Source organism: Juglans microcarpa x Juglans regia, chromosome 5S, assembly GCF_004785595.1.
Source record: "Juglans microcarpa x Juglans regia isolate MS1-56 chromosome 5S, Jm3101_v1.0, whole genome shotgun sequence".
Lineage (NCBI taxonomy): Eukaryota > Viridiplantae > Streptophyta > Magnoliopsida > Fagales > Juglandaceae > Juglans > Juglans microcarpa x Juglans regia.
The window spans coordinates 13,416,361-13,488,449 of NC_054603.1; the positions used below are offsets into that span (position 1 = coordinate 13,416,361).

The 72,089-nt window shown below is 33.8% G+C and overlaps 4 protein-coding genes and 1 pseudogene across 4 annotated transcripts in view; 3 read left to right on the forward strand and 2 right to left on the reverse strand.

Annotated features, from left to right (window-relative positions):
- The first annotated feature begins 1,372 nt into the window (after nt 1-1,372).
- On the forward strand, nt 1,373-7,474 carry LOC121267119 (annotated as a pseudogene).
- A 9,835-nt stretch (nt 7,475-17,309) lies between these two features.
- On the forward strand, nt 17,310-17,756 carry LOC121267121. The gene has a single exon (XM_041170992.1). The coding sequence runs from the start codon at nt 17,310-17,312 to the stop codon at nt 17,754-17,756; it is 447 nt and encodes a 148-aa protein (XP_041026926.1).
- Nucleotides 17,757-22,152: 4,396 nt separating this feature from the next.
- Nucleotides 22,153-24,801, reverse strand: LOC121267512 (U-box domain-containing protein 17-like). The gene is given in 3 exon segments (XM_041171399.1): nt 22,153-22,658; nt 22,661-22,774; nt 22,777-24,801. Coding segments are annotated over 3 exon segments (2,154 nt in total). The 5' UTR covers nt 24,554-24,801; the 3' UTR covers nt 22,153-22,395.
- Nucleotides 24,802-37,796: 12,995 nt separating this feature from the next.
- LOC121267513 (protein STICHEL-like 3) lies at nt 37,797-51,832 on the reverse strand. The gene is made up of 6 exons (XM_041171400.1): nt 48,770-51,832; nt 44,010-44,229; nt 43,195-43,755; nt 40,231-40,792; nt 39,302-39,365; nt 37,797-38,151 (listed from the first exon to the last, which is right to left on the reverse strand). Exons 1-6 carry the CDS (start codon nt 50,849-50,851, stop codon nt 38,059-38,061), a joined length of 3,582 nt encoding a protein of 1,193 aa, XP_041027334.1. The 5' UTR covers nt 50,852-51,832; the 3' UTR covers nt 37,797-38,058.
- Nucleotides 51,833-68,803: 16,971 nt separating this feature from the next.
- Nucleotides 68,804-72,089, forward strand: part of LOC121267514 (ER lumen protein-retaining receptor A-like) — a 4,715-nt gene continuing 1,429 nt past the window's right edge. The window contains exons 1-3 of the mRNA XM_041171401.1: nt 68,804-69,111; nt 69,727-69,992; nt 71,440-71,555. Coding sequence (XP_041027335.1) covers nt 69,021-69,111; nt 69,727-69,992; nt 71,440-71,555 — 473 coding nt within the window. The 5' untranslated portion in view covers nt 68,804-69,020. The remainder of the gene's footprint in view (nt 69,112-69,726; nt 69,993-71,439; nt 71,556-72,089) is intronic.

A 72,089-nucleotide genomic window follows, 5' to 3' on the forward strand; every position in this document is an offset into this window, starting at 1 on the left:
GGTCTCCCTATTTGAGCATGATAATAGTAGCATCTTACTCGATCAAAATCGAATGGGATGGGGCAATGGGAAGCCTCATATGCTTCCTCAAGTCGAGTTTAAATCATAATCTAGACTTCAGTCTCACTAGAGAATTCATTGAATCTTAAACATCCAATACTAATAGTTAAGGAAATTGATATTGAGATTGGAATTTAAGATCTAGTGCATGTCAAATCATATGGAAGTAACCCATGGGTAATTAGACCATCACCTTTAGTGGTGAAAAAAGACTTCGGAATTGTATTTTTAAATTTTCGTGTTTTTACTAAAAGAAGATTACAATAATTAGAATATTTGCGAACGGCTTGTGGCCCTGATGGCACAAGATCCACATCTTCAAAATGGAGATCATAGGTTCGACCCCTCCCCCCAATGTATAAAAAAAAAATTAAAATATTCGAGATTGTCAGTTGATTACATCATCCACTATCTCAATGTTTTAACCACTCTCTCATTGCATCATTGATTCATTATCACATAAAAATAAATAATATGTAAAATTAATTTAAATTTATTAAATGAAAAATAATATAATATATAATAAAATCTATAACTTATATGAGTAAAACTAAACCTATTAATGTAAAATAATATATTTACCAATTTTTATCAAAAAGTAGTGGTCTTTTAAACTTTGAAATGCTCTCGTTTAAAAAACATAAACTTGAGAAAAAGTACACCGCCATGATTAATTAACCTCATCATCTAATGAAATATTGTAGAAAAAGTAGATTTACAAAGATGGGTTTCACGAAAAAAAAAAAAAAAATCTTGATCTTTGTCTCTAGCTATATATTAATAGAAGCATTTGAAATGTTTTATGCATGTTTTAAATATCTTAAATTATAAAAATAATTTTAATACAATCATATATATTATTTTTAATTAAAAGTCCTTATATATATATATATATATATATATATATATATATATATAGTATTTTCGCTCATCGTGTGGGCAGAGATTGAATCGGTTAGGTAAGAAAAATAAGGGACCATATCTTCTACGTTGGAAATATTTTCTGTTACCACTTTCTCTTACGTTTGAAACAAAACATGCACCAAACATACTGATATTTCAACTTAGAAAATGTTATCTATACTTACCATTTTGCTTATCGAATAGGTGCTGATGTGTCAACTACTTAAAATGATAAAAATCTTAGAATTCAAAATTCCATGCAATGGATGAGTTTCATGATCTAGCTAAGTTTAGTTTGCTTATAAATTGAGGATTAACGTAGAAACTTCAAGTTTTCCATTCAAGTTCATCACCCTTTTGAAAACCCATGCTTATATATATATATGTCAAGCTCTCTTGGTTGTCATTAATGGCTAAGTACTGCAACCAAAATCCTTGTGCCTTTATTCTAGTTGTGGTTTTTCTTTCATGGGTTTTGCTTGTGCATGGTGCTGAAATTGAGTATGTTTCAGCCGTGGGTGATCCGGGAATGAGAAGGGATGGCCTGCGGGTGGCGATAGAGTCATGGAACCAGTGCAATGAGGTTGGTCAAGAAGTTCCTTCCCTTGGCAGCCCAAGAGCTGCCGATTGCTTCGACATATACAATAATAGTACTTCTGCACCAGCACTCGCGCGGTTAGCTAGCTTGCCACTCTTCTGCTTTTATATTTCCTTTTGCATAAAACTTCTTCGCTATTTCTCAGCTTTCTTCCAAAGAAAAAAAATAATAATTCTATTATTTATTAGGATAATCCAACATTTGTTAATTCCAAGAAAATTCAGTTCCAACGTTGGCACGAGTAGTGTGGTTGTATATTTATAATATGTTTTGTCCTTTGAAAACCAATAGTTCCAGATTTTTTTTTTTTAGTTGTTAGTTATAGTTCGCATTTTTTTTCTGTGTGAGAATGAGGGATTATATCATAGAGAAAAATTCTATTTATAAGCCGGTGTAGATAACAAATCTAGTAAAGTACGGTTTACATGACATAATTTAATTTGAAAGATAAATTTTAAAATTTAAATTTTATAAATAAATTCTATCATTTAAATGATGTAGACGGTGTACTCCATACACAAACTTGATATATAATAGAATAAATTCTATATGACTTTGTTTATTTGGATGGGAAACAGTTATGGGTTAGTCCACAAAGTGACGGAGGAAGACAACAGACTAGGGGTAGGAGACCTCTTCCTCGGAGTGCAGCCAGAAGCCCTTTTCGATGTAAACCTTTATGTTGCACGTAAGGAACTGTATCTTGGATCAAAATGTCAAGTTGAAGACACCCCAAATCCATGGCAGTTTTGGATGATCATGTTCAAGAGTGGTAACATGGACACTTATAATAGTCCATGCCCTAAAAATGGCTATAAAGTTGGACCTTTAGGACCGGACAACAGGTTCCCTTGCTTTGGAGAAGGGTGCATGAACCAACCAAGGATAAATCATGACTATACCAATTCGGAAGGGCCTAATACTAATAGCATTACTCTTAAGGGAAGGTTTTATGGGTCATGGGACTTGGAGGCCGATTTGAGCAAAGGTTTGGTTGGGAATATATCTTACCATTCAGTAACTTGGGAAAAAGGAAATTGGCAAGGGAAGTTGGGTTTTTCATCATGTTTTGAGGACTTCAACGAAGTATCCTTGGTTGATGCTTTACTTGAGATCTGATGCCACCCAGGGATTATCTGGTGGTTACCATTACCCAGGTCGAGGGATGTCTAAAATTGTAAGTAACTAATTCTGTCTTCACTTTAAATTGGTCTGAGGTTACATTCACTTTAAATTACTCATTGGTAGGCAAGCATATTAGTAATTTCATTCTCATTCCACCTATTTTTCTATGAAAAATTATATTCTCAAACCGGTATGTAGAGCATATCTAGCTAATAAAATCTTACCATTATTAAATCTTACTATTTAAGTGATGTGGTTGGCCGTGTGCTAGCTCTACACATTGGTTTGAGAATAGAATAATTATTTCCCTATCAAGTCAAAGGTCATAACTATTAGCTTCATAGACTAGACATATGTATCATGCAGATACCCGAGTCACCAAACTTTAAAGTGAGGTTCACCCTGAATGTGATTAAAGGTGGTGGTCAAAGAAGCCAGTTCTATCTAATGGACATGGGAAGCTGTTGGAAGAATGATGGCCGATCTTGTGATGGAGATGTGGCTTCAGATGTCACAAGATATAGCGAAATAATCATAAATCCAGACATAAAAAGATATTGCCATTCAGACGACATCAGACATTGTCCACCTTACCACACATACCCTAATGGGACGCGCGTTTATCGTAACAACACTGCTCGCTTCCCATATGCAGCCTATCACATGCATTGCTCACCAGGGAACAGAGAGCAGCTTGAGATGCCTTACGCCATGTGTGATGCATTTAGCAATCCTCAACCTCAAGAGATACTGCAGATTTTGCCACACCCAATTTGGGGTGACTATGGTTACCCTACCAAGTTTCGAGAAAGTTGGGTTGGGGATCCAAGGACATGGGAACTTGATGTTGGGAGGTTGTCTCAATCACTTTACTTTTATCAGGTATGGATTCCTTCATGTTCATATTCGTTTTACTTTTGGGGACAAAGAAATGTGAAAATAACTTTGATTGAAACCAAAAGAAATGCAAAAATAACTTTGATGGAAACCAAATGTTTTGTCCAGTTAATTATGGAATTAGGGGAAGAATCATGAAAACGTTAGAAGAATAAATGTTGTTTAATCTTTAAATGATTATTAGTGTTTGATGCAATGTTTTGAATACTGTACCCGTGATCGTTTCGGTCAAGGCATTGAAAAGAGATATTTCGATACCGGTATCATTTCGGAATAGTCTATATATGAATAAATTATATATAAATTATATTCCAAAATAATAGTCTATATAGAAAAATTATAAATAGTCTGGTCTGAATTATGAGGTCAAAAAATGAGTTTGCAGTTTGAAGAAATGAAAAAGAAAAAGAAAAAAATAAAGGCTGAAATATCGGCCAGTACGGGTCGAAATATAGTCCGATACGGGCCGAAACGGTTGAAATTTTGACCGGTACGAAACTATACCCTTTTTTGTACCAGCTATGCCACAAAAACGATATATTTCGACTGTATCGGCCAGTACGGTATTGTAATACCCGAGTCATACTACGTAGGTCCTTACGTCATTTTATTAATTCTTTATGTTAAATATTTTGAGATAAAGATTTTTATTACTTTTAATTATTTTATTTTAAGATGAGTATGCTTTATTTTTAAAATATGATTTATTAAAATAACTCAAGAGTATTATTTTTTAGACTTTGAAATATTTTCTCTTAAGTCCTTTAATTTTATTCATTTAGGAAATGACTCAATTATTCTCTACTATTGGATTGGTAAGTGAAAAGTATCATTGAGGTAAATAGATCTCCACCCTCCATCTCTCTAGCTTATGGGATAAGTTTTGACGAAAGCAAAAAGTTCCACCCACCCTTTGAACCCGTAGGCTTCCAAGATAAGCAACAAAATATTTTTTTTCTTTCTTTGAACTTGAGCCCGTAGGTTTCCTAAGCAAGCCACAAAATTCTTTTCTTTTCCTTTCACCCATTGACTAATGCAACAAAAGAAAGAAGGAAAAAAAAAAACAAAAACTAATCTTAAGGTATATCTACTCCTACCCGTCGACCCTCACCCAAGGAAAAGAGAAAATTTCACTTCCTTTCCAATCAAGCTAAAGCCAACGCCACATTCATCCCTTTCCTTCCTCTTTCCTTTTCATCTTCAAGAAAGCAAGTTCCTCTCATCTCCTTCAAGCTTGTGACTTCATAGTAAGGGAAGAAAACATCTTCCTCTATCTCCAAGTCGTGTGTGCCTCATCTCTACCCATTTTCGGCTTTGCCTCAAAACTTGGAACTAAAACTTATTTTCATCTTCAAAAGGGAGAAATCTTGAAGGTAATAAACTTTTGGTTCACTCCCTAGTATGATTTACATGTGGGTTTCGAGTTTCACCATTTTTCTTACCCATAATGTTTTGGTTTTGGGGTTAAAACAGTTCTATCCTTTTGCTCTTCATCCACATGGCTATTTCACTATTTGGTCTTCCATTTGTGTTTTGAAAAGAGCAAAGAACTTAAGGTAAAAATCCTAATTTGACTCATTTAATTTTAGTGTGATTTTGGAAGCCAATTAAATTGTTTTAGCTTGTGTTTTGGTATAGTTAAATTCCTATATTGCAAATAAATATGTATACCCTATTTTTTGCCCAAACTGAATGGTATTATAGTTGTTTTGCTATGTATTTTCTTATATTTCGAAAATGCTATGTTTTTATTAAATTTAGTTTAATCATAGGTGATGATTAGAGTGATTTTAAATTATATATGTTGGCATCATATGCCTTGTGTTGAGGTTTGGTTGGTAATCTATTTTTAGGATGCTAGAGGTTTCGTTTAGAGGTTTTGCTTGGTTTTATAATTTTATATCTTGCTTTTTAAAGGTATTAAATGGGTAAAGCATAAACTTGAATGTTTAAATGTTTTAAAGTTTGCTTAATGAGTAACTTTGCTATACTTTATGCTATGTTTAATTTTAATGGGATATGCTAGTTAAATTAGAAAATATTGCTTATGTGAATAGATTATAGCTTAGTTAGCTTAAATATAAAAGATTAATTACGCATGATGTATTAGGATATGTAAAGATGTCCAAGTATTTTCTAAGTCCATGTCGTGTCATGTCTTGATGTAAAAATAGCCCATTTATATTCTCTCATTTGATTAAATTCTACCTAATCCAAGAGTCCAAAATAATAACAAGCTAACCTTTTTATAATGAGGGACTACAAGTTAATTTAAATGGCATGTTTTCTAAGCTTGTTTAACCTACTTGAAATGCTTAAATCTATTCTAAAGCCCATTGTTTAGAATTTCCAGACTTTATCTCCTAATGTCCACAACCCAAAGTAAGCTTGAACCAAAAAGATCTTACTTGAAGCTTATGAATTCTTAACTACTTTTTATGTAAGCTTTTAAAATAGTTTTTCCATGAACAGCTAGCATGTCTTAATATTTAAGTTATTTCTCTTGTAAGTTGAGGTGAGGAGTAGTCATTTGGGTTAATATCAAGCATAGAAAGGACGTTAGATTATAAGATTGTGGCTTTCTCTTTTACAGGGAGGGCTAAAGAATATTGCATGAGTATTAACACGCTTATGCTATTTATTGGAATAGGACCTATATTGAAGTTGGAAGTATCGTGGAGTATAGAGGTAAGTAGCTATGACCATGTTTCTTACACCAAGTTCTCTTATGAAAGGATGTCTCTCTTTCTGTCTCTCTTTTTTCAAATGTTTTTCTAAAGAAAGAGTAAATGTATATATTATGTACAAGCCCTTTCTTGATAACCTTTGTTAAGCACTCTATCAATTATAATTGTGTGTATGTGTATAAGGTAATGTATGCACGAAGGTCTTAAATCATGAGATTTTCATACATGCTCTTTCAAGAAACTTATTGATTGTTTCTATATGTAGTATAACATGAAAATGTATTTTGTTCATAAAAATGCATGTGCATCGAAGTAAGAAAGATGATGAAAATGTTTGATTACAAAGGAAAGGAAATGAATGTCTCATGCCTTATACTTTAAGCGATGCTTTAAATGCACTTATGAACTCATGCTTTAAATGACACAAAGAAAGTGTTTTAAAATGTCCCTATGAACTGATGTTTTATGGATGCCATGAAAGATGAAGTTAAGCTCGTGCTTTTAAATGATGTTCTTCCATGAATGAACTGTTAAATGAAAAGGACTGAAAAAAAGGACTGACATGAATGAAAGAAAGAAAGGACTGAATGAATGAATGTTTTATTGTATGAAAATACGTAACGGCCATATGAATGAAAATAGTACCAAAGGAATGGGCAGATTGCAATGCCGGGTAAGTAGTACTGGTAGTGCCCCAATGCTGCCCCCTGACTGAAAGGGATTCTCAACCTATGACTACGGGTAGAATCCAAGTCCAAATGAACATTCTATTCGACCTTATATGGATGATGGGTTATATTTGTGTATAGACGTTTTTATGTTGTTATGGACTCTGAGAGTCTCTTATGGATGAATGTTGAATAGAATGCCTATCAGGTGTTCCCCTTATTATATTAGAAATTTAGAGTATACGAATGTCATGTTTATGTTGATTGCATGTTATTAGAAAAAGAAAAGAAAGAAAAGGATAAGTATGTACATCGCGATCGCGCCCTTCCCGGGACGAGGTTGTGACAGGTATGAAATTCAAAATATTGGTTTGATGGAAGAAACATTCATTGCATGCATTAATGCAGGATCTAGGTACTCCACAGCTAGAAGGCAATGGACGTCGATTAATTTGGGAACAGAAATATATAAAGACCCTGACCAAATTGCTGAATGGACTGTTATCGACTTTGACATCCACTTACCTAAGCAATGAAGGCATTGAAAAGACGTACTAGCTTTAGCTCGAAATAACGAAGCTTATTATAACGGGGAAAAAGTGTAGCTTTTACTCATCAACTTGGTAAAATCACAGAGAATTTTCGTGGATTTTTTTGTTTTATCAGTTGTTTTGTTTTGCTAGTGAAAAAGATCTAGTCATAGGATTCTTTGTTTCTTATTTATTATGGGAGTTGGAAAATAAAAGATAGAGAGCTCAATTGCTCAAGTGATATGTGTATGTTCTTTTTTGGTGTCAATAATGAGCTAAATAATCTGTTGCAGTTAGTATAGATGAATGAAGGTGGGCCACTTGAACGGGACCTATTCTCTTAATAGGCGGTAAAACTGAATAGGACAAGGGCCGAGTTATCTGATGAGTGTCTTTCTAGCCTTTATAAAAAGGCTCTCATGTGAAGCTAATATGGATGGCTACATACAAGTATAGCCAAATCAAGATGAGGTCATGAGATGAGACAAATGGTCAGAGGCCGTAGCAGGATTACCATAGGAAAGCCCGTCTCCGCTAGTTAGCTAACATAGAAATCTATTCTCAAATAACAAGAGTCTCTATGCAATGAATCTCTTTTCGACCAGGCCAGGCCACCACTTGGGATGGGAATGGCTCCCCACATGTCTCATTTGATGAAAGCACTCCAGTCAAGTCGCCTCCTCGAAGTGGCTTGTCAACCATGCTTTGTAAGTTCGTTTACATTTTTTTTTTAATGAATTTCTCATTGATAATAACAAATCAATTACGGAATTTGTTAAACAAGACATTACCTGAGATAAACTCAGGACTCTCCTCAATCATTACAATCTCATTGCTATAATTAAAACTAAACTTAGCTAGTTGGTGTGCAACACCATTTCTTGCTCTTGGTACCCATTCAACCTTCCAATCTTGTATTCTCTTGAGTAGTTATTTGATATCATCCACTAATTACCCAAACCAAAGCCAATTCTCTTCTTTAATATTTACTGTCTTCACAACACTTTGTGCATCACCTTCAAATATTACATTGCAAAGGTTAAGTTCATGGCACAAAACCATTGCTCTATACAATGCCAAACATTTGATTTTGAATTAGAGATGTTAAAAATGATGAATCAATGTTAACTATAACCCCTAACCTTCCAAGCTAACAACCATAAGATTTATTCTAACACAAGCAATACGAGGAAGCCGGAACTTTTCTACTAATCAAAGGTATGTAAAATGGAAATAAAAAGTGATAGGAATAAGGATATGAACATAACTTATATATATATAAACATTGAACGTAAATTTAAAATACATTTGAACATAAACGCATCAAATGTCTGATAGGAAAATTACTCACGAAAGCATCTTTACTCATCTCGAATGATGATCTATTGAAAGTTAATCGTTTCTAACTATTGGAAAATATCATGACTAGTTTTGAAATCTAAGATTTAAGACCAGATCATTTCATGATGGAGGTTATGATCAATATTAAGTGGGCTCATTAATTATCATTACGAAGAACCTTCCAACGGTCATTACGTTACGGTCGCAATAACTTGGAACGCTATACTAAGTAGTGTCTTTTCATCCTAGAATTCTCATAAAATGGTGTTTCTTGAGTTGTTCCAAGAAGTGCTAACCGACGAATAACAAATAAAAGAGGTTCATGGTATCCTAGCAACAATTTTGTCAAACTCTATAGCACTAAAAGGGGACAATATATTCTAAAGAAATCATTGTTACGACCGAGCCTTTAAGCTTTTATTGATATTTAATTATTGCTTGCCTTTGCATTGTTGATACAATGTATATTTATATTCGAACATGAGTAAATGTGTGTAAAAAAAAAGCTTGTATTTTTAATTAAATTCAAGTTGGAACAGAGCTTCATACATATGAACTTAAAAGCATTCGATCAAAACTATAAATATTTGAACGTATGTTTAAATACATAGAACTCAAAAAACATAACTTAACATGTAATTGTAAGATTATGCTCAAGTTTTTAACAAAAAATGTATAATATTATTCAAACATTTATATTTACGTCTAATTCTTTTTATTTAAAATGATACACGAATTAGAGTTCAAACTCAAATGTTCAATTTCATGTTCGTTTGTGTGAATACAAGACACCTAATTACGTTCAAACGTCAAGTATAACATACGATCGATTGCATACGTAGTCCTAATTTATGTGAATTTTCACAAAATATTTGAACAAATACTTTAACATTCGAATGTTTTGATATATTTAATTATATATCTGAGTTGAAATGCAAGTAAATGCGGGCAAACACAAATGATTCAATTTTTCAAGTTGAATTAAAGTTTGAACCGATTTGTAAGTATATAATTGAACTAATTAAAGAAAAATTGAGTGTAACTATAAAAGTTTGACGTAGATTCAAAATACATGAAATTCGAATGTAAACACATCTGAGTGTCTAATTGATAAATTACTTTTGAATATTCAACCGATGTAAAACATCATTCACAAATGTATATTTACTTACAAATGTTTGTATTTGAAGTGACATGTGCATGACAGTTTACATCTGAATACTCAATATCATATTCGAATGTGTTGATACAAGTCAGTTTGCATTCATGAAACTATTGTTGGAACAGGTGATATTTTTACATTCTAATGTTTTGTCACATGATGTTTAATTAGTTTGAACATGAATGTGAGTAAATGCGGGTAATTAACCACAAATGATTCATTTTTTAAAATTAAATTGAAGTTGGAACATACGTTTATACACTTAATTACTTAAAAAAATCAAACATAAGTGTAATTAATGTTTGAATGTATATTTAAGATACATAACATTCAAAACATTAAGATCTCGTTTAAAAATAAACCTTAAATGAGTTATATAAAAAATTATAATTCTTCCTATAGAAATATGAAATTATTTAGAAGTATGAAAAGTTCAATCATAACCTAAAAAATTAAATTTCCAAAACCTATAAAAAAATAAACAAAAAATATGTAAAAATAGGTTGTAGAGAGCTAACTCCAACTCAAAAATTGGCTTATAGGGAAATAGAGTACGTAGTTTAATTTACTTGAAAGTGTCTAATGATCGAGCAGTATCTAAAGTCTCAATTTTGTTTGTTTTTAGTTCTTACAAGAGCTAGAAGGCAAACTATGCAAAGCTCGATTGCTCAATATATATTGATGCGTACATATCATTTTCTTGATTTCAATAGCAAATTAAACTTTCAGTTTATTCCACTAATCAAGGTAATTGAATGAAAAATAAGCATGATAGGAATAAAGATATAAATAGACATTGTATACATAATATTTAAGTCTCTTTCACACTAACTCACTCTAGTATATATTATAAATACATAGATTAAGAAGGGCTCTTTTTTTCTTAATTTTTGTCTCAGTTAATATTGTCTCACCCCTAATTATACTTCACAAAGTTATATTCATAAGGATGTAGAATTTTAACTACAATTATTCTTGTGAGATACCAGCTTGGAGATAATTCTAACATGATATTCTATACATTTTGTGGTATGTGATTTGAGAATGTTTAGGATTTAATAGACCCCAGAACCAACTTGCATGGGGTTAATCTAAGCAATAGTAACTAAGGACTAGGTCATGGATGCACAATCACTCTCCCAAACATTAAGGTCAAGGCTTAAAAAAGGCTTATGGTGGAAGAATGATTGTTTCCTTCATTCAAAGTCAATTGAAATGATATGACCATTCTCTACCTCTCACCTACTTTGCATAAAAGCTTCCTTTCGAGGAACAAGACCTAGAAGACAATCAAGATCATGCGTATCAATACTAACCCCTATCTCTCTTACCCATCATTAAGTAATTCTGCATAAATGAGTTTTTAATTTTGAGTTGTTATTGGTATCATTGCTCCATATGTAAATTTGGTGCATTTTGTGCGTTCATTAAACTAGCAATTTAATTTGGACATTCACCCAACCCATTTCGACCAACAACTTGTGTATATTTTGTGACTTTAGATTTGGGTTTATGGCTAGTGTTTCATCATGTAAAAAGACCTGAAAATGAGGATTGCACCAACACTTTTACTCACCAAATATAAAGAAACATAAACATACAATTAGTAAAAATTAGTTGGCTTATGCACTTTTTTTTAATACATGGGAGACGAAGATTCGATCATTGGTTCTTTTAGTGGAAAAACAAGGTGTTGCCAATTGATCTAAAAGACCTTGGCAGCTTGCACACTTTTGTGGTTTAGTTGTGGCTCTTTATTTATAATGCTCACTTAGTGTTTTTCTCAAATACGTTACATGCAGTTCTAAGTCTAGGCTAGAAGTACTTTTTGTTGAGTTCAATGACTACTCTGTTACTATAAAAAAGAAACAAAATAGTACTAGACCCGATTTTTTACTCTTCTTCTTGTGATGATTTCATCTTTTTTCCTTATGTTTATCCATAGGGCTGTAATCGAGCCGAGCCAAACCGAGCTTTGGCTTGCCGAGCTCGGCTCAACTCAAAATACTCGAGCTCGAGATTTTTTTTTATTCTGTGTTCGAGCTCGACTTGTTAAGCTTAACTCTCAACTCGAGCTTGAGCTTGAGCTCGTCCCACAAACGACTTCGAGTTGAGTCGAGCTTGAGCTCGAATTGTTTATTGTTTATTTTTTGAATAAGATTTAATAATTAATAAATTAAATAAATAAATAAATAATAAAAAATATAATATTGAATTTATACAACTAACAAGTAGAACCTCTATTGAATTATAAAATTTAAAAAAAAATTATAAATAATTAATATTTATCCAAAATAATAATATATTATATGCATGTATATATTATTAATATATATACTTAATATGATAGCATATATGTATTTCATATATAGTTTCCACATACTAGTATATGAAATTATTAAATTTTATCGACTAATTATTATACAAATTATAAAATATACCTATGAAGTATATTCACTATATAGACATAAGTAATTAGATTACATATTATATATTTAATTATAAAAGTGTTTTGCTTATATTATTAGCTAATACATATATATATGTATATATACATAGGTGTATATATATATTTATCAATATATGAATGAGTTTTAATAGAGTCGAGCTAACTAGTCGACTTGAGCATAAACGAGCGAGCCTTAACGAGCCTTAGCCGAGTCGAGTCGAGTTTTGTCGGGTATGTGTCATTTACAAATCGAGAGGGTATCTGTTTTCACGAACGAGCTTTTTTTTTTTCACGAGTCGAGTTCGATTCTAGTTTAACCAAGCGAGTACCGAGCAGGCTATCGAACAGACTGGTTCATTTACAGCCCTATTTATCCTTATCTCTTTGTCACTTTTCTTTGGTAGAGTTTGAGTTGGATTTTGTTTCAATACGCCCTCTCAAGCTCATTGGCACTATGATGAAATTGAGCTTATCTCTTAGTAAGGTGAATCATTTTGTTGGAAGAGGCTTAGTGAAGGAGTCGGCCTACTGATTTTTGCTATAAATTAACTTGACTTGAAATGCTCTGGAAGTAACTTTCTTCTAGACAAAATGAACATTGATTTCGATGTGTTTTGTGCATGCATGAAAGATCAAATTTGCAGTTAAATAAGTTACTCTGATATTATGGCACCACAAGACTAGTGGTTGTTGAAGGAAGATGTCGAGTTCATGCATAGAGAACAAAACTATGTTAGTACGGAAATGACATTTGCAATAGCTCTATACTCCGATTCGGTACTTTATCAAGAGACGGTTGTTTTCAAGAATTCATAGAGATGAGATTAGATTGAAGGAAGTGCAGTAACCACTTGTAGAATGTTGATCATATGAGCAACATGCTCAATCTGCAGCTGAGAATGAATGGAGAGTTAGGGAGGAGAGGTGCTTGAGGAGTCCAAAAGATGGAGTGTTGCAAAGATAGTGTAGAATGCACTCGACAACACTCCAATAGTGGACCGTCAGTTTGTGCATAAATTGACAAACTCGATTTACAGTACATGAGAGATTTGGGCAAGTAAGGGATAGATACTGTAGTGAGCCAACAACACTGTGATAAAGGCTAGAATCGTGAAAACTTCACTAGAAGATAGAGAGTTGGGCAGTGGTGGACATGAGTGTAGAGACTGGTTTTCCAGATTTCATATTAGTTCAGAGATGTATTTCTGTTGCGATAAGTCCTTTGGGATGAATAAATGCTTCAATGCCCAGAAAATAATGAAGTGGGGCCCATATCCTTTAACTCAAACTCAACCTATAACTTGTTAATAAGATGAGTGATGGAATGTGAATTAGGCCTAGTGACCAAAATCATCTAGGTAGACCAAAAGATAAATACGATCTATACCAAATCCATAAATAAACAGTGACGTGTCTGACTTTGAATTGAGAAAGCCCAACTGAAGTAAAGTTGGATGGAGTCGAGAAAACCAAGCTTATGGGGCCTGTTTTAGGCCATAAAGAGACTTTTTGAGGTGACAAATATGATTTGGAAATGATGGATGGATGAACCTAGGTGATTGTGACATTAACACATCTTCCTTCAAATCACCATGCAATAATTCATTTTCCACATCTAATTATTGAATGCTCCAGTTTTTTGTAACTACAAGAGAAAAAAAATATATGAATGGTGATAGGCTTTACAACTAGGTTGAAAGTTTCATTAAAATCAATTATAGGCTGTATGTGAAAGCCTTTGGCCACAAGACGGGCCTTGTAAAAATCAATTGTGCCATCTACCTTTCGTTTAATCTTGAAATCCCATTTGTACCCTACCTAGTTAATATTGGTATGTGGAGAAACCAAGGCCCATGTCCCATTTTTCTTCAAGGCTAAAAATTTGTCATTCATAGTTGGGCGCTATTCTAGATAACGTATAGCTATTTAATAACATGTGGGCTCAAAATCACATGAGGTAGAGTGTGTGAACAAGGCATGGAGTGATGGGCAGGGGATGAGGCTGAGAAATAGTTGTTTGTGTCAAATTATATTATTTCAGGCTTGTGCGATAATTGGAGTCAATACCTCTTTCAACAATTGGCATCAACGTCTTGGTCATCCTCAACTCGTATTCTTCGTCAACTTATTTCTAAATACAATTTTTTGGTACTCAATAGTCTTTAGAGTCCCTTTATATGCAATGCGTGTCAAATGGGCAAAAGTCATCTTTTTCACTCGGTCCGGTCTAACATGACCAAATTATACTCTTTGAAAATATCTTATCCCACGTTGTGTGCCTCTCCACCTCTCGAGATGTCTGGAAAATGCTTGAGACTGTATTCTCAACTCACTCCCAATCTCGAATTATTCATTATCGGTCCTAGCTTTCCACCATAAAAGGTGCAACATGTCCATCGCTGATTACTTTTAAAATATGAAACTCTTAGTTGATACACTTGTCACTGTCGGTCACCCTCTTCCGAATTTTGAAATTACCACCTATCTCCTAAGCGGTCTTAGTTTTGACTATGATCCTCTTGTCACCTTTGTGACCACACAAATTGAACCTATGACTCTTAACGAGTTATATGGCCATTTGTTGACCCAAGTCTTGACCAACAGACTATTATTGATAATCTTGGCAATTCTTCTGTGTAGGTTGCTACTCACACATCTTAAGGTTGTGGCATTACTTCTTGTGCCCCCTCTAGTAGTTCCAACTTTTCTTAACGATCCTCACAATCATCTGGTTGTGGCCAAGGCAGGGGTCGTGGTCGAGGAAAACCCATTAATTCTGGCTCTAGCCACCAATACATCTACCAATTGCCCACTTTGCCAGGTCTACAACGAATATTTCCACACTGCTATCAAATGCTACCATTGGTTTCATCACTCATATCAAAGTTGAGACCAATCTCTGATGTCCACCTATGTTGTAAACCCTTAGAACCCCGGTGACCTCTCTTGGTATCCCGTCAATAGTGGTACAAATCACATGACATTTGATTTAAATAACCTCAACATTCAGGCTAATCTCTATCGAAGACACAAAGGATATTATAACTAGGTGCATGTTTGAACATAATCTCAAAGGGAGATTTGAGATTTGTGATTTGTAATCGAGGAGGGCAATCAGTTTATGAGAAACGTGGTGGTGAGGAAAGCTTCATCCCAATGTTTGTGGGATATGGAGGAACCAACTAGAAGAGATAGTCTCATATCGACAATGTGAAGGTGCTTACGCTCCACGGTGCAATTCTGTTGATGGGTATAAGGCAGGCCAAACGAGGAGAGATTCTAAATTTGGAAAGAACAAGGGTAAGAGGAGCATTGGACTAGCCATTTGCCAATGCAAGTCCAAATTGAAAGTAAATGTGAAGAAAAACATCTACATTGGCCTAGCTAAACATTCCAAGTTTAACATTTATGTTACAGTAATTGTTAGCTACTCGCCAAGTCTGGCTAGCTACTGTATACAGACCAAATTTTTATTTTATTATTTTGTTGCCTCCCGCTCAGTCTTTCCCTCGGTTTTTATGTGTCTTCATCCCAAACCCTCCATTTCTTATTTCTTTTTCTTTCTTTCTCCCAAAACTCCTTCTCTTCTTTTCTTCTTCGTCGTTCTCTTTCTTTCTCCCGAAACTCCTTTCTCTTCTTCTCTTCTTCGGCCTTTTTCCTTTCTGCATCCCGAAACGTGCGAACACCCCGTCTCAAGTTCTTCATCTTCTTCAACCGCAAGCACCCACTGTTCCTGCGTCTTCTTCAACCGCAAGATGCCTTCTCTCCGTCGTGAGTCCACGTAGCCGTCATCTTCCAGCCCAAAAGGTAATTTCTCTTCCTTGCTCCTCTCTCCCTCTTCTCTGCTTAGATTTCCTCTCCCTTTTCTCTTTCTATTTTCTCCCATTTCATCAAGTGATTTTTCTGTGTTAGGGTTTGCAAGGACCACTCTGTCACAAGGTTGCATTACCAGTGAATCGTCGTCCTCCACAAACTGAACTTGAAAATCGCGAATTGAGTATTTCTGTGTAACCCATTTTTTCTCTATAATTTGCTTAAATTATCTTAGTTTTTTGGGTTTAGATTTTCTTATTTTCTTGACAAATTGATTTGCGATTATCCCCATACTATGCATTTTGCTATGGATTTGTTTGCTATGCATTTTTTTCTTGCTTGGAACTCTGTTGGAACTCTGTTTTTTGCTATGGATTTGTTTGCTATGCATTTGTTTCTTGCTTGGAACTCTGTTGGAATTCTGTTTTTTGCCATGCATTTGTTTCTTGATTTGCAATTATCCCCATACTATGCATTTGGTTCATTGTAAAGAATTGCAATGGCATTTTGCAAAACTAGGTACAATTATATGTATATGCAAGGTTTAGGAAATTAGGCAAGAGGTTGACATTGGATTTCTATGGGAATTGGATTTGGATTGAGAATGATAGTGAGTCATCTGGCCGTGTAATGACTCCTCTAATTATTTGTACATTCACATGTATAGGCCATCGTGAATTATGTCTATAGCTTTTTTTAAGCATCAATACTTCTTAAGTTGAACATCACAGGGGCCACAAAACAATTTTTATGGAGGGCATGTACCAACTCTCTTCCGACAAAAGCTTTGCAATGCACTGTTGTGAATGATGTATGGGCTAATAAGGAGAGTGGTGTGCAGAAATGGCAAAGGACTTCATGAGTCTATGGGATAGGCTATGTTTAAAGCTAAACTCTGGTTCACTAGAGGAGGTAGCAGTTATTTTCAAGGGTATTTGGCATAGGCGAAATAAATATGTCTTTTGAAAGTTTTTTTACTGGTCCTTCACAGGTTATTGTAGGGGCTATACAATCTTTAGATGACTTTAGAGAGGCAATGAAGAGTAAAGAAGCTACTTTTAGGTGGTGGGAGGATAATGTCTACTTTTAGAAATTGGAAGAAACCTGAGTATGGGTGGTTGAAAGCAAACTTTGATGCGGCATTAGATGAGCAAAACTGTGTGGTGGGACTTGGGATCATCATAAGAAACTGTGAAAGGGAGTTTGTGGCTGCATACAGTGAACCACAAAAAATGAAGGCCAAAGCAGTGGTAGCTGAAGCCATTGCACTGAGAAGAACTATTGAAATCTGTATAGAGATGTGTTTTAATAGAGTAGTTTTTGAAGGTGATGCACTTATAATAATCAATGATGTGAAGGATAATGTGGAGTGTTGGACGTGGTATGGTCAGGTAGTGGAAGATGTGAAGAGAAGCTTGGAAGAAATGTTGCACTGGGAGCTACAATTTGTTTGCAGAGAGGGCAATATGATTGCTCACAAACTGGCAAGATATGCTTTAAATTTAGAAAACTTTACATGTTGACAAGAAGAATGCCCTGTTTTTATTTCAAGTCTGATTCTTGATGAAATGGCTTGTAATGACTGATTCCAATGAATGAAAGAGGTATATTAAATAAAAAATAAAAAAAAAACTTCTTAAGCTTTTCTGTTTACACATGATTCTTACAAGATTGTTTTATTTCTTTGGTTATGTACATGGGCAGTATACCTGATTAGTTATGCAAATAATCCTGGACTATGTGGGAATTGTGAAGGGAGTAGTTTCATTTTTTTTTTCTTTTTCTGCCTTTGATCTCTCTCCCTCTGTCTCTCTCTCCACACACATGTATATATGTACATATTTTTAAATATAAAGACAGACACATACACACACAGAGGTTATATTGCTTTTAATTTTGAGAAGTTGCTCCTATTATTCTCAGTATGCATCAAACCTCAACTTTTGGATTAAATGTTGGTGGAAATATTGCTAAATTTGATCTGTGATAGGCATTTTGTGAAGATTAAATGTGTGTTTGCAAAATATTAAAAAATAAAAAATAAAAAAAAATTAATATTAAAAAATATAATATTTTATTATTATTTAGACTTTGGAATAGCTAGTCCAATGTGGACTAATTTAGCTAGAAGTCCATGTTATGGCTAAAAGATAACATTCTAGCTAAATTTTAGACTTGACAATGGCTAGTCCATTGTCAATGCTCTAAGAGGTCAAGATTTGCCACCCCAATCAGATTGCAACGATTTAATTTTACGATCAAAAAGACGTTTAACATGAGTTTTGAAGGTAGGGAGAGCCGATAAAACGTCATATTTATTTTGTAAGGAAAAAAGCTAGACAAATTTGCTAAAATCTAAGGATGGTAATATGTGACACGACTCGTTAACCCAACACGAACACGACACAAAATTAGTGGATTTGGTTTTGATGATAACGGGTTCCGGTAAAAAAAGATTGACCCGTTAAGACACAATTTATAAATGGGTCAACCTGCTTAACACAAAACCAACCCGTTCTAACCTGTTTAGAATTTATTTTAAAATTAAAATTGTATTTTTATTAAGTTGTAATAGTGGTATTTCTCAGTATGCCTATGTTTTTATTGTTTTATTGTTGTGATTGTAATTTTAGACCTATGATCATATTTGTTATTGCATGGTTTGTAATATTGATTTTATATTTTTTAAGATATTGTGGTTATTAATAAATATAGATTTAACTTTTATGTGAAATTATGTTAATCAAGTCAAATGAGTTATGTGTTTTAGTTCAACTCATTTACATGAAACAAACAGGTTTAAATGAGTCGTGTCGTGTTAATATATTTCTAATTAATTATTAAACGGGTCAAAACGGGTGATACGACACGACCCGTTATCTAAATGAGTTGGGTTAGGATTTGGAAGTTTGACGTGTTTAGCTTAAGGGGTTGGGTTCCGGTAAATATATATAGTCGAATATTCATGAGGTGACATAATACGAACACGACTGGAAAATATGATTTGCCACCCCTACTGAAATCATCAACGAATGAAACATAATATTTATTATTATTGGCTTATGTAACTCAAAAATCTAACCCTAAAAGATTTTTTAGAAAGCAAAACGAGACGTTGTTCCTCAAAGTTGGATTGCCGCTATTTAAAAAAAAAAAACAAAAGATAACTACTAATTACGAGTACATCATTCAAACTCAAACGAGAAGAGGAGTCCCCACATGAACAAAAAACGTGTAAAAAGAAAAGCCCTACTAATAATTGAGAAGCAAAACAATACACGTTTTAGATTGTTTCAACAACTGTCGACCAATTATGCTATTAGATCAATTCTTTAATATCGTTTCTCGACTAGATTTTTTTTAAATTTCTACGATATATTTAATGTATTAGAAAATTTGTTAAGATTACCATGCCCTTGTCATGTATTTCTTTTTTCTTACTAATAAAATGATCTTATCATGCAAAAAAAAAAAATGAGAAGCTGTTTATGATCTTGAGGATGAAAAGATTAACCAAATTAGTATCCAACAGTCTTAAGGCTTTTGAATCAATGGTTAAGTTATTAAATATTGATAGATGAGTGAAGCCGTCAAAAGAGAAATAGCTACCACCGGATCAGTGGATAGAGTGGGCCGTCATGGACATTGAATTCGGAAGCGTGGTAGGATCATATTAAAAGCTTAATCAAATTAGTATCTAACAACCCTAAGACTTTTAGATCAATGGTTGAGTCTTTAACCGAAACAAGAATAATGCAGTAAAAGGTAAGAAAAAGAAAATATTGAGTACAATTTCTCTCCGATGTCTCTTGGTTGACTTGCTCCAAACTGGTTGGCAAAGGCGGTGCTTTTGGTGCACTACACTCCAAGGAACATGTACTAAATGGCAAAAGGGACAGCTTAGCAGAGTCGAAAAATCTAAGTTGAACGCAAAGGGAAACCCAGCAACTTTGAAGGCAACGCCAATGTGTTCAATGCCAAGAAAAACCGGGATCAACTATCAAGACCTCGATTGTTGTTGACTTGTCACGAATGCTCTGTCTAGAATACATTAAAGGTTCGGATTGGATCGAGTCAATTCACACGATCTATTTAATTAAACAGATCAAATTTCAATTCTAGTATGCTAATTTTGTATTGGGTTTGCGCGTTGTGAATCAGAACCTTCAATTCTAATTTATTAATGTTGTAGGACGAGGCATTCGAGTAAAAAGGAAGGAAGAAAGAGATGAAGTAGAATAAACAAAGAAACTAATATCTGAAATGAGAACAAGAGATGCTTATTATCATCATTAGCAAATATCATATCTCCCAATGCCAGATTCCACTATTGATATGTTCAACTACCACCATGATTCTAATCTTATGTTTCCAGCAACCAGTCCCCAATTAATTTTCAAGTAAATGGCCTACTTGTACATCCACTCATTTTGGTCTAATAAAGACATGGCCAAGAAAGGCATGCCCCAACAATACCCTTCAATTACAACAAGGTTGAATTCCCCCAACAATTAGACTCGAATGGCCGTCTGAAACCACAAAATTTCTTCAACAAATGTCACCAGGCCAATAACAATTTGCTGGACTAGGGCAATTCAGGGAGCTCCAGTCAATTCCCAGAAAACGATAGGAGCACTTTCGCTTGCCTCTCTTGCAAACTCGTGGAAAATACCATATTAGTATCCTCTATCTAAGCGTAGTCATAATAACATATGAATAATTCTTCTCATCAGCCACTATTCACTACCCCACACTCCACACCAAAAAAATAAAAACTGTCAGGTGTTGGGTGTGAGAGTGAATAATGGCTGATGTATAGCAAAACCCATAACATATAATGTCCGGTTTCAATCGAGTAGGATGTTACTACAGTCACACACAGTTAGGAAAGACCTCCAATTGCCCCCTCGTACCGTTTTTGCTCGTAAAAATATATCCATTGTATATTGAGAAACCTCTCAAGAGAAGTCTAGATGACGGGGAGTCACGGATAGCAGATGCAGCATCAAGCCGGTCATTTTGCAGTGACATGCTTGACTGATAGGAATCTATTAGCAAAAAATCATAGGATTTGCCTTGATCTAACTTATGGTCCAACCATACATCACGTATAGAGACAACCACTAGTTTGAACTCAGGTAAAAGTTTCCATTGTTGAAGTATATTCTTGCCTCTCAGAATCTTTGTAAAGCAATTCATCAGAGCATAAAGGCAAAGATCCCTTATTCTTATGATTTAACAACCGCAACCTTCAGAAACGGCATATTTTGACTCTTCAAATTTGTCATGTGTGGAAAAACACAGAATATGCATTCTGACATTACCAAAAGTGGGTATTGATGATTTTAGGTGTAATATGCACTCTCAATACACACCTCTGTAGTTCTTTGATTCATCGCAAAAGATATTGGCTAAAGAAGAGTAAACAGTACCATAGTCCCAACATATATCAGTCAGTCCTGCACCTAATGCGGCATAAACTTTGAACATGGTGCAACAGTAACCCAAGAACAGCACCGAATCCACCATCTCACACTAGTTGCCACCATACCATAAATTATCTCAATCAAATTCCACACCTTATGTACTAGGCAGCTCCAATTATGAGGTTAACAAAAAAAGAATTGATAAGAGATTTTTTTTTTTTTTTTCTTTTGGTCGGAGTTTTGGTGCAATTTGTTGGATATGCATCCTCGTTGCCAGAGATTCTGAAAGACGGTATACATCCAATAACATGATTTGGTTCTCATACTCAATTCCAGCCATTGTAAATTTTATGGGAATAAGGCACGAAATACTTCAATGCACGGCTATAACAAAAAAGTCACCAAGCAAGTTCAGAAGGTTTGGCAAGAATCAATTCTTATGATTAAAAAATGAAAAAAAAATAGGCAAGAGCAAAAGAATTTGTGAGCCAACTGTATCAATCTGATAATTTTGGGAACATTCTCTACTCTTGCTTGAAATCATTGGACAATACATGTATTCAACTTAGGCTAATTGCTCAACACCACTCATCATTATTTCATAACACATCAGATATGGTATTTATATAATTTTTTTCGTCATTGTAAAGTTCAATGAAAGAATTTGTGAATATTTCCAACAAAAATGGAACATATATAAGCCAGGGTAGACAACAATATGAGGTGGATGTTACCACTACAAGACAGGCACTGAAATGGATACTGGCACTGAAACATCACCAGCAAAACTCGAATCCCGGTTTGTAGTTGAGTTGCCAGCAAATGCATACCCTACACCCAATCCACCAAAATGCAAGGATGTATTCTCACATCTCTGAAATACTCTAGCAAGTGAAGCTGCCTTTCTTCTTGCACGCTTTGTACCTGTAAATAACAGAGTCTGAAGTAAACCTGCCAACATTGGGGCCTTAAGTACCCTCTCAGTGGCAGCTGTTCCCCACTGCGGCATAACTCGAGCAATGCTGCCACTGCATTCTCTTTTCCCCTAGGCGTCCCACAACGCATCATTGCTATCAGTCCAGCCACCGCCATTTCCTCCTTCCCCACTGCTTCTGCCCAAATGGCTGTCGAACAATCAAGGCCAATGCACCAGCTGCTTCCTCAGCAACCCCTTCATTTCCCAAAGCCCCTATTAGTGCTGCTACCGCCCCTGCCTCTATCATTCTCAAACAATTTTCTGTGTGGGTTGACAAGTTAAATAAAGCAGTCACAGCATCCTTCTTTCCTCTAGGAGTCCCTTCTCTCAACAGCCCTGCCAGGGCTTCCACTGCACCTTCCTCATCTGCTATTCTCTTCTTATAGTCATGAACAGCAGAGAGACTGAACAATGTTGCTGCAGCATTTTCCCTTGCCTCTGTTGTGTGCCCAAATCTCAAAACTTCAACAATAGACTCCAAACACCCTTCCTCATCCATTATTCTGCTCTTGTTCTTCTCATATATTGATAGATTAAGCATTGCCGTCACAGAGTTCTCCTGTGCTACAGGGTTTGGAGAAGAAAGTAGCTTCCGGAGATGGGGAACAGCGCCAGCTTCTGCGATGAAAGCACGGTTTTCCTTCCCTGTTTTAGCCAACAAACGTATCTCACGAGCAGCAACAGTCTTTGCACCCTGCAAACCATTTGCTAATTGCTGAATGAGAAGTGCTGCTGTGGCTCTAGTGGCTTCAAGTGCAGCCCGGGTTGGGGAAGCAGCAGCAGCAAAGTTTTCACCAGAGCCATCTGTGCTCTCAGGAAGGTCATAAGGAACTCCATGGGCAGTGCACCACTGCATGATTAAATTCCTCAAAGCCCGATTGGGCACAAGCCGGTTATGTACAAGCATTTGCCCTGTCTTTGGGCAATTACAATGACCTTCTTCCATCCACCTTGCTATCGAACAGCGATCATATGTCTGTCCCGTGGAAATTATCACCGGGTCTCGCATCATATCCAACGATATTGGGCAACAAAAGTCCTTGGGGACCTTTGTAAACGTCTCGGCAATCTCCTGCATGATCAACCCCTTTCTCGGCCTCTTCACAGTCCCAGCAATTCCCAATCCCATCTCATCCTCCTCAAATCCAAATAACAGAAACCTACAAAACCGCGTAATTGCGACAAACCCATTAAGCACAGATACCGTAGGTTCCACATCCCCCTCATGATTCACAATCTGCTCCTCCAAGAACTCGATCTCAACCCTACAACTCTTTGCATCCTTAATCCTCAATCTATCAACAAAGAACGACCTCAATTCCTCCGAATTCGGAACCTTCCCGTTCTGAAACTCATCAAGGAAACCAAAAAATTGAATCCTAAGCAGCTCGTCGTTCTTATCGATGAACAACTTAGCTCGCCGAGCTTGTCTCTTCATAAGCTCAACCTGTTCCCTTATATCCTCGCTCAATTTTATGTCTTTCAGAGGGAATACATCCAAAAGGGTCGATATTTCTTGGTTCAGATCATGAAAATGGCCCGAAATGGAATGGGTTTGAAGCAAGAGCCATAACTTACTGGATTGGGCGCAGTGATCGAGGAGTATCTTGGACCGGTAGAGCAGCAGATAGAGCTCCTTGAAGCAGAGCACCGCCGTGGAAGGCATGGTAGAAGCAGAGCACGAGTCCTTGAGATAGTCCAGGAGCAAGAGAAAGACCTGAATTTTGCGAATGAGGGAGCGGGAGTTGTTGCGCTGGAAGAAGAAGGACTTTGGCGAGAAATTGGAGACGAGCCCGTCCGAGACCGATGCTAGGGTTTGCAACAAAGCAACGTCGGATAGGTCAACCGGAGCCAAGAACGCGTCCAAAGACGGCGATCTCCGCCTCCTCAGTGACGAGAAAATCGCCGCCGTCGCCATAAAACGGAGCAACCTCTTGTTTTCCGCACAAAGCGATCGAGGATAAGAAGAAGGATAAAAAATAAAATAAAATCCAAATCCGAGATCTGAGAAAACCGATTCTCCCTGAACCCAACAAGTGTTCGACGAAAAGCCAAAAACTAGAAAACGAAAAACAAAAATACTATGAAACAGTCTTACAGCCTGTGGCTGTGGTTGTTGTTGTTGTTGTAGGTGCTGAGGTTGAATCTTCAGAGGTTGGGGGGAGGAGAGAGGACTTTTTAATAATGTTTGGATTCCGCGTTTTTTTTTTCTTTTTTCTTTTTTCTTTTCTATTTTTCGAGAGATGGAAAAAAAAAAAAGGGTTCTCTGAATTTTCCAAAGGGTTTTAATTTAATTTTTAATTTTGTTGTTTTTAATAATGTTTTTAGGGATTAGATTAGTTTTCTAGTTGGAGGAATTTTCGCTCGGTTACGTATGGGGTCAGGCAGGGGTAGGGCTTTGCAAAGAGGTCAGAGCGTAAAAGCTGTCTCTGGATTTTTTGAGGATAAGTATGACCATGAATAGGTTGGTCTTCTCTTTGTGCTCTGCCAACATAATTTTCACACCGACTTAGTCAAATGAACCTAATGATTATGTTTTCTTTCTTTCTTTTTTTTTTTTTAAATTCCCTTTTTTCAAATATATCATGATTTACAAATTGATTAAAGTGTCTCCATATATGCTTATGGAAAATTTCTTAATATTATTTTTTATGTTAGTTTCTAGATAACATTAAAGGAAATGTTATATATCAGTTATTATTTATTTTCACACTCTATACCACACATTTTATATATTTTAAAATTATTTTTTATTTTATTTTATTCTTATTATATTAATTAAATTGTTCTACTTATCATCTACAACCACATATATATTTGTTAAAGGAAAAATGAAAAAAAAAATAAAATAAGTGTGGTATGTAAAGATGATAAATAAAATTATTTTTTTTATTGAGTGTGAGATGTGTAATAGTAAATAGTAACTGATGAGAATAATTTTTCTTTTAAAAAACATGTATTTAATGTCATTCTAAAGTTTTGAACATGTGGAGTTTACAATTTTTTTATAGGCAATATTATATATTGAGTGACAATCATATTTTATCAATATTTTCTTTTTACTTTGAATTTTAGATATTAAATTTTAGAATTTTTATCTTCTTTTAATAATTGATACAGTATTAAGATAATTATGTAAATAAAATTATAAATATATATTATATTTTCTTAACTTATTTATGGAAAAACAAAAGTCAAACTCAAAATGGAAACAAATTGTAATAAAGAGGATGTGCTATTAGTCTCCCTTTTACGTTTTACTTTTACCCACAAACCCAATTAAAAGTGAAAAAAAAAAAAAAAAGGTAAGGAGCATAATGGGATTGTGGGTCGAAGAGTTGACCAAACGAAAGGGGTTTGGTCCCACTCATCTTTTCAGGCACCGTATTAGATGGTTTCTTACCTTTGCTTTTTTTGTTTATTATTTTCTCTTTTTTAGGTGTAACTTGTAAAATGGGACCTATCTGCCTAATTTCCCAATTTGACTAATTAACTCCCCCTAAAATTAAATAAAACATTTAGGACCCAAGTGTCACTATCTTGTTAGAAGAAAGTTCTAGAAGGCCCACTTATTATGATCTCACAACTTAAAAGTCACACTTCAAATTTCAGAATTTGTTTTTTCCTTTTCTTAATTTTGAAGGACAGAGGGTTTTTGTAGGGTCTCTTTCAGATAAAAAGAATATATATATATATGTATGTATGTGTGAGAGAACTGCTATAAATATAAATAAATTATATCAAATAAATTTACAATCTGATGTAGATTCATAAAATTTATTAAATCTATTTTATAATAAAAATAAATTTACAATTTTTTTTTATCGGTAAACAAATTCTTATTGATCAAACGAGAGACATAGAGTGTCCAAGTACACGGGACATATACATGGGCACGGTCGGAATGTCTAGCTTAGAAGTAACTTTACAATCTATTAATGTATCATATCAAGTCACATCAGTTTGTGAGTTTATTTTTATGTAATTCTTTTGTGGCAAAAGTATTTTAATATATATATATAAGTTGTCATTTAGTCTCCAATTTAAAATCCAAACAGTAATTTATTATTTTTGTAATTATAATGAGAACATATGAAATTCTTAATTATGAAAGAGATAAGAAGAAATTATGTTCATAATATTATATATGTTGCTTGAATATTATTCTTGTTGTGTATATGTAAAGATATTAACAAACAAAATCCAAATTTGTTTGTTAAACTTGTACATGATAGAATTGTAAGATAGAGATAAATAATTATTATTGTTAAATGAAATAGTTTATGAACAAATTCAAATTCACTTGAATAATAAATAAGAGAAAAATGTTCTATTCATTGTCATATGCACACAAGGATATTTCCCAAGAGGAAAGCTATGCATGCCCATATCACAGTATTACTCCTTAGACGGAAGGTATCACCCAAAGGTTGGTACCAAACTCTAGAAACTTGGAACAAGCTGTTGTTGTTCCTAAAACTTTGCCTTAACTTCTACATAAAGCCATATTGTGCAAATTAGATGACTTTCAAGAAAGCGATTGTTTCGTTTAGTTCTTTAACTACTCTCAACTCATCATTACAACTTTTTCAAATTTCAATACAAAATATAATAAACAATTTAATTTTTTCAAATCTCAAAATAATAATAATATTAAAAAATAATATTCTAATAATATTTTATCATCTTAACTCAGCTCACTTCAACATCCAAACACACTTTAATGTTTAATCTTCCAATTAAGTAAGAGAAGTGTTATAATTATAAAAAGATTTAAGTGCAAAATGTTATTTTTTATTTTATGTGTTCCTTAATTTACAAACTCATTTCAAAATATTTACTTAATTATTAAATATAAAAAATAAAAAATAAAAGAATTTTTTTTATCTACATGCATCGTTTTCCTTTTTTAAAAGGAAGGGAAGAGGGAGCGAGCTACGTACGGCAAAGGGAAAGGCTGGCATAACAGTAAAATCATTGAATTAGAGGGAGGCATCCACCTGTCTTTTCCCCCTATCGCCTGGTGCTTGTTGAAGCACGCATCTCTGGTACATCTATGACCACTGATGTGATTTTCTCCGTCACGATCACGCCACGTAGGGTTCAGTCAACGCGTAACGTGCCTTGAATGGAAGAGGTCAAAGAAAAAGACAGCCCCACGTCAAAAAACTGCCATCGTGATACTGATACGTGCTATTTTTCAACCTAAATATTATTTTAATAAGAACTATAAACACTTATAACAGTTAAAATATAATGACTTTTGCTTCGACTTTTTAATCCGTTTTTTATCTTATTATTATAATTTTTTGAAATTTTTATTAAAAATATAATAGATAATTTAATTTTTTTAAATCTTTAAATAATAATATTAAAAAATAAAATTCTAACGATAGTTTATTAAACTTTTAACTTTCATCTTAATTAATATCATCTCGACTCAATTCACTATCTAAATGATTGGTTAGACGAGCACTCGTGCTTAAATTCTATGCGAATTTAGATTAATTTATTTTAAATAAAGCTTTAAAACAATTAATATATATTTAAATAACTAATATTTATAATTTTAAGTGCGTAAGTTTTATCCATCATTTTTTAAAAATTAAATAAATCTAAAATTCACATAAAAAAATATTTTTTAACAATAAATCTTACTTTTTTTTCTAATGATAATGAGAATACATAGAATTTGTATAGTTTAAAATTCTATCATTAGATTATCTATCACTTGAAAATCTTTAGATGACTGCCCAAAAAGAAAAAAAAAAAAAAAATTACATACAAAAGCTGATGACAGATAATGAATATCCTACAAATTTATCAGTCCTCAAATCTAATTAAAATAGACATCCAAGTCAAGATCGGTGCAGACTGCAGCGTGGCCGGTTTGAATTTTGAATCTGAATGTTCTCAAACCCTGAATATATTTAATTAAACTTCTTTTTTTATAAGTAGATTGCCGACTAATTCTAAAGAAACCCGTGTTTTATTTGGAAAAGTGTACTACGTGTTGCTGCAGGTCACACGCATGCATGCATGGCTCCTTTCCCCTCCCACCACCTCTTCTATGTCGATCAGCTTCAAAGTTTCAAACCCCAATTGCAAAGTTCCACGTGTATTTCGTCTATCATATTACTAGTTTTTTTTTTCTTTTTTTTTTATTATTATGATTAAGGTAATGCACGTTACACGTACAATTTAATTTATTAGATACGTACTCGTATAAATTATAAGATGCGTCCTGGTTTTGTCACCTCATTCTAATGATGAAAAAGAAATACTTAAAATAGTTTTTATTTTTTCATTTTAAAAAAATGCTTAATCCGTCTGGAATTTGAGGAGCCAGACCCTGAAGATTACAACAGATCTTATCCTTTCAAGTGATTGACCGATCACGTCAAGGATATATAAAAAAAAAAAAATTACATCATCATTAAAAAATATTTATTAAAAACAATATTGATAGGGATGCTCTACAAATAAACATTTCTTGATATGGAAAAATATTACTTTTACTATTGGTTTCTATCACTGTGAATTATTTATTTATTTTTATTATTATTTTTTACCTAATAATTAAATATTTTTTTAATAATATTATAAATTTTTTATTTTTTAAAATTTATTTAAATGTGTTAAAATAATATATATAAAATAAAATAACTCATTCCAAAACTACTTGCTAGAGCCTTAGCGGGAGCGTGGGAGCAGCACCGCTCATCTCTGTGTCTAATACCAAACTTTTTATCTTTTATTTATCTTATTTAATGTCGATCTAATCTGACGTAATATTATTTATTTAAAATTTAGATAATAATAAAATATTATTTACTTTCAATTTTTTATTAATTTTTTTCCTAATATCTTTCAGATTTACTAATGATATTTTATTTTTTAATCTAATAAAATATATATTTTTTTAAACTTGTTTCCAATAATACTATTTTTAAATCAAATAAATATATTTTCTTACCTAATTTTCCAAGAAATAAGAAAATTTAATGACTATATTTGTAATTTTACTTAACACACAAAATAGCATAAAGAAAATCAAAAGCATATTTAGTTCTTTATTTTTAGCGGGGTGAGAAAGTAAAGGTATTAAAATCTATTTGGCTATTTGTTCTATCGCCCATTCCATTGATGCGGGTCCAAATCACCATGGATGGGTTAGCTAAGATCAAAAGATATCTTACAAAAAAAACCTTTTTTATAATTTTTTAAGCAATTAATTCTTTGTAGAATCATATGTTAATATAAAGTTAGTTTTATAAAAGGATGATATTTTATAAGTTATTTATAAAAGCTCCCTTCATTTAAAACAAAAAAAAAAAAAAAATTGTGATAAAGGTTGCGTATTTATTTTTTCCATCGTATAAGAATAGTTGACGAAATGAATCGATCCACTTCTTGAATTCGGCAAAATCGGCCACTCTTAAAGCATTCGCATTCGCATTGAAGTTGGCATCCTACACTTTTACCCATTTTTTTTTTTTTTTTTTCTAATGTCAAATCTTTTACCTTGTATTAAATAATTTATATAAATATATTATATATAGATATATACAATTTGTTAAAAATTTGAAATTGAATTCAAGTTAATGAATTGCATTGATCTTTTAGACCAACTATTATTATATAAGAGATTAATGCAATACAATAGTCGCAACACTCACCACAATGTCAAGCGCTTTTGCTCAAGTGGTGCTCTCAGAAGCACCCAGGAGAGCAATCCTCGCTCCACTAAAAGAGCAAGCAGGCGAGAGCTCACCCACACAAGTGCTCACCCCCCAACGAGCATTGTGAGATTAAAGTTTTGTTTGATTACGCAGTTCAGATGAGATGAAATGATATGTTTTGTTAAAAATTGAATAAAATATTATTAAAATATAATTTTTATTTTAAAATTTAAAAAAAATTGAATTGTTTATTATATTTTATACGAAAATTTAAAAAAATTATAATAAGAAAATGAGATGTTTTACATATCCAAACTGGACCAAAAGGTGCTCTGCTCAGGTGAGCACGATGAGCTCCTAATCCTTGAGATTGCTTTCATCGTGAGACAATGGTTTCGCACGGTTTGATGATGGTGGCCGCGGTTGCCTTCTAAACAAGGGCAACAAATTTCAGTGGATATTAGATATGAAAAATATATAATATTTTATATAATAATATTTTAAAAAAAAGAGATATTTTTTATAAAATACCTTATAAAATTAATATTATTTTATAAAAATATCTTTATTTTGTAATGTATTATAAAAAATATTGTATAAAATATTGTACATTTATCAGTACTCGCTAGCTATTGGATTTGCTGGCCTAATTGGACTGTACATAACTGTTAGAAAAGTACCAAAAGCCGTCCATCTGACAATTATGAACTGCTCAAAAAGTAGAACAATTATCAACAAGAGAGGCACTACTGTGCCGCTTGCAGGTTAGAACATCATTTAGTCAAAATTAAATAATATTTTTTATAAATATAAAAGAAATTTAATTTTTAATTATTTCATTTATATAAATTTCTATATTAAAATAATTATTTTTTTATTATATAACAATAAAATAATATTAAATAAATTTGATTTTGACTATTCATATCAAATCTATATATTAGATTATCTATTTATTCATTATATAATAATGAGTAATTAATAATTTCAAAAATATTTATTTTTTAATTTTTAATTTAATTTAATTTATTATATTTTATCATTCTACTTATCATATATTAATTAGTAATCATATTCTAATTAAATTAAAATATCACTAACTCAAATTAATATATCAATGCATGAATCTAACCATTGTGATAAAAATATGTGATAGAAAGAATGAGAGAGAGAAATAATTGATAAAATATGTATTTGGTGTATATAAATTAACTTTTAAATTTGAAAATTCTTTTGAAAGTAACTGTAGCTAAATTCTAATTATTTGGAATTTGACTAATCTATTGTAATCACATTTTGTGCTCTAATAGCTAAATACTCAATAGATTTAAATTTTTGCTAATCTGTTAAAGATGCTCTTATTGTTGTAAGTGATCGCTAGTGTAAAAGTAATTTTTTTTAGTCACAATTTTTTATCATTTTTAAATATTTCAAATGGAGCGGTAACTATTGGGCAGCATAGTAATTTTTTTCTATCAACAATTGATTTCAAAGACGAAAATGTCATGTTAACCATGTGGTTAATAGTAGTAACTGGTCCCATAATAATAACACAAAGGTGAGGGCAAATTAGGGATAGAAATTTGAAAACTAGCATCTGTTTATACAGTGTCTTTATATATATATATATTCTCAATCCTGAAGAGAATATTTAATTAGCCCCACAGTCCACAGATTGATAAAATGTGAGGAAACTCATATTAAACAACATGCATGATGGCATAGTCACGCATGGTTGTAGGGTCAGCATATTCAAGTTCAACGAGCTTAAAACTCTGTTTTGATTTTTCTCTTTTGTCCACATTACAATGTAGTTTCCTACCTCCTTCCACGTAAACCCCATACATACATACACACACACACACACACGTATATATCATAATAATTCACGCATGAAAGGGCTTGAATGCATGAGATGCAGCATACATTACTGTTCATTGTCGTCGGTTTCAGGATTCAAAGCGATGAAATAGGCACGCAGGTTCCTACCAAATCGTGTTTATGCTTTCTTCTAACTTGACGACGAACAAGTCAAGTTGTTAGTAGTATTAATATAATATAATCATATTGATGTCAAGCGTGATGTCGACTCTGAGTCTGATCTCCTCTTCCTCTCGAGTTCACACTAGCTACTGATCTCATGTTTCTCAAACAGCTCTTGAATGCTTAATTCGGAGTGTCGTAGGGGTCTTCAATTCATTAGGATCTCTTTTCTTCATTTTACACTACCTTTTTTTTAAAAAAAAAAAAAAAAAAAAAAAAAAGAAATGTCAAGGTGCTTTTCGGATCCAACCTGATTAATAAAAATATTGTTGGGAATAAGTCCAAATGCACAAATTTTGTGCAAAATCTTTTGTAAAAAAAAGTGAATCCACCTAAAAAAAAAAGTGAACTTTTCGTATTTTTTATATTAGGGTTCGTTTTTTCTTATAAAAAATCTGTGCAAGATTTGTAAATTTTAAATTTGTATATGCCATTATTCGATTAATAAATTTGGAAAGTACAACTTCACTAAATTTGTAAATCAGGTACGTATAGGTTAATACAATAAAATTTTTAATGGGGAATGATTAATGATAGAATTACAACTCATTTATATTTTGTTTACAACTTATCAATAAAATAATGTTTTTTTTTAAATTTAAACACATCAAATCAAAACTAAAATTAAAATAAATATTTCAAAAAATATTATTTTATTTGAACATTGTGAAAAAATTGTAAAGAAGTTGTATCTCTATCCTTTATTATGTGGAATAGATCCCAAAACAGTTAGGTCCTGTTTAGATTTAGAGATAAGATGAGAAGAATTAAGATAGTTTGTAAATAATAGTGAGATTTATGAATTGAAATTTATGAATAGTAATGAGACAACTCATCTCTCAATCCAAACTGACTCTTAGTTTATAACTCATTATAGTTCTTTGATAACTAGAGTTGGTGAATCTATTAAAACCCAAGCCCTAAGGAGCATCCACGTGAGTTAAGACCATCGGTGGAAGAATATAAGAGTTTTGTTATTCATCATTTCACACACTATATAACATACTTATTTTAATTTTTTAATTTTGTTTGGTTTTATTCTTGTTAAACTAATTGAGTTCTCTAACTCATTATTCATACACCACACATTTGGTAAGAGAAAAAAATAAAATAAAAATTTAAAAATCATGTGTGACATGTTGTGTAGAGATGATGAATATAAATTTCTAAAATATAATTATCTTGATACTTTAAGCTTAGTTTGGATATTGAGTTAGATAGTTTGTGAATAATAGTGAAATATTTGAGTTGAGATAAGATGATTTGAAAATAGTTTGAGATAAAATGTTTTATGGGGTTTTGGGAGATTAGAGAGAAAAAATTGAATAAAAATATTATAAAGTTAAAAATATTATTAGAATATATATTTTTAATATTATTTTTATTTTTTTATTTGAAAAAGTTGAATTATTTTTTGTTGAGTAATGATACTCATCATCCCATGATGGTGTCATTAGATAATTAGAGTCTATTTATTATATTTTATTTATGGATCTATTATCTAATGCCACATCATGAGATAATGAAAGGATGATGAATAGATTTACTCTTTTTTGTATTTTGTTTGAAAGTTTGTGAAAGTTGTAACAATTACGTAATAATGAGATGAAAAAATTAAAGATTTAAAATTAAAAAATATTTATATTTCTAGTGTTTGGATGATGAGATGACATGAGTTAGAAGCATCTATTGATCCAAACCAAGCCTATACATCATTAAATTACACATCTCATCATCTATAATTACACATCATTAACTAATTTCTATTCAGTTAATCAACTATATATCCAGTAACAAACTAATTAAATTTAGAAGTTAATTAATCACTTGTCAGAAGACTCTTAAAAAAATGGAGTCTTGCGTTGCCTTTGTATTAGGGCAGGAAAGAAAGAAAATAACCTCTTGTCTCTCCACAATTTTCTTAGAACAATTATTTTTATAATTCGGAGTGATTTGAATGGTAAGTTGAAATAAAATGATATTAAAATTAAATAAAATAATATTAAAATAATATTGTTAATATTTTTTATTTTAAAATTTGAAAATATTGAATTGTTTATTATATTTTATTTGAAAATTTAAAAAAATTATAATTATTTGATGAGATGAGTTGAAATAAAATAAGTTGAGATTAACTCATTATTCAAATAAGGCCGTTTAAGAGTTTTGTTACATACAGTCACCTTACTTTTACGTACTTTTTACATATTTCATTAATGTAATTGATTAAAATAATTATTTTATATTAAAAATAATAATATAATCAATTATATTAATAGAATGTGAAAAAAAAAAAGCAAAAGTAGAATCTTCAAAAACGCGTCTCGACTAGGATCCATACCCTGACAGGTGATCCTACACAACAATCAAAGAAAATAATTTGTTGCACAATAAATTAATGCCATTTTCAAGTCGCACAATTTAAACTTCTAGCGGCAATTAATGTGTTTTCTTGACTCTTTGATTGTCGTTAAGGTGACAGAGAATATGTTGTGAGGGATAATCCGGTTTTGTAGCCTGATTTCATGACCATACTTTGTAACATTCAAAGCACCGAATCTGACTTCAAGTCCGGTCTGTTTTTCATATTATTTTATTTCATTTAATTATTATAATTTTTTAAATTTCTATATAAAATAAAATAAATAATTCAATTTTTTTAAATTTTAAAATAAAAATAATATTAAAAAAATATATTTTAATAATATTTTATTTAATTTTTAATTTTTTTTACAATTTATTTCAACTCATCTCATTTACAAAAACAAACCTTACTTTCCATAAAATTGATTCAAAATTCAGGGAATACTAAAATCAGCCCTCCTGATGGGCAAATATTAAAAACCATCAAAGGAATGACTTAGGTTCCATTTGGAATTTTGATTGGACTGATATCAATTTAATTCAATTTAATTTTAAGTTGAGTGTAATATTTAAATACTCAATTCTCAAATTACTAAATTTATCTCAATTTAAAATTTTTTTACACGTAAGACTCATAACTTTTTTCAATTCAATATCTCTTTACACGCATGACTCATAATCTTTTTTAATTTTTTATAAATATATCTAAATTTATCTTAATATTCAAATGCATTAACTTATTTTAGATAAATCCTATAAAATTTATTTTACTATTATTAATAAAAAAATTTAAATCATCTCAATTCAGTTAATCCTTAAACATTTAGGGTGTGTGTGGATGTTAAAGTAAGTTGAGTTGAATTGAGTTATGATGATAAAATATTGTTAGAATATTATTTTTTAATATTATTATTATTTTGAAATTTAAAAAAGTTAAATTATTTACTATATTTTATATTGAAATTTGAAAAAATTGTAATGATGAGTTAAGATGAATTGAGATGAATTTAATAACCAAACGCACCTTTATTATAATATTATGTAAAATAGTTTCTTGTCCAAAAAATTGAAACGGCAATTAATACAGAGAGACCCGGAAGTCTAGACTGCCCGTTTGGAAGGAGGGAAAGAGAAAGCAGACGAAGAAGCAGCATTTCTGTCTAGCAATAATGGTATTGGAATTTGGGTCGAGAACGGAGCAGGTGGCCAGCTATTACATGCATTAAACAAGAGCAGTGCTACATCTCCCGAGAGTCCACCGAACAGGTAAAAAATATTTTTTTATTTCTTTTATTTTATATATTTTTTTAATCATCATAAACATGTATAAAAAAAATAAAAAATTTATAATATTATTAAAAAATACTTACTTAATTATTAAGTAAAAAAAAAAAAAAAAATTTCGAGATACATCTTCGAAACACATCTTCAAAACATTTAGCATTTCTGATTAAACAATTTGCGTAGACATCACTGTTGGAAAAGAATACCCCAGAAAACTGGTACAGATCACACCACCTTGGTCAGAAATTATTTCAATTTTTTTTTTCTTTGGAATATCAATTTTTTTTTTCTTTAATTCCAAAGTTGAAAATTTGACATTCATAACTTGACTACAATCTTGGGCGTACTCCGACGCTTACAAAATGCCATACAGAGAATGACAAAGCTTACCGTATTTTACAACCAAACCTCTAAACCGAAAACAACGCAACGTTGTTGTCGATCGAAAACGATCAACTTTCAAGTATTTTATAACTCTTTTACGATTCCATATAAAATGAAGTCTAGTCGTGTAAACATACAAATTATTTTTTAATAAAGGGGCTTGATCACATTGGTTGATTATAGAATAAATTGTAGAATCTATTACTATATATAAAAACGGAATTGCATATAATTCTCACGTATCATTCTATCCATAAAAGTAGACATTCTATCTATTAAATTTGAAGTGTTATGTTTATAAAACGGTAAAGTTTTTAAAAACAATATTTCATTGTGAACTATTGTAACTTTTAAGTTCTATTTCTTTTCTTATATATAAAGATATAAACCGATTCAAATTTCTATCCAAAAGTATTATTTCAACTTTTATATTGTTTGGTCAAATAAACTGCCCTTTATACCGTTTCAAATTTCTCCACTATATAACCCGGTCTCTCTCTCTTATACACAACATACACAACAATTTGCAATTGAGCAGGTTATAGGCTCGTACTTGTAAAAGAGTGGTAGGCGTATCATTAATGATAAACTTACTACCCCTTCTACCACCCTTTTGACCAACTGATTAAGTGCCAAGCCAAGCTTATTTATTTCATACTCATAAAACAGAGTTTGGTCAAGAAACGTTCGAAATCATGTCAAAAGATTATTATTGCCATTTGGGGTAAAGAATTCAAAGCTACTGATGAAACATAGCTGGCAGAAAAGAGAGGTGGTCCTGGAAGCAACTCATTTTTTTCTTTAGATATCAGCAAAAAGTCCCATAAGGAGGGCTGAAATTCTTCAGATACAAGAGAAGAGGCTGCATAATCCAACTTTGTCCAAGAAGTGACGACAAATCAGTGACTTTTAGACATCGACAGCTCAAAAATATGTTTACATATACCCCTTCAAATAACATTAGTTTCTAAACTCAAGAGGTTTAACCAATGTGCAAACACCTCGTGAGGCCATTCTTCTGATGTGAACAAAATCAAAAGCCTCAGTCAACTTCTCTGCTAGAGTGCACAAAAACAACCCCATTTCTAGATGATCAGAATATTACCTATTGTTATTAATGGAAAATGACAATTACCAATGTGTAACCTTAGATTTGGGTCAGCATTGCTGTGCTGTTGTGAGTAATGACAGAGACAGAGGAACCAGCCACTTTGTAGTAACACTCTGAGCCAACCCCCTAGGGGGTTCTCTTCTCACAATTCTATAACACGGATTATTTACATTTCTCCATCCATTTTAGAAGTCAAGGTAGGTAATTGTAACGCAGATAGTTACAGAATAACGCATTTCCTATGCAGTGCCTTGCACAGGCTAATTATTATAAGCACAAGTGTCTAAAATGAATAGGAATGAAAACTGCAACCAATCAAACAAGGCTGCAATTGATTGAATGTAAGAAGGCCTAACAATATAATTAATAGGGCTGCATAATCTAATTTCTTTCCTACATATTCTCATCAGATATAAATCATATCTTTATTCCATGAAAAAGGATTTGACAAAGAAACTAACCTAGTAAACACCAGGAAACTCCCTAAAGATAAAGAATGCAAATGAGGTAGCACGATCACCCCTTCTGATCCATCCAATAATTCTATTCTTACCATTACCTTGGAGATTTAGTAGAGAGACACTTTCCACAGGATACAAGCTTCAGAAACGAATGCGGCTTTTGCGTCCTGATTTTCAGACGTGAAAGCTGCAGATGCCAACAAGAATAAGCATCATCCTCAAATCGATCACAAAAACATAATCATTATTTAACTGCTATTCATACTGGAATTAGAAATGAATAAGAGGGAAAAAAAAAAAAAAAAAACACTATTGGTCTTGCTGTGTAATTTAACCAACTAAACTAATTTAATAGTTTAACTTAGGGAAATCTTGTAAAGACAACAATCAGAAGTTTTATTAAAATGACCTCAGTAATGACTGGCAGTAGGTCCAACCAATTACTGAAAAAGCTAGACATATAAGAACATTCTTTTACATTAATGTGAGCTCTTGCCTAAGCTAATGCTTCTCTAAGAACAGTCAAATCCTAATATGGCCTCAAAGAAACATGAAGTATAGCTCTAGAAAGAAAACAATACCTTCCGTTTAGAAAAATTTGAATGAGGATGACAAGAAGTGATAAGCATAGCCATATTTCTTTTTTATAGGTAATTAACATAGACATTTTATTCATATAAGGATGTACTTTGTGTTGGTTGAAGTATTATCATAGGGTGATGGACTATGAACAAACCAATGAAGTGGGTTAAACAATAGTTTGCCCCCACTCAGGCTCATTTTATGAGTCTTGCCGTCTGAAATGATCCAAGGGGATGGCTTACAAAATATCAGCTTTTTGATAATTCACCTAGCCTGCCTGGTTGTAATTTATATGTACAGCAGAACACAAACTCTATGAGGTTCAGCATATCCATCATACAATAAATACCCAATTTGCCATTGATCAATCTACCTCTAGTGCTATTCTTCTTCAATCTATCCTGGTTTTTCCATTCTGTCGCTCTCAATCGAAACATTTAAAACCATTTATGCTCTATAAACAATCAAGCAAGATGAGCATTAGGTACTAGATAACAGGGTTAATAATGCAAGAGATAGTAAAGAACCCTTAGATGGGCCCATCCATCCTGCATTAAGTAGCCCTTAACAATATAACTGAAAACAAGCACACCAAGGTTCTCCCTTTTACAACCTATGACAGACAGATCCATGGTGTGCCTCCCCATACCATTCAAGGAAAAGATTATGCCTCTTCCAATACTGGAATTAACTTGTTGCAAGAAAACTGAACAAAGTTTATTGATAATATCTTCATGAATTCAATCAGGAATTACCTTCCGACGAGTAACTCTTGTTGCTTTCCAGCAAAGCAAGCTTCTTGATCTAGGTTCCAGTCTCCTGTAAGTTTAAGAATTTTTAGAACTAATTCAAACTCAGAAGGGAATATGCCTGTAAGCGTGCAAAATATTCTCAATACCAAGCTCCACACGAAATGGTTCTATTTTGGCTAAAGAAGAAAAAATGAATCCAGGTTATGGTTCTAGGAAACTTATCCATTTTTTACACAGCATGTATAATAAAACTAAAATAAACATGAAAGGATCTTCTGTTATTACATTCCAGAAAATGAGGAATCTCAAGATATAGAAAACAGGATCCACTGTTTTTAAAATATTAAACTAGCAAGTAAATATCTTCACCAGTGCATTTTTCAAACAACTTTGAATTCAAGTAGACAACTCTTCTGTTCAAGCAATTTCTATCTCGACTTGCAAGCCAAAATTACTTTTCTTACTTCCTTGTACTCTATATTTTTAAATATCTTCTGAGAATTTAAAAACTTCCGGCCTTTTTTCAAAAAATATTAGATTTAAGAATTGACTATTTCCTTCCTTTCAAACTACCCAATACAGTAAATTGCCAAGATTAGGCGTCGGGCGAATAACATCTAGCCACAGGATGACGCAACTACTGAATTGAGGGGACATTATTGAGCTTTTACAATAATTTCACATAACCCACATTCATTTCTATTACACCAAGATCTAAGGGTTTCACGTCTCTAACAAGTCATGATCCATCTCATTCTTATCGAGTGATGGATATAAGGTAGGTGGGACAAAGGAGTTCACAGCCAATGTTCCAGACATGTAAAGGTATCAAAGTCTTGTAGTCTAATTTAGTAGTTCGATAAGTCATTTGGCCGTTCCCTAAGGTAAAATGAAATAATATCGATAAAGAATAATAGAATTGCATTACGTACAAATTCTCTTGTTCAAGCTTTTCAGCAATAGAAACCGCTTTGCGTTTTGACCATCCACTTCGCTGGCTACATCCTTCTGCCTGCTGAATTACATGGGCAAGAGATACCTTGCTTCTAACAAGGCTCTGGCTCTGACTTTGTTCCCCAAATTTCCTCCTTCCTGGGGCTGAAGCCATGGTTGCTTCTCCAACACATGAACCTCCCAAACCTCTATTATCAGATGCTACAAGATTATGTATGTGTTCATTACTCTTGGATCCCCTGGGAGAAGCAGCTACTTCTACAATTTCACTCATTCCCATTTTAGAATTGTCAGATTGCAAGAGCTGAGCTTGAGTGCTGACCCTATTGATATCTCTAATTTGAGACGAGCTGACGTCAGAAGCTGGCAACATTAGAGGCACATGCACACCCAATGCTGAATCTTTCTTTGATTCACATCTTATTTCAATTGTCACTGGGGACCCAAGGACAGTCTCGAATGCTTCTAAGATATGCCCCCCAAGTTTCTCTGCCCTTGATTTTGTTTGGTATGAACTGAACATCAACTGCACAGTTGGGGCTGCAAGAATTTTGTGATTTAGTTGTACAGAAAGAAAATGTATAAGAGCTACTGTATATCATTAGAGTTTCTAAAATAAGATGTATCCAACAGTGAAAATCTGCAATGCCCAATTTGAAAGAAGAACGAACTTTAATATATACAGGAAAATCAGATATTAAAGCACTTGAGATATAATGAACTAGGTCTGCCACCCACAGGATCCAAAAATGATAATTTTCTGAAAACTAGGACCCAAAAGTTAATGATTAAACTCATGACCAATGCCAAATAAACACTATGTTTTGATAATTAGTTTGAGTACAGTTATAAATACAGCAGACAACATCTTATGATAAATTGACAATGAAAGAGTTCTTCAAATGGTAATTTAAAACTCACAAAGGCATATAAACAAACTTGGAAAACATTAATAGCATGTAAAAGTAAACTAAAAAAAAAAGAGCTTCATGCAAGTACTAAATCTAGACTCCAGATCATGCAGATTTAAGATAAACGGGTCATAATGCTAAAGTCAGCATGACAAAGAACAATTGGAATTGTATATTGGCGATAGAAGTGTATCAATTACTTTAATGGCTCTAAGGAAAGCAAGGGACTGTTTGCAAAAGAAAAGAATACAGCTTAAACCTTATGCTGGTAGTAAAAGAATCTGTACAGTAGTTGAAAATATCTGAAGCTTTGATGCTATCAGTCTACCTTCCAAATCAAAATAAAGATAGTTAACTGGACTGGAAATGTGTTTGGAATCAGCTCGACCTAATTAGAAAAATTTCCAAACTAATCCATGCTAACAAATCATGAGAGCAAGTTTTAATATTTTTTGAGTGGCAATAAGAGGTTGGGTATCCCAACTGGAGAGTGGATATATTTTGCTAAGTACACATCAAACCATTAAGATATTCAGTTGAGAGGCAAACAATGAGTCAAATCAAATGGTGTTTGTCAGTTACACAATGAGGATAGCCTTTCCCCAAGCATATCGCTTCCTTCCCATGGATTGGACGACAACCTCCTTTTATTTAAGAGGAAACACACTAGGCTACACCCACAAGCAAGAAGAAAAAATGTTGATCATCTTTCTTGTTTCATCAAATGGCAGCCAACACAATTTAGGGTGGTGTTCCTCTCCCAGATTCCTATCAATAATTTATCATCATCTATAAATGAAAGTTGATATCAACTAACTACCACAGAGGAATTTTACCATGTGAATTTTTTATGAGTAATGCTAGGTACAAGCCCCAAATGTACAAGCCTTTTGTAAAAATGTGGGCCCCATCAAGAAAAATTGAGTTTTTCACACTTTTCCATGGTGGGGTCATCTTTTTTATAAAGGGCTTGCGCGAGGCTTATGCATTTGGGGCTTATATAATTTTGAATTATATCCAAAGTGGGGTTTACATCATCACTCCATCACATAGTATTCATGATTTTGATCTCAGAAACAAACTAAGCACTCGAAGATGAGATCATCAATGTGCATATATGTACAATGACCAGAAGAAGCCTATCTCTCATGCAATGCACTCCATCCCCTTCATTAGTAGGAAGCCAATCTCTCGCGGAAGCCAATCTATTGACAGAAGAATGCACTGGGCAAAGCCTATAGGAGCAATCCTACAATTGAAAGTTTAGGACATGATAGACATGAAGGTTAAGTCAAATGGGTGATTTACATGATTATGACATTTTAAAGCACGAGTCAGAAAGAAAAAAATGGGATCAAAGAAATTGAATGGCTCCCTATAAATCTTCTGTAATGTAAAGCCTCTTTTGCCCTTAAGTATTTCAAGGCAAGTCTGCTTTTCAAATCTTGAAAATGGATGTAAAGTTCTTGTTAATAAAATTGGGTGAAAGATCTGGCAACAGAAAGAAACCATGTAGAGTATATGCACACGTGAATGTAGAAAAGGTTAAGTTCCCACATAGGAAATATACTACATATTTGAGTGGTTAATATAGCATAATAGGGCTCAAACTCATAGGCATACTCTTTTGGCTTTCGTGGAGTTCCCAAATATTATATTATCTTTTAACTAGATGACTCCCCAAGGCGTTTATTTTCACAATAAACCAATTTTCTTGAATGCTATAAGAACTTAGAGAATTTCAACTAATTGGAGAGTATGGCATATTTACAATCAGGGTTCACAAGCACCAAGAGTTTTCAGTTCTTTTTTTTTTTAATTAATTAAATTTCATAAAAAAATGCAAAAGGCTCAACCCAAGTACACGACAGATACAGTAGACACATATCTGGAATGAGAAAAAAAAAACACAAGAAAATCATGTAAAGAAGTGAAAACTATCTAGCAATGTGGAAAAGTGTATAGAAGCTGTGATGGTGGTGCATCAATCATGGCACTTGTAAATGATTCTTAATGCATGTTGGAGTGTACCTGCACCAAAACTGACTGAGATCAGCTTCCCTTCTTGATACAAAAATTCCTTTAAGCCATTGATTTGAGTTTTCCCAAGCACCTCCAGCCAGATATCTTCAATTCCTCTACGGCTTTTACCAGAAATCTGCCTGCCACTTACCCTAGACATGTCAGCAGCATATGCAGATGTCTGTTGATGAGCCACACCAGCGCCAACATGCCTTTTTCTCTCTAAACTAATACCCTTAAGCGTACCAATTTCACAGATATCAGCAGAACTTCCAGCAAGGAGATTTTCTACCCTGACATCTGTTGACAAGCCTCTCCCCTTTTTGGGCATCCTGGAATGTTCACCTATTCTCCTGGCTGAATCTCTTACACCAGCATCATCTAGGGCCATGGGACTATGATTAAAACTAGTGTCTGTAGAAGTAGGAAGCATGTACTGCTGATCAGGAGCAAGTTGAAGCAATGCTGCGGTTAGCCATGTTAACTTGCCATTTGACATCCTTAGTTGTTTTTCAGCCTCAGATAAAGTTTTCAAAGCTTGACGCAGTTTTTCCATATCTTCTTTGGATACTGCAACCAGTAAGAACAGATTGAGCATGAATCAGATGTGCCACAGATGAAAAGTTGGCATGCACAATTAATTACTAAAAAGGAAGGCTTAGGCTGATAACAAAACTGGGTTCAACAATCTTATAAATGAACAACACCTATACGTTTGCTCACATTAACAGACCTGCAGAGGTCTAATACAAACCACATCACCATAACTTGTAGATAAATGGATGAATTAGTAAATTTGTAATAATGGTAAAATTTATACTCACGGGGTTGTCGTCGAAAGAACTTCCTTCTAAGCCTTTCTTTTTTGAAGTCATAACTACCAGCAAGAATATCGGTAATCACTGTAGCAAGCTGTGACATCAACGCTAATGGTTCCACACCAGTTTCCATTATTACTCTCAAATTCTTCACCGTGTTAATTGTGTCAGCAGATAGTGCTAAATCAAGAAGATCTACTAATTTCTCATCTGAGATAAGCCCAACCTGAAAAAGAGAAGGAAAAAAAAATAATTCTCTGTTGTAATGCAGGTGGAAATCCTGTATACCATGGATACAATAATTATAGAGAATATTCAATACTAATAATATGTGAAGAAAGCGAGTGGGGTAGGAAAACAGATAGGACACAAAGTTGCCACAGTTGTGGGGATAACTGTCAGAATTATCCAAGCAAGGGTGAACTATACCAGCACAAGTACCAAAAAATGAGGACTTGAACTAAGCCAACAAACAGTGTTATTAGGAGTGCAGACTAAAGGGAGAGTATTTATAATTTTATACAACCTACAAAGTGGCAAAGATAAGGTAGTAAAAAGAGGATAGGACACTATGGTGGCAATATGTGACACAACCTGTGAACCTGACACTAAAATAAGCGGGTTTGGTGGGTAATTTTCTGTCCAGTTTTGTGGTGGGTAATGAGATAAGGAATAGTTTAAAGATTTCTCATTTGTTATTTGCTGATGATACCTTGCTTTTTAGTGAACCTGATTCGGATAATATACGTGCTTTAAGAGCACTTCTGCTGTGTTTTGAAGCTGCTTTGGGGTTAAGAGTTAATTTATCGAAGTCTGAAATTGTTCCTGTGGGTGATGTTCAGAATTTATCAGATTTGGCAAACTTACCGGGATGCAGAATCTCTTCATTGCCTTTGAGGTATCTTGGACTTCCTTTGGGGGCTTCTTTTAAAGCTGTAAACATATGGGTTGGGGTGATTGAAAAAATTGAAAGGAGGTTAGCTGGATGGAAGAGGATTTTCTTGTCCAAGAGGGGAAGACTGACTCTTATAAAAAGTACTTTGTCTAACTTGCCCACCTATTTCCTCTCTCTTTTTCCTCTTCCGGCAAGGGTTGAAAGGAGAATTGGGAGTTTATTTCGAAACTTCTTATGGGGAGGCATAGGTGAGGAAAAGAAGTATCATTTGGTTAGTTGGAAGAAGGTTTGTCAACCGTTGGATCGCGGTGGTTTGGGGATTAAAGATTTAAGGGTTTTTAATAGAGCTTTACTTGGGAAATGGCTTTGGAGATATCAACTGGAGAGTAAAGCTCTATGGAAAAATGTGATAGATGTGAAATAGGGAAGTTAGTGGGGAGGTTGGTGTTCTAAAGCATCTAGTGGAGCTTACAGGGTTAGTTTGTGGAAATTTATTAGAAAAGGTTGGGATTCCTTCTCCAATAATTTCAAATTGAAGATGGGAGATGGAAAGAGGATACTCTTTTGGCATGATATGTGGTGTGGGGAAAGAGGATACTCTTAAGCTGGAATTTCCTGCCCTTTTCAGAATTGCAAGGGATCAAAATGCAGCTGTTTGTGATTTGTATTGCAGTAGTAACAATAAGGTTGAATGAAATGTTATTTTTAAAAGGGATGTTAATGACTGGGAAGTGGATGAAGTTAAGGCTCTGCTGGTTAAACTTTACAGCTCAAAATGGGTGCAAGACAGAGAGGATTGCATGGTGTGGATTCCTGCTGGAAATGCTAAGTTTACAGTTTCATCTTATTACAGAATTTTGTCAAGCCATAGTAGTTGTGTATTCCGTTGGAAAAGTATTTGGAAAGTGAAAGTTCCTTCTAAGGTTGCTTTTTTCTGTTGGGTGGCTACTTTGGGCAAAGTATTGACTATAGATAATCTTAGAAGGAGAGGTTTGTTTATTGCTGATTGGTGTGTTTTGTGCAAAAGGGATGGAGAATCTGTAAATCACCTTTTCCTTCACTGCAAAGTGACAAGATTCTTGTGGAATGAGGTTTTAAGTTGGACAGGATTACATTGGGTAATGCCCAGGGAAGTGGTGGATTTATTTGTAGGGTGGAAGGGTGTGAAGGGCTGTAAGAAGGTCCGAGTGTTTGGAAAATGATTCCTCCTTGTCTTATGTGGTGCATTTGGCTCGAAAGAAATGGGAGATGCTTCGAAGATAGAGAACTTTCTTTGGGAGATCTTAGGGTTTTTTTCTTGAGTACTTTTAGTTCTTGGGCTAAAGCTTTTGTAATGGCGGATAATTTTCTGCATCGTTTTTAGCTTTGTGGTGTTAGTTTTCTTTTTGTTTCTGGAAGTTGTAGGTATTTCCTTTGTATACGTCCTGTGTACTTGGGCTTATGCCTATTTCTTTGAATAAAATTATTGCTTATAAAAAAAAAAAAAAAAGCGGGTTTGGGTTTGGGTTTGGTGTAATTGATTCAGGTCAAAACCTGCAACAATAGCTTGTTTTATGTCATGTCGGGTTTTGACACCCCTACGGACGCCATAGGGGGGGGTAAGAAAAGGAAGTCACACTTGCACATTTTAAAACAATAGCTGCAATCAAATGAAAGGTGTTTATCCATGCTAAAAGAAATTGGAAAACTGACCAGATCTTTGAAATCTAAGAAAAAGAATTAAATGGGAGACCAACAAGCACGAGGTACAGCAGATACACTAAACAACTAGAAGTAAAATATTTTATCCCCTAATGATATGTACAGCTAAAAGTAAATATAAATGTAAGGCCTAATAATTTAATTTTAGTTCTTGTACAATCCATCAAAGCTATACTCAATTATTTTGCCTACAACTTTTGTAGTGTGACAAACACCTATGACTATAAAACGATTTCATTCACACCATTGTACTACATCTATTAGGCCAAAAAAATGAATAGGGAAAATCACACATTACCCGCTTTGAACTTCCATTCTTCTTGCAATATGATCGTCAAACAACTAATGTTTTCATTTAGCTTAATTTGAAACATAACTTGTAATTTACCCCCTTGTTAAGATCTAAGCATTGAGATGGACAAAAAGGTGGCTCGGCACAATTTTAACAGTTAGATCTAAGAAGGGGCCAAAGTGAAAAGGGACTGGTAGTTTGGAGCATCAAGTGATAATTTTGCTAGCTTTGTAGTCGCATTGCAAAAGAGCGTTAGTTTAAGGGCGATAAAGAGTAATTTTCAATAAATATGTATCAATGATCCCATAATCAAAATTAAATCATAATGCCTATAAAAAATCTAAGCATTCTAGCCCCAAAACAACATTTTCTTATATTATATCCTCATGAGCATGTCATGATTTATAAAAAAACCAACATTCCATATATCTATGTCTCACCAATAGCTATTATCTGTTATCATTTTGCCTCACAATCCCTAGACATAAATCCAAAAACCCTTGATATATATATATATATATATATATTATATATATCAGACAACAAATGTCTATCTTTTACCCACAAAACCCTAGGGAACGAAAAAAAGCACCAAACACTTCCTCCAAAAGCTTGCATTAAAATATTGGAAAAGTCATCATATTTCTCTCTTTAGATAAGTTAAGTTTTATTGAAATAAAAAAGGATGTTATCCAGCTAACTAGAGTACAATATACCCACCTAAATAGAAAAAAGTAAACAGTAAAAAAATCCTAAAAAAAACAAAAGAACAGGTAGTGATCCAAGAGAAAGCGTTCTAGAGAAAACATCCTTCACTTTTGCCATTGCCACCATCTTCTCCTATTCCTCAAAATTCCTGTCATTCTTTTCCTTCCATATGCACCACATAACACGAGATCGAATCAGCTTCCAGAAAGTAACCCTCTTAGAGCTACAAAACCTGCCTCCTTAGAATTTTGGGGCTCAATTGGATTATGCCAAATAGACGGTCTGTCATCTCCCCACTCCTCTTCCATGTACAACACAAATCCACCACAATCATGTGTCTTTCTAAGCTTGTAGCACGTGAGGATCTCTAGAGTTGCTGTCCAACAAAGAAAGTCACTCTCATCGGAAACTTATTCCTCCAAATTTGCTTCCATGGGAAAGAGAAGCTACCCAAAGGAAGTTACCTTGGGTGATGGTTTGACTGGGTTAATGGGGTTGAAGAGTCCAAGAACTCTCCTGCCAACTTCCTTCTCAGATTTTGCAATCTGAAGTTCATTTGTTCAGATTTATTAATGGTTCTAATTCATCTGGTACCAAAGAGGGGGCTATTATTGTGTATATGTCTGGAGTTCAGGGGTTGGGAGATGTTTTAAAAGTTGATAGTGGCAAGTTTTGAAACTGTTATTGTTCAGGGGCTGTTGAAGGGTGCTACGATGTCATCATATAACTTAAAGAAACCTGACAGACACACTTTAATAATTAAATTTCTTAAGGGAAATCGGCACAGACGAGCACTACCAGATTTAGTGTTTCATGTTCTGCCACCATGGATATCTACAAGCATAGCTTTCAAGCTTATTTATATCTTTTGGTCCAAGATGAAGACATCATGTTAAGACATTGTGATTGAGGAAGTGAGCATGATAAAGAAGCCACCAGCTATAGGAACAAAGAGATCAAGATCCTCAGCTCTAGGATATATAATTTTTTTATAAGTGCTCTAGGATATAAAATTGCTCATTTGATATCAATAACATCCAACTTTCTTAGCAAGAAATGTTAGGTTGCAATTTTTTCGTATGTGATCAACATTAACAAGCATAAAGAGTATATATGAACATCACAGCATTCAAATTCTGATGGTGAAATCAAAAGTGAAAAGGAACGTACCAGTTCCTGAACCAGATGAACAGAAATTCTCTGACCAAGCAAACTCAGTTGCTCAAGAGTCATCTCAGCATCCCTCAATGATCCATCTGATCTTGATGCAATGAGTTTTAGTGCATCCTTATCAATATCCAGATCTTCTTTGGTTGCAATCCACTGCAAAGCATATATAATATCTGCATTCTTCAGCTTTGGAAAAAAGAACTTCTGGCACCTGGATATGATTATATGAGGCAAAACATCAATACTTGAACTGATGAGGACAACAACCACGCGTCTGAGAGCTCGATCAATGACCTTTGATATGGCACTCCAGCAATCAGGGGACAAAGAATCACAGTCATCAAAGATAAACACCCTATACTGTGATGGCAGCTGGGAGACAATCGTATTGTCGAGTAACTCTGTAATGTTCTCAAAGTCAAAATTACTAACTGGGCCAACTTCCCTTATGTTCCTACTCTTACCCATGTCATGTGCAATGCATGAATTGCAAAAGCCACAAGGTTTAGGATGTTCCGAAGATTGGCAATTCAATGCTCTGGCAAATATGCGGGCACAGGAGCTTTTACCAGTGCCATGAGGTCCATAAAACACATATAGCAATCCAACCTTCCTTTTCATCACAGCATTTAAAAGAGCCTGTGCGACCAAATTCTGTCCCACAAGATCCCTGAAGGTTCTTGGCATGTACTTTTGTGTCAAACTTCGGTGTCTACTGTTGCGATAGCCATTCAACTTGCGTTGATCCCCAGATCTGGCTTCAGAGGCAAGGTCAGAATCAACATCGTGTGTGTACAAATTATCAGAGAAGATACCAAGCTCACCGGAATATTCATGGATCCAACCAGCATTTTCAGTGCTTCCCTGAGATCCAGATGCCTCAACTAGAAGAGGCATTGCCTCTGTATCGGATCCTGTAGATAGGGTCGAGTAGTCGGATGGCATTGGTGTGTCAGACATTTCTCTCCCATGGGCAGTTGAACCTCCTTTCTTTAACCTTGAGTCCGACAGACCACAAGACAAACTTCTTCCAGCCATGTCAAGAATAGTTTTACCTCTGTGATGAATTATTGACCAATTCCAAGGAATCCCACACCCATTTCTTGGAGCCCTTGGGACATTTGAATCAACATATTCTTCTTCTCCCTCCTCCGTGGAATACTTAGGACGGCCTGAATTCTGAGCTAATGTATTAAATGCCACAGACAATCCCCGATCGAATTCATTCTGAGCAACAATATCTCTTGCACCTGTAGGAGCTTTAGTTCTTCTTGCACCTCGAAACTTGTGCCTTTTAACTCTACTTAACCCACTGCAGTACCCAGGAATGCTGGCTTCTGGTTCCCTGATAGTTTTCTCAGGTCGAGAATGTTTTCCATGAAGACGGATGATAGAAGATGCTACATCATCACTATCCATACGAACAGCATTCAACTGCTCAGAGAAACTCTTTAACTGGATATTTCCAATATGCTTCCCCCTTGGTTTACTTCTCCTATCTTTCAGGTCAGAGTTCTCCAAATCATAAGCCAAATCATTACCATCTTGATCAAGTGGAGACTCCTCATTGCCACCCAAAATATCAGTCTTACTAGTCTTCCGACTAGATTCCTCTCTCCTAACTCTTCTACCATTCCCAACTCCACTCTTGCTACTACATTCACTGATGGCCGCTATTCCATCATTACCCCCACCAACCTCACCAGGAGCAACTTTTGATGTGGCTAAATTTGCTAAGGGTGGCGAGCTTCCCGGCATTCTCCTAGCTTCTCTCCGGTGCTCAGTGGCTGTAGACCTTCTTGCCTCCCGAAGCATGGAATCATTTTCACCCTTCTTTGGGAGTAGATCAACAATTGAAGTTGAATGCCAAGAGGGAGGACTTGCAGAAGGGTCCCTGAGAGATCTTGACCTCTGAAGGGCGACAAGGTCCCTCACAATAGACCTATCGGCTGATATGGGGCTATGCTTCTGCATATGGTTCTTCAAATGAATACAATTTGTCAAATGGATGTGGTTGCGTAGATGATCATCGGTATCACCATTTGCATCCTTGAGAATCCTATCGTGGACAGCTCTGGTCATGATCAGACCATCAATGCACCCAATAACAGAAACAAATCAAAGTATATAGCTTTTATTATTGAATTAATGTCTCCAATCTTCGCAGTTATGGCGTTAAAGGAGCAACAAAATTCCTAAACAGTTAATACCCACCAAGTATATATCACTGATGGCTATTAATGCTGAAATTTAAGCAATTAGAGATCGCCCATCACTCGGTGAAAAATCCCTTAACCCCATTTCAACAATAACACCCAAACTTTAAAGGGGGGGAAAAACTACCCCCGAGTGCAACCAAGGTTTCAAATGGACCATTTCTCCCTCAAAGGCATGATATGATACCCACCAACAAAACCATAAAGTTAGCGCTGCAAGAACTTTCACCCACGAAGATGAATTCCAAAAGATCAAGCTTCAAGTAAACAATTCAAATGCCACTCCACAAGAAGCAGAACTTGCAACCACAAAACACCGCCTGAGGTCCAATGCATGAGATTACAAAGCACAAACCAAACTCTCGGCTTTCAACATGTAAAACTCAGGACAGAGCAAACCAAAGTTAAACCCATGTTTTTAAATCAGGGAAGTAATCAGAATCCGTAATCTCAACCCTCCTGCTCTAAAAACCTTAAAAGATTACGGATTTTGACAGAAGGGAGAGAATTAAATAAGGTGGTGAGATAGAAAAGGAACTAGATGTGACATCACATAAAGAGAACAAGAAAGAAGAGAAGGAACAAAAAAGCAAGAAGGGAAACGCTGCATTAATCACCGGAATCAGAAAAAGCAGAGGTAAGTCCCGGATCTTTCCCCAAGCTTCACATGCACTTCACGAGGCCTTAGTTCAAAGAAACGATAGTCTTCTATAGAGAAAGAGAGGGTTCTGTAAAAATAGTAACTTGAGAGAGAGAGAGAGAGAGAGAGAGGGGTATGGGATGAGATCCGTTACACATACAGACATTGAGAGGGCTCTGGGAAGAAGGGACAGTGTCACAGTGGTAAGTAACAGTGCAAGCAAAGTGGTTTGTCCGTTTATTTAAAATTGAAGATTTTAATTTTTTGTAATTTTCTTTTCAATTCTTGTAAATAATTCGTCCACTTTTGTTCAAAACGAAAATCTAAAATTGTATATTTTCTTTTCTTTTCTTTTTTTTTTTTTTTTTTTTTTTTTTTTATTCAAAACAAGAAGATTTTGAATTTGGTAGGGAGACCGGACGTGTTCGTTCCGTTGAATTTGCCGGCTTCTCATTCGCAATGGCGTGGACTTCCTTTTTAGCACCTAGATCTAGATGTTAAGAGCAATAAAACGTAAAGGGAGATGTTAGTGGAGGCTGTTCAAATTTATAATTTATGTATTTTAATTTTTTAATTAATTTATTTTTTATTTAATAGTTAAGAAAATGATTATTAATAAAATTATATTTTTTAATAATTAAGAATGTTTAAAAAATGAGAAATATTATACATTAGTCACTATTCATTCGCATACCCTACACTTATAATTTTTTTTATAGAATTTAAATGTGTTTTTCATAAGATGTGAGGTGCGGGATCGTGAATAATGACTAATAAAAAAAAATCTAAAAATATACTTAAAATAAAATCAAAATAAAAAGAATACAAAACTTATAAGTAACAGTACGAAGTAAACGCTGCCCGGCCACTAGCATGACCCAAACGTAAAAGTAAAAACAATACTTCGTTAGAGCACTCTCATTGAATTAGTTAAAATCTAAATTCATTGAGTATTTAACTATTATAGAATAAAATATGCTCACAATAAATTAGTTAAATTCTAACAAGTGAGTCAAGAGTGATAAGTTTTCCTTTTTGGTGTGCCAACAAGTGAGTTCGTAAATAGAATAACAACAGAAAATAAATATTAAAAAAATAAGCACAGAAAATAAATTTTAAATATTATTAAATATTTTATGTCGTTTAAGAATATTACAAAATAGTAATAATTACTGTAAAATTCACTGTATGTGTTAATTTGTGTTTTTATTTTCTTTTAATTGAATTGCAATATAGTTGTTAATTTTATCTTAGTTCTTTGAGTGCCTTTTTTTTTTTTTTTCTATAATTATATCAGTGTTCTTTCCCAATATAAAAGATATATAACCATATGCATATGTAATTCTTAGAATGAACTTTTTAATATGTGACACGAAGGCATTGGTGTGTGATGATAAAAGAAGGAAAACTCCAACCGTTCTAAATTATTAAGTAAATTCACTGATATAATAAGATTAATTAGTAAAATCCCTAAAGTAATTCGATTATTATTATTATTATTAGATAAAACAATTATCAACACCTGCAAACTTGGATTCTGTATATTTTTATTATAAAGTAGATCTAATAGACTACATGAAGTTACGTCAGTTTATAAGATTACTTTTATATAATCTCTTTGCAGCTATAGCAGTACTCGTTATTAATTATTTCCTCACAGTAGAATAATTAATTTCTTATTCAGATTGAGATTTATTAGAGTTTCTATCTGAATTTTAGAGCTAGGATAACAAATATAGCTGCAAAATGTGGACTCCATGTAATTTATTATTATTATCTTTGAGAGTATTCTAGATGTTATTAAATACTCAATAAATAATATAGAATCTATATCTTTTTACTCTCTCTATAATTCTTGTAAAATATTTTAAGAAATTGTGATCCATCTCATACTTCCATTTTGTAATTTCATACAAACCAAAACCCAAAACCACATAAAACTATATATATAGAACGAATAAACCAAACAAATAATAGCTTAAAAAGAGTAATAATTTATAAGACATTGGAAGTTGCATGCATGGATGTCCAACAAAGTTATTTTTTTTTTTTAATGAGTTAGTTTGTTATTGAGTTATTGTTGAATAAAACCAAATCAGCAATCAACATCTACTGTGAGTCTTGTGACATTAGGCATGGTCCCCATTGGATGATGCCACCATGCACCGACCTTTTTTATTTTTCACAAAAGAACATGTTATCTCAGTCTTAGACCAACTATCAATGTCACACTCACGTGTACCACTCATCTCATGAATGATGATAACTTATGTGAAAACAAAGACGTCTCTAATTCTTACCATACATGCTTTGTATTATAAATAAGAGGGTTGTATTCTCAAAAAGATTTTATAAAAATAAATTCATAAATTAACATGGTTTCATGTCATGTGTTAAATTTATTTTGTAATAAAAATAACTTTACAATCTGACGTATTACATAAAGTCACGTGATCAGTTTGTAAATTTATTTTTATAAAAAAAATTTTATGGCTAAAACATTTATCTTATATATTATTGATCACCAAATACCCATATGATAATAATATCATAGGATTTCTTTAGCAAAACAAGCAAGTTATTGTTGTAATCTATGTGTAGAATACATTCTTCAGAGTAGTGATCGACAAGATTTGATTTGCAAGAGAATTTAGTTTCTTATCAAGTCAAAACTAATATATTAACAAAGTTAATAATATCTCGATCATAGAATTTCTTTGACAAGGTTAATTTGTAAAAAGATCATAATTTATCTTACAAAGTGAATTCTGTCATCGCCATGCATGCACATCAACTTATAAATATAATTTTTTTTTTATAAATAATATTTATTATATATAAAAATCATGATATCTCGGTGAATAATTAATTTGGAATAGGAAGATGTATACCACTAGATAGTGACAATTATTCCTTTCATTAATTATATTAGTTAACAGAGAATTATCGTGAGAGAGAGAGAGAGAGAGAGAGAGAGAGAGAGAGAGAGAGAGAGAGAGAGAGCGTGCGTGTTCTATAGGATAGCATTAATCTCTACCTTAATAATCTTATCTGAAACATCCCATGATCTATTCCTGTTTTTTGCATGCACATCATGAGATCAAAGACATTCCAAACCACATGTATTGTTGGGCGCATGCGGAGGCATAGAACCAATCCAGTGATCGATCATGTACTTAGAAAAATAGTCTCCAGAGGGACCCAAATGCTTTTAAATTTTTTGTTTCTAACTTTTGTTGGTAATATGTTAATGAGGTACCTGTACTATTGTGTTTGGCACGTAGGTCTCATAGGTCGCTCTCATCATAAGGCAGAGCTCCTTTGTCGGATATGGTCCTCTCAATTTTTGAGGATCCTCATCAACAACTAATTATCAAAATTTATAAAATTTTAGATGAGATTATTTGAATTCATCTGTAAATAGTAGTGTTTTGTAGGTCCCTTACTAAGAACATTATTTATGAACCTTAAGAAAGATGAAAGCAATTGGCTCACCACCTTCTTCTTTGAGCTGCTTAACCCAATTGATCTTGTGTTACTTAAAAGGACATAAACATTATTCAATTTAAACTAAAACAAGAGAATTTTCTCTTCGAGAAAACATGTTCTTTAATTTACAATGACAGATCATCAAGATGTTCTAGTATGTTTTCAAGGAGCGCTATCTTGTGAAGTTGATTTTTTAGATATTAATATATTTAATTAAATATAACTTTATTGGGAAAGTGGCTATGGAGATATCAATCCAAAGAAGATTCGTTTTGGAGGGAGATCATTGATAAGAAGTAAGGAAGTACTTGAGAGTTGGTGTTCTAATGAAGTTTGAGGGGTTTATAGTAGGTCTGCAACCCAATCCACCGAAGCCAGTTTTGGGGCCGACCCGACTTGACCCGACCCGCAAATATTTATAATAAAGACTAAACCGATCCGACCCACATGTTTGCTGGTCAGATAAAAAATTCAGAACCGACATTTCACCTATTTCCTTGTTCCCTTCTTCCTTTTCTAACCACCGACACCCCACCACCAATAACTTGTCTGTGATGAAGCGAAGAAAAAGCCAGACCAACAATATCTACAGCGTCAAAAAATGCTGGTCAATGATGAAGCCAAGAAGAAAAAAATCTGCAGCATAAAAAATCGTTTTTCTATGATGAATCGACGAAGCTAGAGCGAAAACATCTTCAACGTCAAGAAATGCCAGTGGACAGAGTGGGGGATGGAAATCTTGAGTGGAATCACGAGATGCACTTTGATCTTAAAGGAATCTCGGTTCTTGATGATGACTACAAGTATAATTTTTTTTCTGAAGTTCAATCTTCGCTGTGAAGGTATCGTTCTGGGAAAGAAAACCATCAGTGAAGTGCAGGTTCCGATATTCAAGGACCTGATTGACGATGAGCTCAACGGATCTGTGAGGTTTATGATCTCAATATCACAATCTACATCAGCATAATATTAATTTGATGATCCAAAAAAAATCCATAAAAAAAATACTAAAGGAAAAGTTCAAATATTCAAGCCCATCAAATTACCATTAAAAACTAAAAAAATGATGGCTTTAAGGATGATTGGAACCGAAAAACCCCCGTAACCAAAAATATCACTTTCTTTTTTCTTAACTTTCTCAATAGCCAAACAAAGGGCAATTTTCTAACTTTTCATAATTCAAACAAATATATGCATGATTACTAAAAAAAAAAAAAAAACTAAATGATCAAATGCGAAACCACATAAAGAGGCATACATACTAAAAACTTCATTTTTCTTTCCATTCACTCTACTTTCTCACCAACCAAACAAAACCAAGGTTCCCACTCACTGAAAACAAAGTCTTCCAGAACTCAAAATGGGTCTTGGGTGCCTCGGCTATCCTAGTGGCCGATGAGATAGCATCATGAGAGAACCACAAGCAAGCAAATTCGGTCAAGTCCAAGGAATCAAGGATACCTACAGGTGGCTTAGAGCAAAGATGTGGAACAAGAGCAACGTTTGCAGCAAAACTTGGTGGATTTTTGCTTAATTCGGTATTACTCTTTTGATTTGTAGCTCTAGTTTCCGCCCATCGTAAGCCTCGCATTTGATTTGTAGCTTTCAAACTTAGATTCCGCAGTGGGAGAAGACTTTTGTTTTTCACTGCAATGGATTTCTACTTTCGAGTTCAAAGGTGTCGTCTGATATTAGTCGGATTGGATGGATGATGTAACTGACATTTATTCAACCCGACTTTAACGGGTTCGGCCCAATCGGGTTGTGCGGATTGTGCGGCCCAGCGGGCATTTTGCATAGGCCTAGTTTATAGTGTGAGTCTTTAGAAGTTTATTAGAAATGGTTGTGAGATTTTTGTTAGTCATGTTAGTTATGCTGTTGGAGAGGGATCTAAGATCCATTTCTAGATTGACATTTGGTGTGGTGATCGAGCCCTCAATAGTGTGTTTTTGGCCATCTTTCAATTGGCTCCAGATTGGTTTGCTGTTGTATCTGATTTGCCCTATCATTCTAATGGCTCAATTCAGTAGGATATTTGCTTAACTAGAGCTATTTAGGATTGGGAGATTGACTATGTTTAAGCTTTCTTAAGCTTTTTATACTCTTTGAGGCTTAGTGGTAATGATAAGGATATATAGGCTGTTGTGGAAGTCTGTAAAAAGTTCACTGTTTGTTTGTACTATAAGTTGTTGACTTTTCAGAATAGTCTTCTGATCCTTTCCTTGAAAGTGTATCTGGAGGTCTCACATGCCTTCCAAAGCTTCTTTTCTCATTTGGACTGTCTTTCTTGAAAAGATTTAAATGTTGGATAGTTGAAGGAAATAGTGTATTATAGTTATGAATTAGTGTTTCATGTGTAAAAATGACGGGTAAACCATGGATCATCTATTCTTGCATTGTGAGGTACTGACAAGGGCTTTGTGGGATGGTATTTTTTTTGTAGAATTGGCTTGGCTTGAGTGATGTTTTTGAGAGTGGTTGATCTTAATTCTTGCGTGTTGGAATGGTTTTCGTGGTTATTCTGAAGTGGATGCAACTTGGAAGATAGTTTCTTTGTATCTTATGTAGTGCATTTGGATAGAAAAGGATGAGGATTGTTTTAATGATAAGGAGCGGGACTTTGGAGCAATTTTAGAATTTCTTTATACACACTCTTTGTTGTTCTGGTTTTCTGCTTTAGTGATAGCTTCTGTTCATAATTTTCTAGAATCGCTTTTTATTTCCTAAAATGTAGTTAAGTATATATTTTCTGTTGTATAATTCCTACGTACGTGGACTTTGCCTATACATTCATTTCTATTAAAAATACTTCTTACTTATAAAAAAAGATATTAGTAATTAAGTTCATCTTAATTAATTGGTTTAGATCTTACAACCCTATGAACGATTTATCACATTAATTCATTACTAAATCATGATGTGTTATATCAATGTGCAGGTAAGTTTTGAGTATATAACTGCATGAAGTGTTTAAAATGTAAGTAACTCGATCGTCAAGATCGAATTCCGACGTGTAACCCATGATTCGATATGTACAAATGTCATAAAACTGGTTAAATAATTAGCTCATTTCTAGAAGTTGTTCCTTTAGGAAAAGGTCGTATATATGTATCTTCCACTTAATTAATATGGACCACCTACAAGTCTAAGGTCCATATTAAGTCTACAACCATAAGTTTTGTAGATCATTGAGCTGAAAATATTGAAATAGGATCATGATGTACGTGCATGAGATTAACAGCTCAATCCAAATGAGACTCGGAATTAAGGGCTAAGTGGCTAACATTCGACAGACATTATGAAATAGATCAGCAAATCTCGACTCAAATAAATATATAGGTAGACCATGCATTATAATTTCGAAACTTATTTGAAACAAAATTCGAACAGATGGATGTTAGTTGAGTTGAGTGTTGAAAGTTGAATAAAATATTGTTAGAATATAATTTTATAATATAATTTTTATTTTGAAATATGAAAAAGTTGAACTGTTTATTATATTTTATTTAAAAGTTTGAGAAAATTATAATGATCCACTACAACAAATATGCCCATTTGTCACCAGTTTTATTTCTAAGACTTAAAGCTTCTCGAAATTACTCGTTGTCGGAAATAATCAGCGACGATTACATGCTCGTCAAAGTTAATTATCATTACCCACAAATTCTGATTAACTGAAACTACAATTTTCCATGAATCTATATACTTTTTTCCACGAACGCAACCGCCAGTAATAGAAATCTTTGCCGACAACAAGTTCAATTTGTGAAAAATCTTACTTTTTTATGGAGAGTTGTTTTTGCGAGGACCGTCCGTGGCAAAATGCGGTTTTTGTTGTAGCATGATTAGATAAGATAAGAGATGAGATGAATTAAGATCAACTCATCATTATACAAACAAGGCCTTAGTTTGGACGTTTCAAATACTTGAGTTCTCTGACTATGTGTTTGGTCTGTATCCATTTTAGGATCGAAGTTAGGACCACACTAAAAAAGGGGGCAAGGAAACTTGCCATGAGTAGGTACGTACCTTATGTTCCTTTAAATCTGGAACCTAACAAAGGTTCACGTCAGTGGATCAAGATGAGCCAAATTTTGGGGACCAAGGTATATAGTTCACCGGCCAATGCCAAGTTTGGACCATATCCGTGCAGAAAAAGGACATGATCACATAGGTTTTGAGGTGGCTTGCCTCTTCTATGTTCTAGGGGCTGCGAGAAAATTAAAGGAGTACTCCTTCATAATAGCTAGCTAGAGCTTAATAAATTCATTTAAAAAAGATGTATTATTTTCACATATTGTCATGTGGTCCTTTTATGTTTGGCTGCAGGATGCTAACAATGTGACCCCAAAAAGAGATATATTTATGGCTAAAATGTGAATGATGGTCTGAATAATGGGTTTTGTTTGAAGTTTACGAATAATAATGTTGTTTGCTGAAATTTAAGATGAAAATTGGTTGATGTAGGGTAGGCTTGTGGGGTGGCTGCATGTTGGCATTAATGGTAGAAACTGAAGGAAATAAATGTAGCGGAAATAAAGTATTGGTGAGTGAATCCTATATATATATATATCAGAAGCAGTACTACTTGAAAGCTGCTAGATAGGCAACCGGCGGCCAACATGAAACTCATGATGTCCTTTTGGAGCTTTTGGTTAGGTGATTTTAAGACCAACTGGAGGTTAGTTTCTGCAGAACTGGTCCAACTACCTGCCCGTGAATTAAGCTAGCTACCATTTCAACCAAAATCTAAAGCAAAGCAAAGCAAAGAAATGAAAAGGGATCAAGATGATGAGAATTAGATGTTGAGTGTAGCCATTAAGTAAAAGAAATCTTTTGCTGCTGCTTTAGGACTATATAGGCACGTTATAGGTAAAGCAATCAATTACTTTTGATATATGAAATTTGTAAGGATGATGATGACGACCATGATAATAATTATATTTGATTCTACATGTGGTGTGGGTCAGACTTCTCCTTAATATGCGAATCTCAATTTGTAAAATATTTAATTAAATATAATAGAATGTAGACTAATCAGAACGAGCTCAAAATCGTTGCTCTAAACTAATTGGAATAGTAGATTTTATTGTTTATATATATATATATATATAAATATATGACCAAATGACTGGAGTTTGAAATAGGGACCATATAATTGGAGTGATAAGGCAGATGAATTAACAAAAGAAATGAAAGCAAGCCCAGATAATTAGAATTAATTAAAATAAAAAAGCAAGACTAGATAATTGAAATCAGATGGAGATAATATATATAAAGAGAAGATGAATGTGAGTAGAAATAACCGTTTATTCCAAATAACTTACAAAATATATATAATACTTTTAAAACCCTTAAAACTAGTGGTGTTTGCAAGGATAAAAAAACAAAACATGAGTTGAGCAGTGGAGCTCAATATAAATTGATTCTGCAGTGGCCCTAGCAACCACAAAAAGTGCAAAAATGAAAAATAAAAGAACCCCCTAAATCCTTGATTAGCATCATGCATGCCTGGCTCTTGAATGAATTATGATATTCAATTATATATATATATATATATATATATATATATATAGGTAGATAGAGTTGGTGGAGATAATGATGTAAATTCATTGGAATAAGCTGCTTTTTTGTCTAGTTCCTAAGGGACAATTTTATGGTTTTGTGTTCCAAACCCTAATCTTTTTATACACTTTCTAAGCTCTAATCTTTGAGAAAGGCATATTGATTACTTAATCACGTGCCAATGCGTGCCTTTGCGGCGGCGTGGCACCTCTAGCTTGCGATGCAATGCTACCATATATAGGGGTAATTAGGGGTAATTAGGGGCTGCAAAAGGAGGCAACTTTCGGCCCAAATGGCAAATAATGGGAATAAGTTTTAGCCAGTTGTACAAAATAAAATTTCTCATTTTTTTTCCCTCAAGTTTTAGATATGAGTGTTGTGGCTAAACTTTGGGCTAGGCCCATCAGATTCTTATAGAGACCCAGACCCAGTAGAGCCCAACAAATATTTTTTCTGTTGGAAGTTCTAAAACATACGAACAATTGCATTCTTCCCCTAACACTAAAAATTAATTTATTCAAAACCTGTAACATGATAAAATAGTAGTTCAAATTGGTTGCACAGCACATGGTATCGTGCTTCCATTGAAATACATACATATATTATTATTATATGGACTACTATAAGTTCAAATTTTGATTAAAATTTGAGATTTTGGTAACTAAAACTTTTGAAGAGATTAATCTACATTGAACTAGATATTTCAAAGTTAAAATAATAATATAATATTATATATTTTAATAATTTTTTTTAATTTTTTTTTTTATATTTTACAAATACACTCCAGATATTAGTTAATTTAATTTTTACTATCTAAACAAATTATTCAACATGAGAAGAAAAGAAGAGAAAGGAAGAAGAAATGAAGAGAAATGAAATACTTTTTAATAAAATATTCTTTTGGTTGGCTAGTAGTAACTCACTAAATATGACTTTTATTTTCTATTTACTGTATCTTATAACTTGATTTAAGTGATTTGGTTTATCCATTGCAGTTAATTTTGAGAAAATTTAGTCAAAATTTAGAGTTGGCTGACATTTGGCTAGTCCAATACCCGTGCTTGAACCGTGACAATATCCACTCCAACTTTTTTGTGCAACTTCATTATCAGCAATGCCCTAGTTAGCTTTGTAGTAATTAGATTCAGGCACACACCACTTGTTGTTTAAGGCTATATCAATCTGTTGCACTTGTTGTTACTTCAGTTGAGCTAATTCTTTGAAACACTCGTAGGACTGTTTGATTGACCGTGGTAGAACTTGTTAAGCTGACAAGTCCTCCCCATGTACAAGTACATTCCTCAACCATATAGATCTCGCCACAGCTAATGCTAATTCAAACTCCTTGTGATCAAGGCTCTACACCATCCACTCTTTTCATTATATGCTCATCAAAAGGATTGACCCTAACAGTACTGAGTACACATTCTTTCTTGAAAATGATATGTACTCCTAACTGCAAACTTGCCATTACTTGTGGAAATTTGCTAAGTACAAGCGATTTGGTGTATTAAATTATGTACTAAAGCTGACATGATTTTTTTATTGAAAAGAAAAATACCAAAAATTTTTTTTTGAGAGAATAAAAGGTTCTCTGTCTCATAAAAATTATTTTCACACCAATAAAAAATTATTTTTATGAGACAGAGAACCTTTTATTCTCACATTTTTTTTTTATAATTTTCCTTTTAATAAAAACAAATCATGTCATTGTTAGTATGCAATTTAGTATACCAAATCGTTTGTACCTAGCAAATCTCCTCTTCATATAATCCCTATACCACTTTGTAGCCATTTATTTTTCTATATATTGACACTCTTCTCCACGAGGAAAGTACTTGGGCTTTAAAAATCATACAACAAGGGAATTTGATTCTCATTTCACCCATTTATTCCTGATTTCTTATCTAGTATGTCCATCAAAATTTAAGACATCATATTTTTACTGTTAATTAACTGAGATATCAATCAATAATTAATTGAAAATGTAAAATTTAAAATAAGGAAAACATTTTAAACTTACAAATTGATGTGATTTGATTTGATACGTTATATTGTAAAATTATTTTTATTCTACGGAAAATCTAGCCTCTTTTGGATACAAAAAGTATTTTATATCATCTCATCTCATCTCATCATTATAATTTTTCTAAATTTATACAAAATATAATAAAAATTTAATTTTTTCAAATCTTAATAATAATAATAATATTTAAAAAAAGATACTTTAAAAAAATCGTACGAAGGCACGTCAAGTCTTGAATTTATTTGAAGTAATGGGGACAGAGTTTTCCTCTCGACTCTAGTGCTTTATAGCGAGGAGGAAGAAAATCCTTCACCCTAGTGGAAGGTTTTTTTGCCTAGGGCAAGGTTTGAGATCAAAGGTGCAGTGTCTGAGTCTTAAGTTACATACTTGAACTGACCAATAGAGACGGTTTCCAAGATGACTGAGGAATTAGCTGAGTTATGGAATAAACTTTCATTGACAAAGGAAGAAAAGGATGAAATAGTTATAGCTGGAAACAATATCAAGAATACCATGGAAAGAGGTAAGCTGTGTTTAGTGGGAAAACTCATAGCAGATAAAAAAATTAATCGAGAGGCCTTCAAGAATACTATGAGTAAGATATGGAAATTCTGTATTGATATTAAGATCATAGAAGTGGGCGAGAATTTGTATATATTTTTGAATTCCAATATGAAACTGACTTAAACAGAATATGGGATGGTCAGCCATGGATGTTTGATTTGAACCTACTCTGCTTGAGAAAATTTGATGGCTACACACCACCTATTGAACTATCCTTCACTCATACTAATCTATGGGTCCAATTACACAATTTACCTTTGAGATGCATGAACAAAGAAGTTGGAAGTAGAATTGGATCTTCGATTGGTACTGTTTTAAAGTTGGATTTTGATTTAAATGAGAATTGTTGGGGAAGATGATTAAGGGTTTTAGTTGAAGTGGACTTAGGTTGCGTTTAGATGTTGAATTGAGTTGAGTTGAGATAATAAAATATTATTAGAATATTATTTTTTAATATTATTATTATTTTAGGATTTGAAAAAGTTGAATTGTTTATTATATTTTGTATTGAAATTTAAAAAATTTATAATAATGAGTTGAGATGAATTGAAGTGAGTTGAGTAACTAAACGGAGCCTTAATGAGGCCTTTGGAAAGAGGGAAAATGATGGACTTGCTAGGTCACAAGGGTTATGTGCAGTTTAAATATGAAATACTTCCTAAGTTCTGTTTCATTTGTGGTGTTATTAAGCATGACTCGAGTGGTTGTGTAGGTCAGAATATTCAAAGAGATACTTCTAAGATGTCTGGTACTAATCAATATGGAGTTTGGCTCAGAGCTACTAATTCTGAAACAAGCCCTACTAATTCTGGAACCAGTTCAAGTTATGGTAGTAGCTTAGGCAGACAACTTATTAGTGTTAATCAATCCAGGTCTGAAGAGCAGGATAAAGGGGAACAGATGTTGACTCTGTCTAAGGCCAATATTGACAAGGATGGTGAGAAGTTTGAGATGCAAATAATAGCAAATGAAGATAATCAAGAAAGCAGAACAGAATCTCAACCACAACATGGTACATCTAAGCTGGCTTTGGAGATGGATAATAATCTGATGAACAAATCTGTTATGGAATTCACACCAAACTTGACATCTAGCCAGTTGGAGACCACGTCTGTTTCAGAAATGATTTTTAGTAATCCTAGTAATTCATGTCAGTTGGCTGAGGTGATTGTTAATAAGTGGAAAAGGAGGGCTAGGGGACAGATTAACAGTGAAATGGGGACTATGACTCCTTATGCTACACGGAAAAGAAAAACAGACAGTGAGAACACTCTTTTTGCCTTGGATTCTAATCAAGAGGCTAGGGGCAAAAAATCAGCTTTGACAGCTATTGTTAATGAATTGGCAGAGGCTGTTAATCAGCCCCGCCAGGAGCAATGAGGCTTCTTAGTTGGAATTGCCAAGGGCTTGGCAACCCTCGGATAGTTTGGGACCTTAGCCTTATGGTTAAGGCTCATAAGCCTAGCATCTTGTTTCTCATAAAAATAAGTTAGAGGCTGTCAGAATCAAGTTGGGTTTTAAGAATGTTTTCTTTGTTGAGAGGATAGGCAAAAGTGGTTTGGCTTTGTTTTGGGAGGAGGATATAAAACTCAGGATTCAAAATTACACCCAAAGACATATCAATTCCTGGGTTGATGAAAAGGAATTCTCTTGGATGCTAACATACTTCTATGGCCATCCTAAAACAGAAAACATGCAAATAGGATAGAGTATTTGAGACATCTTAAAAGGTAGCATCCCAGAAGATGGCTTTGCATAGGAGATTTTAATGAAATCCTCTTTCAAGGTGAAAAATTTGGAGGGGCAAGAAGAGATGAAAAACAGATGGAGGCTTTTCGAACAGTGCTGCAAGATTGTATGCTTACTGATCTAGGCTCGACAAAAGGTAAGTATACATGGAATAATAATAGATCAGATCATACCTTTACTAAAGAAAGGCTGGATAGAGCAACTGCAACTGCTGGATGGTGTGCAACATTTGGGGGTGGAGAGGTGCAAGTGTTAGCTAATTCCACCTCAGACCATAGTCCTATCATTATGACAATTGGTCAGAAAAATAATAAGATCAACAAAATCTCACAAGTGCGAAGATATGAAGATAGTTGGTCCACCTTTCCAAATTGTGAACATGTGATTAAAAGGGCAAGGCAGAATGGAAGAGGCAATTCTTGTGACCTGCAGAAAATCAAAGATAAATTAGAAAGGTGTATGAGAGAGTTAAGGTGGTGGAGCTGTAGAAAAGACTATGAAGCAAATGAATGCTTAGTGCAGAAGACCCATAGGCTGCAACAACTGCAACAATTTCTTACTGCAGATACAATTCAACAGACTAAACAACTTCAACAAGAAAGAAATGAGATGCTGGAGAGAGACCACCTGAAATGAAAACAAAGAGCTAAGGTGACATGGCTTCAACATGGGGATCGAAATACAAGATATTACCATCTGTGTGCAAGTCAAAAGAAGAAGAGAAATACAATTGAGCAAGTTATGAATGGCAATGGTGTTTGTATAACAGAATCTGACCAAATTGGGAAGGCATTTACTCAGTTTTATAAAGAATTGTTCTCATCCTCAATGCCTACCAACATTGACAACTTTCTTAGTGCAACAGAAAATAGAGTCACTCAACAAATGAATGATAGGTTGCTATTACCTTTCAACAAAGAGGAAATACAAGAGGCTGTTTTTCAAATGGGTCCCTATAAGGCTCCTAGTCTAGATGGCTATTGTGCTTGTTTTTATCAAAAGTTTTGGCCAGTGGTGGGGGATGAGGTATGTGAGGCAATCTTAGCTTGTTTGAATTCTGAGCAAGATATGTCTAGCATAAACCATACTTACTTAGTGATGATTCCTAAGCATAACAGTCCAAAAAGTATCACAGAATACAGACTCATAAGCCTTTGTAATGTGATTTACAAGATGATTACAAAGATGTTGGCCAATCGTATGAAGGATATTTTGCCTGCTATTATTTATCAAAATCACTGTGCTTTTGTCACTGGGAGATTAATTATAGATAACATATTGGCAGCTTATGAGACTCTTCACACAATGAAAACAAAATTGCATAGACAAATTGGTTATATGGCATTGAAACTAGATATGAGCAAGGCTTATGATAGAGTTGAGAGGTGCTTTCTTAAGGAGGAAATGCTCAAGATGGGGTTTAATACAAAATGGACTGATTTGATTCAAAGATGTATTTCTTCTTCTACTTTCTCAGTTCTAATCAATGGAGTAGCTCAAGAAGTGTTTAAACCCTCTAGAGTGTTAAGACAAGGTTGCCCTTTATCCCCTTTTCTTTTTATTATTTGTCCTGAGGCTTTGACAGCTAAGTTATACCAAGCAGAACAGATGAGACTTATTCAGGAGTTCCAATAGCTAGAGGAAAAATTAAAATGAACCATGTTTTCTTTGCTGATGATAGTCTACTGTTTTGCAAGGCTTCTATGCAAGAATGGACTATAATAAATCAAATCCTCCATGGTTTTGGGCAAGCATCTAGACAACTATTAAGTAGAGAGAAAACCTCACTGTTCTTCAGCAAAAACACCAAGCAAATTACTAGAGACTATATCATGACAATAGCAGGTTTAAGAGCTTCTTCTAACCTGGAAAAATACTTGGGTTTTCCATCCCTAATTGGAAGATCAAAAGTAAGGGAATTTCATGGTATAGTGGAAAGGGTCAGCAGAAGATTAGAAAACTGGAAAAATAAGTTTCTTTCATAAGCTGGCAAAGAGATTTTGATCAAGGCAGTTGTTCAAGCTATCCCAACTTATAGTATGAGTGTGTTCTCTTTACCAAAAACTTAGTGCAACAAGCTCAATGCTTTAATGGCAAATTTCTGGTAGGGAGCTCAAGAGAACCAGTTGAAGATTCATTGGAAAAATTGGAGTAGTTTGAGTCTGAGCAAAATAGATGGGGGAATGGGTTTCAGAAATTTGGTTAGTTTCAACTTAGCTCTTCTAGCAAAACAAGTTTGGAGAATTCTTAAGTCTCCATCATCTCTGGCAGCTACGATTTTGAAAGCCATTTATTTCCTCAATTCTTCAATTTTACAGGCCAAGAAAGGTTCAAGACCCTCTTTTGCTTGGAGGAGCATACATTCAGCTATTGATCTAGTAAAGGAAGGTAGTATGTGGAGAGTGGGAAATGGGGAACATATTAATGTGTGGAAAGATAAGTGGATCCCAAGATTTGGACTGAGTAATATTCAATCACCAATACAAGTTTTACCAGAAAATGCAAAGGTGGCAGATTTGATAGATCAGTCCAGTGGATGGTTGAATGCACAATTGCTCAAAAATACCTTTTTTCAGGAAGATGTTAAACAAATTTTGAATATTCCTGTTTTACAGTGTTCTACTGAGGATAAGATAGTGTGGAAAGGCACATCAAATGGAGACTTTTCAGTCAGAAGTGCATACCATCTGCATAATCAATAACAAAGAAGTAGTATGGGGGAGTGCTCATCAATAGAGGATCAAAGCAAACTGTGGAAAGTGGTATGGAATTTGCAAACAAAGAATTCTGTTAAAGTGTTTATTTGGAGAGCTTGTAATGATGCATTACCTACAAAACATAATCTGTTCAAGAGGAGGGTCACTGCAGATTCACTTTGTCCCATTTGTCAAAGATCGTGTGAAATCCCAACTCATATTTTTTGGTCTTGTCTATCTGCACAGGATGTATGGAATTATGAAAATATAAAAATTTAGAAAGCAGTAAGAACAGAGGATGATTTTGGCTCTATATTTCTCTCTATGTATAACAAAATTGGCAAGGAGGAAATAAGTTTTTTTGCAGAAACAACAAGGGCATTGTGGCTTAGAAGAAACCATTTGGTTTTTGAAGGAGATCTTTTATCACCAGCAAGTGTATTCACTAGATCCCAACAGTCACAACAAGAATTCATTCAAGGACAACTGTTGAATCGAGCCCCACAAAGACCACAACAACAACAGGTTAGCACATCATGGAAAGCTCCTCCTTCAGATTGGTTAAAAATAAACTGGGATGTAGCAGTCAGAGAAGTTGATCATAGAATTGGTATTGGAGTGGTGATCCGAGACAATGAAGGGATGTTCTATTCACTCTAAGGCAACCGCTTTATTTTTGTTCTCAACCATCTATTGCAGAAGCAAGGGGCTTAGTAACTACTGCATTGTTGTGTATGGAGTTGGAACTGAAACAAGTCATCTTAGAGGGGGACTCAAGTTAGGTTGTTAATGCTATGAGACAAGTAAGGATCACAATGAGATGCTGAGTTGCTTGGTGGAGGATGCTAAGGCTGTCTTGATGAAAACAAATTGGAAAATTCAACATGTCAAAAGAGAAGCAAATCAGGTGGCACATTACTTGGCTCAAGAAGCAGTCTCATTGGATTGGGAAATGCTTGATATTGATTATGTAATTCCAAACATTTTGTCTCTTGTAATGGCTGATGGCCAACAAATGATGAAATGGAATTCGAATGTTGAGTTCAAAAAAAAAAAAAAAAAAAAAGTCTTGAATTTATTTTGTGTAATAAAAGCTTTATGTCTGTTCTCGTAAAATAACCGCGATGTGTAACATTCCTCCGTCGCGTTTCCGCTTACCACGTCATCTCCTCCCCTCGCTCGCACCTCTTTTACGAAAACCAAAACCCCCGCATTCAATTCCTCGGATTCCTTCTTCAACACCTTCGCTTCTTGTCGCTCGCCAGAAATCTAGGGCACGAATCTTCGTCGCTTGGCCTCTGAAACCATGAACATTTTTAGGTTCGCCGGCGATATGATGCACTTGACCAGCATCCTGGTCCTGCTTCTCAAAATCTACGCAACCAAATCTTGCTCAGGTAAGTTAAATCTCCCCCTTACCTCTTACTTGTATTCATTTCTCTCTTCCCCATTTAGTTCCCGAGAAAACACCAGGATGTTAAATAAACTAAATGGACACAATTTAATTGTTTTTCTTTTATTTGATAATTAACTTATTTTTGATTTCGAGTACTGAATCCATCTTCATTAAGCGACCCTTAAATTTTCTCAGTCCCGTAGGTTGATATATTCTGTGATTGGGCATCTTATTGAACTATTTATCTTAATCTATTCACCTTTTCAGTGAACGAAGGGAGCATTAGTTCCCTCCCCTCCCCCCGTTTTGTTGCTAATAATTAGCATAAAAGGAAAGAAAATGAAAATTGAAGTACTACATTTTTGTAATTTAATTGTTTCCTCTAAAGAAGTAGTGAGACTTCTTCCGATAGCTAGTTGATGAGTTTCAGTGAAGTGATATTTCATACGGTTGACTTAGGGAAAACTTTTAAGAATCGAAGATTTCTATTTGTTATTGCACCTTTTGTTTTGTCTGGAAAAGAACGAAGAAATAGTCTAAGTGTGATCACGGTTATGATTGATTAAAGTAACTTGGTTACGCTGGTATTAGTTGATAATTTGGTATATCATATCAGGGATTTCGCTTAAGACTCAGGAACTTTATGCGATGGTGTTTCTGGCACGGTACTTGGACCTGTTCACGGACTTTATCTCTGTCTATAACACCATTATGAAGCTCGTGTTTATAGTGAGCTCTACGGCCATTGTGTGGTGCATGAAGAGGAACCGGGTGGTGAGGCGTTCATATGATAAACAGCTTGACACATTTCGCCATTACTTTCTCCTTGCTGCAAGCTTTGCTTTGGCGCTTCTTGTGAATGAGAAGTTTACGTTTCAAGAGGTGGTTCATTGTCAACTTTAATTAGTCATCCTGAGATATTTTATACTTGGTGGATAATGTCTGTGGTTTTTGAAGAGATAGGATAATGCCCATTCCAAATTCCTGGAATAATTTTCTTCTAGCTTAATGAATATTTTACTTTTACACAGAATGGTCTGATTATAATGATGGCTATTTGGACCTGTTCTCTTCTAGGCTTTCTCTTGTATTACTTCCCTTGTCAATGAGTAGTGAGCTTTTGTGCTTTTAACAAGTACTTGTAAGAAAATAGAATGGATAGTACCCATCCAATTTTTGTTAATATTTACTTTCTATTAGTTTCACAAGCCTTTCGATGTTCTGCAGGCAGTAGAGAGTAGGAAGGATATTAATATTAGGTTAACTGTTGAAAGAATTTTGCAGATGAGAGTTTGGAAGTATCATGTTCATTACAATTTTCCTCAATAAATGAGTGGTATATGGCGTGGAGGTAATTTATGAAAGTTTTTCTTTGCGTTCAAGTACAGTGGATCTCGCTTTTGGCTTTGGAGTGGCCTTTGCTATGAGAACTCTATTACATGGAGATGGAGAAATTTCATTATATGAGAGAGTTCTTTTCCTTTTATTTTCTTAGCATAAAGCTCTAACTTCTGGATTTAGGAGTTTTTTTAAATGTGTTTACTACTACTTTTCACCTGACCTGTTTCCTTGTGTTTAGTTAAATAACTAGACTTTGCAAATTGAGCCTTGGGAGTTGTTACCAATTCATTGTTTTGCTACTGTACGAACAGGTCTGGGTTCATTGGCCATTTCATAGCGAATCCTATTTTTAGTTTTATCTTTAAGACCGCATCCAAGGTGGTGGTTAAGGGCCATAATCTGTCCTGTGTCATTTTGATGCTTTTGTCTATAGGGTTTTCTATAGATTCATACCTAATATTCAGCTTTGTCCTTAATATACTTTTTGAGACTGTAAGTTTGCTTGATTGTGCTTCTGATATTTCATATCACAAAATATGTTGAACTATTAACTTGTACAAAAATCAATGATGTATGGAATGCAGTCTATAAATATGCCATTCATTTACTCAATAGTTGCACTTTGCCATTTTATTGTAAGTAATAAAAAATATTTTGGAAGAGCGCTAGTTGCAATTCCATAATATGATGAAACTGGCGTCAGTTGCAGTTTTGCCAGTTGTATTAGTTAATATGTTGAAATATTAACTTGTAAAAAAATCTTGTGGAAAAACCTTGTACAAATAATTAAAAACTCGTACAAAAATCAGTGATGTATGGAATGCAGTCTATAATTGCCAAACATTTACTCAATGTGACCGAAAACCATGTATAGTTGCACTTTTTCCTTTTTCTTATAAGTAATAAAAAATATTATGGAAGAGCACCAATTGCAAAAAATGGAAAAAGTAACATGATCTGTTACTAACATTGTTGTACCTTTTTATAGATCTTCTGGGCATTTTCAATATACTTGGAGGCAGTTGCAATTCTTCCCCAGTTAGTTTTACTACAGCGAAGTGGAAATGTAGACAATTTAACTGGGCAATATGTTTTCTTTCTTGGGTATGTGTATTTCTTTACTACTGCCCTCTCAGGAATTATCCATATTGTATGTTTATAAAGTTTTTCTTTCATTTGTCTGCCTATCATTTTGTGTTATTGAATTCATTTCTCATTTAAGATTTTGCTTCCTACTTGTGTTGTCATGTAATAGTTATATTGTTTGTAAACTTACTCTAATTGAGCATTGTGAGGGTGTAGAGATGTGTGTAAATGAAAATCTTTGGATGTAACGGTCGTGGGATAAGATATAGAATTGCACTTTTAAAGTTTCATTTTATATGGTATTTTTGGTTGTATGTATTGGCCTTATGGATTTGCAACTTAAATGCAACATGATGTGTCTGGTTTGTATTGTATAAATACTTTTATGTTATTCTATAGTTTTCTGTTAACATCCTTCTTTACTGAAAGGAGTAAATGTCTGTGTTTCCTTTCTTTTTTGTTTTTGTGTGCTTGTTTGTGTTTTCATGGGCGTTATATTGGTAAACAAGTTATTCATGAAAAGGATACACCTCGCACATCCATCATAGCAAT

Bases quoted from the DNA above. Each gene is read 5' to 3' on its own strand.
- LOC121267513 (XM_041171400.1), bottom strand. From the start codon at position 50,851: ATGACCAGAGCTGTCCACGATAGGATTCTCAAGGATGCAAATGGTGAT. The intron at 44,230-48,769 runs GTACGTTCCTTT...TCTCTTTTTCAG, and splicing joins TTCATCTGGTTCAGGAACTG to GTTGGGCTTATCTCAGATGA. The intron at 40,793-43,194 runs GTACACTCCAAC...AAATTCTTGCAG, and splicing joins CTCAGTCAGTTTTGGTGCAG to CCCCAACTGTGCAGTTGATG.
- LOC121267121 (XM_041170992.1), top strand. From the start codon at position 17,310: ATGTCTACTTTTAGAAATTGGAAGAAACCTGAGTATGGGTGGTTGAAA.